General features: G+C 42.7%; 3 protein-coding genes across 5 annotated transcripts; all 3 read right to left on the bottom strand.

Annotated features, from left to right (window-relative positions):
- Positions 1-15,249: 15,249 nt before the first annotated feature.
- Positions 15,250-27,980, bottom strand: LOC119653557 (maltase A3-like). The gene is made up of 9 exons (XM_038058271.1): positions 27,815-27,980; positions 23,740-24,083; positions 23,544-23,669; positions 23,229-23,482; positions 22,916-23,114; positions 16,046-16,153; positions 15,640-15,986; positions 15,427-15,567; positions 15,250-15,374 (listed from the first exon to the last, which is right to left on the bottom strand). The coding sequence occupies exons 1-9, from the start codon at positions 27,966-27,968 to the stop codon at positions 15,305-15,307; spliced, it is 1,743 nt and encodes a 580-aa protein (XP_037914199.1). The 5' UTR covers positions 27,969-27,980; the 3' UTR covers positions 15,250-15,304.
- Positions 27,981-37,331: 9,351 nt separating this feature from the next.
- On the bottom strand, positions 37,332-46,173 carry LOC119653556 (maltase A3-like). Its single transcript, XM_038058270.1, has 9 exons — positions 45,970-46,173; positions 39,724-40,067; positions 39,538-39,663; positions 39,222-39,475; positions 38,966-39,164; positions 38,126-38,233; positions 37,720-38,066; positions 37,524-37,664; positions 37,332-37,471 (listed from the first exon to the last, which is right to left on the bottom strand). The coding sequence occupies exons 1-9, from the start codon at positions 46,133-46,135 to the stop codon at positions 37,402-37,404; spliced, it is 1,755 nt and encodes a 584-aa protein (XP_037914198.1). The 5' UTR covers positions 46,136-46,173; the 3' UTR covers positions 37,332-37,401.
- A 10,770-nt stretch (positions 46,174-56,943) lies between these two features.
- On the bottom strand, positions 56,944-69,183 carry LOC119653555 (maltase A3-like). 3 transcript variants are annotated; one of them, XM_038058268.1, is made up of 9 exons: positions 68,988-69,183; positions 68,371-68,714; positions 68,177-68,302; positions 67,857-68,110; positions 67,576-67,774; positions 67,154-67,261; positions 66,749-67,095; positions 57,175-57,315; positions 56,944-57,122 (listed from the first exon to the last, which is right to left on the bottom strand). In XM_038058268.1, the coding sequence occupies exons 1-9, from the start codon at positions 69,151-69,153 to the stop codon at positions 57,053-57,055; spliced, it is 1,755 nt and encodes a 584-aa protein (XP_037914196.1). In that variant the 5' UTR covers positions 69,154-69,183; the 3' UTR covers positions 56,944-57,052. The 3 variants fall into 3 exon arrangements, with proteins under 3 accessions (XP_037914196.1, XP_037914197.1, XP_037914195.1); XM_038058269.1 differs by lacking the exons at positions 66,749-67,095; positions 67,154-67,261; positions 67,576-67,774; ... (2 more) ...; positions 68,371-68,714; positions 68,988-69,183 and adding exons at positions 57,392-57,738; positions 57,797-57,904; positions 58,105-58,303; ... (2 more) ...; positions 58,905-59,248; positions 60,252-60,445; XM_038058267.1 differs by lacking the exons at positions 56,944-57,122; positions 57,175-57,315 and adding exons at positions 66,305-66,479; positions 66,532-66,672.
- Positions 69,184-71,908: the final 2,725 nt, after the last annotated feature.

Raw genomic sequence — 71,908 nt, 5'->3', positions numbered from 1 at the left:
CTACACCAGGCTTTTTAGTGTGAAATTCTAAAGAGACACCGCGTTCTAAATAAAAAAATGTCCACTCTAAAAAACGAATCTAGTCCGCAAGAAAATAGTAATAACGTGGCGCATATTGATAACTACGAAATAAACAAATCGGATATTGAGCTGACCGATAACGAAATGAGGTTTGTTAAATAACGGGCTTCCGTTCGCAGTACACCCAACCAAGGTTGTCGACGAAAACGGTGTTAACATCGAGGTAGGTATAAAATCCTTTTATAACGACACTAAGGATGAAATTCGTTTAGGTATAAGTAAGTTCATAAGAAATAACGTGCCGCTGAAAATTTGTTAACGCGGTTTAAAAACAACACGCGAACTTCGTGATAAACCGCTATATTTCTCAAGGTGGAGAATGGAGAAGAACAATGTCCATAAAGATAAGTATGACCAGGCTGTTTTTCGGAAGCTGGAGCGTGGAAACTTCTTCGAATTGCGAAACAACCCACTTCCCGAACCTATCAAAAGGGTCGATCGAGCGTTGAAGGAAACTAGTGCGGTTTTCCCGAACATTGGGCGACTCCGGATGATTAATACTGCGCTTCCAAGAATCGGATGTCAACCGAAAATCCACAAGGAGGGGGACGAGTTGCGAGAAATCATTGCGAACTCGAACTCACCGACGTACAACATCGCAAAGTGGTTCATCAATGAGTGCCAGACCCTTGGGACGACGAATAGTAAGTACTCAGCGCCTAACTCCCATGAACTAATAGTGAAGCTGCAACGCATTGGGAGGATGGTTGAGGACGAGGTGATGACGTCGTTCGACGTGAAGGCATTGTTTCCCAACACACCAGTGAATGAGTCAATTTTCGAACTCGAGAGATGGCTGAGTCAATTTGAATCTTGCTCGGAATGGAGAGGAAAAGTTCGAATCTATGCAAACCTTGTCAGGCCCTCCACGAACGGAAAGTATTTTACGTTTCGGGATAGATTCTACAAAACAACTCGGGAGTAGCGATGGGGAACCCCTCTCGCCGTTACTCGCTGAAAGGTTCATGTCATCAATCGAAGAAGAAATTGGTTGGAGGGGAATAATGCCTAACATATAGTTTAGGATGAGGATGATCCCACCCGGAAAGTCTGTAAGGGCAATATCTATGGTAAAAAAAGAAGACAAGGCAGACGCTTCCTAAGATGGAGCGATGGCGTAGGCCAGGACGCCAGACAGCTTTTTGGGATATCGAATTGGTGGACCTCGGCGCAAAACCGGGATGTCTGGAGTTCCTTATTAAGGCAGGCTTAGACCGGATACCGATTGTTGCGCGTTGATGGTGATGATGATAGTTTAGGAATGTAGAAGACGTATTTGCGATTGTTAGAAGAGACGACATCGACATGGTCATCTCTTCTATAAACAAGATTCATTATAAAATCGAGTTTACACTAGAGGTAAAAAAGGTCTGGGCTCTACATTTTCTAGATCTAAACATTATCAACTCTAGCGGGATACTTCAGTTCGAGATATACCGTAAACCCACAGCAACGCAGAGAATGATCCCAGCAACTTTACACCACACATTTTCCGAAGGAACGACAGTATATTATTGACACCGCTATTTAGAATGGGTCGAATCCTCAGGCTATTCAGAAGCTGATCGTAAGCAAAATCAAGTAACACAATAGGCATGCCTCTACAACACTATTCTCGCAGCATAATGAGGCAACCACAAGACGGATAAGTATCCCTATTCCTACCTATTTAACAACATCAGGAATTCGATAAACTTTCAACTGGAACTCGTAGGTTCGAGTCGATCGACCACCTTGCGGAATTTACTGGGAAGCGTCAAGGATCCTTTGACAACGGAGGAAAAAAGCGGGATCTACCAAATAACGTGCAGTGATTGAAAAATATACATAGGACAGACTAAACGTCTGATAACGACTAGATTTAATGAGCACGTAAAGGAAGCGGTAAGTAGTGTTCGGAAACAAAAGTCGTGCATAAGATTATCAGTTGCAGCGCACATAGTCGAAAAAGGCCATACCATTCAACGGGAAAATCATGAGCTCTTGCGTCATGCAAACCGAACGACAACCTTGGATCCTTGGGAAAGTTTAGAAAGGCTTAATTTTTTTAAATCATCTACCATTCTTGGTGGAAAGGCCAAGATTTTCCTAATTACAAACTCCTTTTTCCTTCGTTCTTGTGTGATCCATCCATGTTTAATTCCCGATTTAGATATTTAATTCGCCTGAGTAAAAAAAATAAACTGGTATCGTAAATTGTGAAATGTGCGAAAATGAATTATGGCCTATCCTCAAATGATATTCATAGCTCAGCTTACGAATATGGGGGAAAGTGTTCGTGCGCAACACCGGAGCCGTGGATGGAAGCTGGTAAAGGGACCACGAATTAGTGTTACAGCTCCATGGGCAGCCATTCCAATATATCATTGTGGAAGCCAGAATCAAGCAGATTACAACGATCGAAATGATTTTGCAGAGTAGCGGTGGACGACTTTTTCGCTAATTTGAAAGCTATTTTGGAAGTGACACAATTTTTAAAACGCCGAATCCGGAATATCGACGAAATTGGCTTCTCAACTATACCGACCCAACGTATGAAATTGGTCGCATAGAAAGGGACCAAACTTGGTTCTTTTACTGCAGATGAGCGTGGGACCAACGTAACCATAGCCGTCGGTGTAAGCACTGCTGGCAATAACATTCCACCCTTTTTACGGTTTTGTGTAAAACAAAACCTTATTGAAATCAGTTTACTGTCTGTCTGTCTGTCCGTCACACACATGTCTCTCGGGGACTGTAGCTGCGATTGACACCGAATTTGGTGGAAAGGTGAGAACTATGAACACTCATGCATACAGTAAGTTACATCCTGCTACGTTCAATTTAAATGGGGGGGTACATTTGCAAAAGGGGGGTGTACATTTTTTTTTCGCCAAATGTAGTCATCTGGAATATCAAATGAAAGGTCTCGGTTAGTACTTCCCGAAGCTGGTCTTAGTTTTGACATTTATTAGAAAGGCGGGGGGTCGGTAGTGATCATTTATTTAACGGGGCCATTCTTAGAAATTGCCAAACCGAAAAATGTGAAAAAAATCAAGTTGATTCGTCAGAAAGTCATATGCGGTGAAAGTCTATGAATGATGTCACAGTAATGCCTGGCATGACGAAGATGATTGAGAAGGCGTTGATTCAGAGCTGTATGGTCTTGTATATCCGAAAAAGCTTCGCATCAATGGGCGTTTTTCCTGTAAATTCTGACATATTTACAGCCAACGATTTCCTTGCGTCAGACATTAGCAGTGAGAATCTAATGACTAAAGAAGACAGTGAAGAGGGAGACGTGTGCAATACGGTCTTCCTAGACAATGATATGAACATTGGTCGAACTGGAGGGTGTCAACAACAGAGTCTAATGTAGCAATCACATCAACTGAAACAGCATCTGCATCTTCTACATTCATTGCACTTCGCGCAGCATTAGTTGGTGTTGGTTCAGTTCCTAATCGTGACAGAAAATCGTTAGAAAGCACCATTATGACATCGTCACAAAACTTCTCAGATTTGCAAAAGAAAGCCAATGAACGGACCAAGAAAAAGTTGATACAATTGCAGCGGAAGCAGGTCAAAGATAACGCTCAGCCATGGAATAAACATAATCGCAAATGCTCTTCATAAGATGAAGAAGCTGGAGACATTTGTTAGGGGTGTGAACGAGTTTTGCCAAAAAAATGAATCGCGGAAATTCAATTTACTGCAACGCTCGCAACATTCCATATCATCTAAAATGTGTCGGCATGCAAGGTCGCAAACACCGCGATGCAGATGAGGAATTGTTTTTCCAATGCTTGGAGAATAGAAATTATAAATTCTAACAAAATAGTTGTATTCTTCATTTTTAAGGTTTTGTGTAAACACAAAACCTTATTGAAATCGGTTTACTGTCTGTCTGTATGTCTGTCCGTCTGTCTGTCTGTCTTTTTTTTTCCCCGATGGAAGGTGGAAAGCTTCAAAAGCTACCGCAGGCTCCTGCCACACGGTTATATGGGACTCTTACCCACTAAAACCGCCTCCTTCTCCTTCCACTCTCCCCGCGGGACTCCCATTTGGCATTACGTCGCAGGGCTGGATCAGAATTTATTCTGCGCTCATGTCAACATTCGTGTTCCTCTCGCGTTCATTCTTTCGGATGACTTCCTCCTGCCTAAGCTTCTTTCCGATGGCTGCAATCACTTTTTCAACTTCGGTCCATATCCCCTTGGCTTTCACCATAAGCTCCATGATATTTTCGGGTGTAAAGTGCTCCCCGGTTGTAGCTTCTAATGTAGCCCTTTGGGTTTCGAATCTGGGGCAGTGAAAAAAGACGTGTTCTGCGTCCTCTGGAATGTTTGCACACTGTGGGCAATATGGCGAATCATCACGCCCAAATCGATACAGATATGCTCGATAGCTTCCGTGTCCGCTCAAGAATTCAGTTAGGTCGAAACCTACTTCGCCGTGAGGTCGCTCGATCCATTTCCGGATATCCCATATGATTTTGTGAGTCCAACGGCTTTTTTCTGACTCGTCCCACTTCTCTTGCCATTCCGCGAACTGTCGCCGACGGGCAGGAGATTCTCCGGTGTGGTACGCTCGACCGTAAAGTCGTTGTATTTCTTTCGCCAGAATCTCAATCGGGATCATTGCTGCTATCACGCAAGCTGCTTCATTGGAAATTGTTCTGTAAGCGCAACATGTTCGGAATATACTTATGCGATACGCAGCTCCAATCTTTCTCTTATTTATTATATTTTCCAGTGCATCTGCCCATACTGGGGCTGCATACAGTAGGATCGAACTGACCACCCTTGAAATAAGGAGTCGATGGCTCGGCCTTGGGCCACCTATATTTGGTAGCATTCTCGAAACAAGCGCTCCAATGTTATATACCTTGGTTGCTGCACCCTCCACATGCAATCTGAAATTCAACCTCTGGTCAATCATTAGACCTAAGTACTTAAGTGCAGGCTTGGAATAAATTGTTTGCGTTCCAACTTTGATCTTCATGGAAGTGCACTTTCTCCGCTTGGTAATAAGTTCTACTTCCGTCTTATGCTCTGCGAGCTGTAGACCAGCATTCTCTAACCAGAATTTAATCTCATAGACTGCTTCATTTGCATAAAGCTCGACTTCTTCGAGAAGGCGTCCAACAACCGTCACACCAATATCGTCCGCGAACCCAATAGAGGCCACACCAGTAGGAAGGTCTAGGGTCAGTACCCCGTTATACATAATAATCCACAAGAGCGGCCCTAGGACAGACCCTTGTGGAATTCCGCATGTCGTTTGGTAGGATTTCATTCCTTCATCTGATTCGCAGCACAGAGTCCTATCGATTAGGAAGCCGAACAATACGCACCAGGTACTTCGCCACGCCTAAGTTAATTAGGGACTCAAGTATCTTGCTCCATCTAGCGGAATTGAAGGCATTCTTCACATCAAATGTAATCACTGCACAACATTTGCCCTCGTCAAGTGCCGTCTTAGCTGTGTTAGCTACTAGAACAAGTGCATCCGTTGTAGACCTCCCCTTTCGAAAACCGAACTGATTTTCGGAGAGAGCGCCATCCTTTTCGGCAATTCGAATGTTATAGATTACTCGTTCGAATAGTTTGCCAGTATTATTTAGAAGGCATATCGGCCTGTAGGACGAAGCTTCATCCAAAGGTTTGTTTGGCTTGGGGACTAGAATTAATTTCTGCTTCTTCCATTGTGTAGGAAATACTCCTTCTTTAAGGCATGTGGTGAACGCCTCGGCAAACATATTTGGAGCTATTTTTACTGCTGCCTTCAGAGCTTTATTGGGGATGCTATCCAAGCCAGGTGCTCTGTCTGTCTATCTGTCTGTCTGTCCGTCACACGCATTTTTCTCGGAGACACCAAATTTAATAGAAAGGTGGGAACTGTGAACGCTCACGCATACAGTAAATTACATCCTTTTACGTCGAATTTAAGGGGGGTCCCCATACATGCAAAAGGGGGGTGTACAAATTCTTTTCATCAAATATAGTCATGTGGGGTATCAAATTAAAGGTCCCGATTAGTACTTTCCAAAGCCGGTCTTAGTTTTGACATTTGTTGGAAGGGTGGGGAGCGCGGGGGGTTGAAAGTGATCACTTCTTTATGGGGGCCATTCTCAGAAATTACCAAAACGGAAAATCTCAAAAAAAAATCAGGAGGCTGCCACTATATGGTGCCTGGGCTCCGAAATACCTTCCATGCCGATATCTGTTTAAATGAAGTTAATAATAGTATATTACTACAATTTTTTGTAATTTGTTAGAAACCCCCCTTAAGTTTATCCTAGTACCATGAAATTTCGCAGTAATATAGGCTATAATATAGAGCATGATCTTACCAAGTTTGGTGGAAATTGCACTATTACTAACAAAGTTATAATACCTCAAATTTGTTGCTTCTTTGGAAATTGAAGACTATGAATGTCAATATCACCCGAAACTGGATACTCTCAAATAATATATGAATATATTACGTGCTACGTACTAAGAAATGCACAAAACCTTTTGTACCTAAAGCTTCCAGCTTCCGGTTTCCCGACTTGTTTCTAAGTTCAGTTACATCATTCTAAAGATTGTCTTTACCAAAATTTGATAACTTTCTCTTTAAGAAGTTCATATTTAATATTTGCAGCCATTTATTTATTACCTGATTTTCACCTATGCTACATATCATAACAAGTTTTCCAAAAAAACCCCAAAAACGAAACTTTCGAAAAATTTGAATTAATACAGAAAAGAATCTAAATTTAAAAAAAATATAATATATAATGATGCAGAAATTTAGTATTTTCCTTCTTTTATATGATACAGTCATTTTGTATTCAAAAATTTTATTTTTGAAGATTTCCCCTAAACAACGAAAAAAAATGTTGCATATCACCCCACTTCACCCTACCTGCTTCCTACTACGACCATATGCAAACTTTTAAAATAGCTTCGGAGTAAAGTCTAACTAAAAAGTAGCTCTGCACAGCCGCTTACCGAGTGATTTCTGCTGCGCTTTCTTCAATTCTATTTGCATCAATATAGATACATATTTATAGAATTCTAGCTTATATGTAAGTCCATAAGCTTTTCCCTCAGTTCTAGAAGACAAAGTCGCTTATTAAGTTTGGTAATTATATCAAAAGCAATTTCAGCTTTAAATATGTCTCATAAATTACATATATGCCTATATATCTCCGTTCAGCGACTCATTCATGTAGTTGAGTTTAACTTTTGCTGATAACAGATTTACATTAGCATGTTTGCTTGCTTCCACTACTGATTCCAGCCAGAGAGATTGCATATCTTCCCACAATTTGGCGTAGTCGATTTTATTGTTGTTTAAGGGTGAACATTCCAATTTGTAACATCATCTCACAAACGCTAAAGTTTCAAGATACAAAATTGGAAACAACATTCCGTCATTCCTTGGAAAGGTATGCATCGTGTGTCGTTAATTTGGTTGGCTTTTGGTTACTAAATAGATACATGTGATGCAATGCGAGTAGATTTTTTTTGCCATTTGTTGAAAGCAATATGAGGAAGGTTAGATACCTTCGAAATTACGTAAATATATATGTGCTTGTACTCACATAAGCTTTGAAGAAGGTTGAACCAAACGCTTGTTGTGCACCAAAGAAATCTAAAGTACTACAACATAAAATTTATCAACCTATTTTCATTAAATGCACATATAAAAGCCGTAATCACTGACTAATTGGTTGCTATTCCAAATAAAAGACCCGAAGGAGTGTGTATATAGCATGCTGATATCATGCTAAGGTAATGGAAGAGGGTTTGAAATATTTAGTACATTCCTCAGTAAAAGTAGTAATTGGGGAAAGGGAGGAAAAAGTAGAGGTGGCCGCCTAGCTTAGTTGAAATAACTTCACCGTACTGTATCCTATTTGATCACATATCATCATCAAGGGGATCTAATGCAATAGACCTAGCCGTCCAAGTTAGGGCTTCGGAGCATGGGCTTACAAATCGTCGTCCATAAAAAAAACAAATCAGGAAACTGGAAACTGGATGCTTCAGGTATAAAAGGTTTTGTTTCCCTATGTGAGAAATTTTGAGTGCGTGCCAGTCGTACTTATATAATAATTACAAATTAAAATGCGTCAGCAGCTGTTTATATAAATAATTTGCTCTGCAAAACAACCTACCGATTATAGCTATTTCTATGCGTTTCACACCAGGAGTTCAAGATTATTATTAAGTCGGAATGCCTGCAGCTTCACGCTTCGTGTTTTGTGTTCATCTTATGTGAGAAACTATGAGTACTTGGATTCTCATCAAATTAAAACACTGGCGCTTAATTTAGACACCTTTATTCGCCGACGGCTTCGTACGCTGTGTGAGGAGTGGAAACGCGACCCAATAGTCATGGCAAGGGTCCATGTGTCTTCTGTCTGAAATAATCCTTGGTATAGATCGACATGACTTCCCTCGCTCTTAGATGTCCTGGCCATCGTTGTCACGTTCCCACAGTACCCCCTCCAAGTTACATTGATATTACAATATAAACAAATACAAAGATTTGAAAATTGTAGTGACCGCGGCTGCGCGACGGGAGCGGAATCTCATTCGGATCTTTCTTAATTAATTTGCTTTAACAATGCATTTAATAGTGTGCAATTGCCTTAATGTTCGCCGCAGATTGCACATTATTGAATGCATTCGGGCGAATTGATCTTGACAAGAGGCGAATGATTGGCCGCATTAGCAGGCGCATGCGGATGTTGCCGCAACATTGCCTAGCGGGTGAGAGAGGTGATGTAGCAGGAAGTGAAGCGGTGCGCGAAGAAAAGAACGGAGAGGTTGGTTTTTGGTTTGCTGAAGAAGGGAGTGAAGCAATGCGTAAGGAGGAGCTTTTTTCTTTTTTGGGAACGTTGAAGGAGTGCAGAAGAAAATGAGAGAACAAAGAGGATGCGAAGCAGCACAGACGACAGAGTGAAGGAAAAGAAAAAAGTGACAGTTGGAGGGACAAATTTTGAATAGCTAAGAAACGTGCGGATTCTAGCATAATATATTGATCGTTTCTGTAAGAATTTAAACAATACGCCTGTTGGATGCCAAGTGGTTCATATTTTGTACAAGAACGAATCATCAAGTTAGAGTAAATTGATAAGGATGAATCAATTTTTTTTTTATAATTGTTTTTTTTATAAAATTTTTTTTTTAGAATTTGTACACCAGCATCAATTCGAGCTCGGAGTGACGACCTGAGTGAGTCATTGTTTTTATTTTCTTTTTTTATTTTTTTATTTTCTTTTCCTTCTTTGAATTTTACCTATTATTTTTATTTTCATTTTCTTTATTATAACAATTTTATGAAATTTGCTGGAACGATGAATAATGATGTGTAACTAATCTAATCGTAGTTTGAGGACTTCCTCCCTTTCGTATCCTCCTTTCTCCCACGGAATTTCTATAAAGGGACATCCTCAAAATGAATAACTGGCCTGAGGATGTAGAGGAAGGGTGGGAACCTCAGAGGCCGCGCCTCATACAAGATCTGAGGCGGAAGAGACAATAATTGGGATGGTGATCCGTCGTGGATCTTCCCCTCCTTGATCGCGGCACTCGGGTCCGGAGACTTACGGCTCCACGCGTGCGGTCGAGCCGTTTTTTTTTTCTTCTACTTTCCAATTTTAGTTCGCGTTCTGTTTACCATTCGATAGTCCGTCGCGAAATCCTAATTAACGTCTATTGTAGAATCCGGTGCGGACCCACGCATCGGAATAAACACGTTGTTTTGTAGTAGTGAAGCGTGAGGGATCAAAGCGCTCAAAGGACCCCCCCACATTCCCGAGCCTGGCTAGCACAGAGGCGTGCAAGAACGTGTCGACCGAACACTTTGATGGAGCTTCAATCTTTGTGGGCGGACCTTCACGGTCAATTTAGCCAATTTGTTTTGATTTTTGTGATAGCTCTGCCCTCTAGGTCGTCATCGGCCACTCAGGATGATCGACCTGATCCCCTATTTCCACTCATATCATTACAAAATGTTAATGGTAACTTTGCTCGGAAATTTCGAAACTTGATTTGTACATTACTCCAAATTTTAAAACAAATTTTTATACTTTGAACCTTACACGTTTTGTGGTGTCAACGGTGGTTTTGCTGCGTTCTGGCGCAAGAACACATGCGAGCAGGAATGTAACCCCTTGTGTACGAAAACATTATTCCGATAATGATGCGAAGCTGGAACGGATCGAGGTTTTCCCATGTCATGTCGTAATTGCTCCGCAAACATATGCAGCTCGGTTGAGTTTCCGTTTTATACGAGAAGCTCTCCAGTCGTCCCGTATATGAGTTCTGCTGAGGAACATTTGAGGTCCTCCTTAAATGCAGTGAGTAGTCCGAGAAGAACAGTTGGTAAAACTTCTGTCCACCTGCCTGATTCGTGACAAGTGATCGCTCCTTTCAATGATCGGTGCCAACGTTCTATCAGCTCGTTGGATGATGGGTGGTACGCTGTGATTCGCGATCTCGAAATGCACACCAGCGAAAGGAGGCTGGGAAAGAGCGCTGACTGAAATTGTGATCCTTCCTCGGTGACGATTATTCTGGGCGCATCAAATCTGACAATCCAGGTGCCAGAATGCACTTGTCACGCATTCCGCCATCATTTCCGCAGTCGGATCTGCTTCCGGCCACCTCGTATATCGGTCCATCATCGAGAGAATGTAATACGATCCGTTCGAGGGTGGCAAAGGTCCAACAATGTCGATGTGTACTTCCTTGAAACGTTCGGTTGGAAGTGGAAACTGCATTGGTTCGTTGTGGACATGACGACTAATTTTCGTTCGCTGGTATCGTTGACAATTTTTGGCCCACGTTTTTACATCACGGTCCATTGAAGGCTACACGTATTTCTCCCTGATTTATCGGCTGGTGGATTTTGGATTTGGCTGTGCTGGGTTGTGGAAAATGTTGAACATCGTCGTCCTAAGTTTGGCTGGTACGTAGGGCGGAATTCGCTTATACGAGATGTCGTAGTAGATTGAATTGGAACTACCGTTGAGCGAAAGCAGTTTAAGCTGAAGCGCTGTGTCGGATGACAAGATGTTGTGAAGTTCGGCGTCGTTTTTCTGTTCATAATACAGCTGCTGTAGATCGACAAATGCCGGCGGTGTTATTGTGTACAAGCCACCTCTCGAAAGAGTGTCTGCTACCACATTCACGTAACCAGAAACATGCACTCTCTCGGTAGTGAATTGAAAAATGTATTGGAAGTGCCTATGGGAGTCGCGCGCTCCGATTTCTATTTCAACGCGTATATCAATGGCTTGTGATCGGTGCAGATATGGAATTTGCGACCTTCCACCATGAAGCGGAAGAATTTTATTGCCAAATAGACCGCCAACAACTCTTGATCGTATGCGCTGTAATTTTTTTCGAAAAGAACCCGGGCGGCTGTCAGTCACCATCAGTGAACTATTCCAAAACAGGTCCTGCCGCTAGATCGGATGCATCATTTGAGATTTGAAGGCCTGCATCGTCGGGTGGATACCCGAGTAATGACGACCGGAAGATTCGGGGTTCTATTCTATCTGGGTGTTGTCATTCCGCTTGCTTCCACATAGATAGACATTCAAAGGGGCTAAGATCTTGGCTGCGTTCTGCAGGAATCGCCTGTAGAAATTGACGACCCCTAGAAAACGTCGAAGATCTCTGACTTTCTTCGGACTCGGGAATTGCTGAATAGGTTGGGCTTTGGCCTTGAGTCGTCCTTCGTGACCATGTGCTCAAGATACTCGACTTGATCAACCCCGAATGTGCATTTTTCAGGATTGATGCGGAACCCATGTTCAACCACATATGTTCCGAAGATGTTGCTGATGCTCCTCAATCGATATCGAGCAACGAGGATGTTATCAAGGTAATTGAAACAAAATGTGCGGAATCTAACAACCGCTGAAATGTTTGCGTGGCACTCCGCAATCCGAAAGTCATCACGTTAAATTAGTATCGCCCAAACGGAGTGATCACTGCCGTCTTGGGAATGTCCTCCTCGGAGATCGGGACCTGGTGGAATCTAATTTTGAGAATATTGTTTTGCCATTGATCCCTTGCACAATGTCATGGACTTGAGGGATTGGATACTTATCAGCAACGGTGACCGCATTGAGTCTACGATAGTCTCCGCATGGACACCAACCATATTTTTCTGTTTCATTAATAACGGACTGGCCCATGGGCTTTTGAACGGTCAGCAGATTCCCTACTCGATCATATACTCGAATTTGCTGCGCACTGCCTTAAACTTGTCGGGTGGCAAGTATCTCGAGCGTTCGGCTATTGGCTGTCCTGTAGTCTCAATGCAATGCTGGACACCATGTTTTGCTGCTCTGCGGGAAAACGTAGTGACAGTCAGCTGTGGAAATTCACCAAAAATAGCGTAGAATCTATTGCTCCTGTTCAAAGTAGATATGACTTCAGCATTGCCTCCAAAAATCTGGGCGTCGATGGACAACTTTGATATGGAGTCTACTAGCCCCCTGCGACGAAGATCCACTAGTAGTTCAAAATGTTTTAAAAAGTCTGCGCCCAGGATTGGTCTGCAAACGTTTGCGACTCGGAACACCCATCTAAATGCTCGACGCAGACCCAAATTCAACGTGAGTAGGTGCTAGATATAAGTATCAATTGTTTTACGGTTTGCGCCGAAAAGTTTAGGGAGTTGATGTTATTTCGCCCCGTTCATCTATCTGGTGGAATGACAGATGCGCCCGCTCCCGTATCAACGAAAAAAAGTAGGCTTCTGTTCTTGTCCCTTATCACTAAGCAATTGATTTGTGCCTCTCCCCCGCCAATCGCGCCTACCGGCGACGAAGTGACTAGTTTCCCGGAAAAGCGCACGGTTTTGTGCACTTTCGCGCCTCGTCACCGAAATGACGGCGGCGACGACCGCGTGGAATTTGGCGGAGTTGGACACAATTCGGCTCCTAGCAAATTATGACTCGATGTGGCTGAATCACAATTTTGGTCGTAGTCGCCAAAATGCAGACATTTTCACCTGGACGGAGTCGACATGACCAGGCGGAGTCGACATGAACTTAGAAAATGTAGGCAACTTTATTGATGAACAATAGAAATGAACTTGACGCAATAAAACGATGAATTCAGCTCGCAAAACGAGCCTTCTGGCCGTCACGATAATGTAGTTTTCTACCCTACTGCGGTAACGAGTTTAAGCGGGGGTATACAAGAGAAGGAAAAGGCCTATCTCTCCACACCTGTTAAAAATCGCAAACGCTATGCCCGCTTAAAAAGCTATGGCGCCTCAAATCGGGATATTTTCATGTTTAACTGATTGGGTTTAACTTCGAACCTCATTCCCTCAGGTAAAACCAGAGTAAGAATGGAAGAGCGGGAGATCTTCTCTCTCGTTGAAAAATCGAAACGGTCACCTCTTTTCGAAAAACAATAGCGCTCCAAATGGGGGCTATTGCGATATCATCATAGTAAAGTTTGGTTTGAAAGGGCCACCCCTGGAGAGGAAGAGGATAAAAAGGGTAGAAAGAAAGAAGAATAAGGAATCCTCTTTCTACCATCCAAGAATTGTAGCGATCATCACCCGTTGAAAGGTTTTGGCGTGTTGAAACGGAGCTAGTTCCGCACCATTAATAAGCTCGGTTATAGAGCAATCAAGGTCGCGATGTGGTAAATAGGTTGGAACGAGATGGCGCCTCGAGTCTTCCCACCGCCCCTCGCTTACATGGGTGCGGAAGGGGGTTAAGGGACATGGGGCAGTTCTCTATGCAATCACTCTTGCACATTACGACCATGATTGGACTACCAAAAAGTTTATGAATGTTTCGAAAATGGCGTCTTTTCAAGGAACCGTAACTTCTTAAGAGGAAGTGACTTTTTTGGGTTTGGAAGGGGAAGGAAGTAGAAAGAAGGGACTTTGTTATTCCTTCCCCTTTTACCTCGTCTCCTTCCCTTGAAGGAGTTTGCAAATCAAGCCTTACCATGGTGATATCAAAATATCCTCCAATTGCAGCACTTTGGGGTTGAGGAAGGAAGACCTCCCCTCCCCCTACCATAAAGTTTACACCCTCTGCAGGGATGGGCCTGAAACTCTGAAAATTATGGAAAATGCTACCCAGAAAATCGAACATTGGCAGTTCAACCAGACAACACCGTAACTGTCAGCCAGTAGAGCTGCCAAAATAGTTGAAACTCTACCAAGAATATTCTGATTTAGACAAAGATGTTCTAGCAAAATAATACTTCCATTTCAATGGCTCTGTGGGATTTACAACCGAAGAGAATTGTCAGGGCTTTTAGTGCGTGTGGGCCCCCGAATCTCCATAAATCGTAAATTATGGAAAAGGTATGATATGACTTTTATCTATATTAAATAGGATATTTCCGCATAGAATGCAAACAGAGCCCAAAATATCCTACTTTAATATTTGCAACGATTCAATTAGACTATCGGATGTCAACAGATTAGTCCGACCATCAAATACATACTTTGCTGAAAGTAAGTAGCAATTTATTTCATTAGAAAACGGTTGAGGCAATAAGCACTTTAATTCAATTATACCTTCCCCACCAACTTCCTCAACCACACCTACATTTATTGCTTGAATTCTCTTCTTGCTTCGGGAAGGTTTCATTCTTCCACCGGAATTCCTTCGCCAGCTTACACGTTCCAAGAAATTCACATTGACCTGATTGTACATAGTTTGATTCGATGAGAAGCCGACCATGGAATCCCGCTAAAGATCCGGCATTCTTGTAGTTATCTGGTAGTTTGAGAGCCTTTCAGTGTCTTGGCTAAAGCACTGTGGGGAGGGAACTTGTTGTTGGAGCCAAGAATCTTACACAGTCATTATACCTGAGAATTCCCTGTACATAGTGGCCACTTTCGATTCATTTAATCTGGGATCCCTGAGGGAAGATTGCTATATGCTGGGCTTAGTTTACGTATATATTGGAAGCACTTGATTTAGGGAATCATTGGGTTGCACAAACGGTTGAAATACAAATTATCTTTCGCAGTTATTTACCATCTTCTTCAACATAATCAAATGGGTTCCAATCAACGAACCCTTGCAGAATTCAAAATTTATCGTTGAGGTTGAAACTTGAAAGTATAAACTTTCACTTATTCAACTTAAACATAATTTATTCATTCTTTGCATGGTTGGCACAATTTATTATTCACCACCAAATAAATAAATTTCAATTAAAAATAATAAAGTATTATCAGAAGATGACTATGCCTTTGGTCGCAAATACAATGCCTCATTTGGTAGAAGTATGAACTCCGAAGCGCGGATGACATCCCTAAAATCAAAAATTATGGAAATTGTTAAAGTCATAAAGTTATGATTGTTACCCAATCCTTCTCGGCGACTTGTCACTCGACAAAACAACTTCCATTACGTCTAATGAGTTTTCTAAGGAGCCCAAGTTGACTCTCTCCAGTCTCGATCCCACGTTGGCTACCATCACGAAAGTGTCCTGATTCTGAAGCGACCTAACCGATTAAAAGAACAATTCCCTTCATTAGTTAATGTTGCCGATAAGGGAGGTAGATGAATACTCCAACCTTTCAATTCCAAATACATTTTCATTTATCGCTACCATCTTGAAATCTCCATCTTGGAAGGTTTTCGTGTTATGTCGCAACTCCTTGGCGCGTTTGTAAGTATTAAGGTAGCTTCTTACATATTTCCGCTCTGTCTCCACATTGACTTGCTTATAATTCAAGCCAATAGGGAGCCAGGTGTGTGATCCTGTTGAAAAGCCAGCATCTGTCCCATCATCCCATTGGAAAGGCGTTCTTGCCACGTCCCGACTGACGGCTTCATAGTGTTCAGGATCGGTGTTACAGGCTTCTGGATCAACAGTATCATTCCATGAAATCCAAACATCTGTCATGCCTATCTCTTCACCCTAAAGAAATTACATTTTTAAACAATTGTTGTCAAGATTCCTTTATTTTGGGAGCTCACATTATAATTTACGGCGACTCCAGGGAGAATCATTAGAAGCATATTGAGTAAATCAATTTTTTCGACCCCGTACCGGCTCGCAACACGACGTTGGTCATGATTTCCCAACTAAAGAACCGAAAAATAAAGTTAATTAATTATGTTTGGTTCCTTCACAAAATGGAGATTTCACGAATCCTTTTGAGATATTGCCTCAGAAGCCAATGGTAATGCAGAAATATTGCCAGCAATTTAAACAACATTTTTTATTCTCAATCAACATTTTATTAATTTATTTATTTATTTAATTAATTAAGACAATATACAGAAAACAAATTCTTTATAACACATTATCCTTAGAAGGAGGAGCAAGTAAATGGCATACCTTACGCTTAAAACTAAAGAAGGAGACAGAGTCAAAGTCCCAAGCTGCAGGGCGTTGTAGCCTCGGGATCGAGGATTGGAAGTATATTTCGAGCTCCGCAAAGGATACTTCAAAAATATCCGCACTACGTGTATTATCAGAGTTGGCAGAGCAGTCCATGAGGCAATTGCAGAGTTTGAAAAGAGCACACATATTAGGGAAGATACGGCGTTGCTGCAGGGATGGGAGATTGAGGGTGCGGAGTAGTGATGGATAGTCAACCCCTGGAAGGTTCTTCTTGTAAAAGAGGGTTCGGGTGAATTTGCTTTATACAACGTCAAGAGCGCGACAGTCACGGATGCGGAAGGGGACCACACTATACAGCAATGTTTAAGGATATTTCGGACAAGGGAATGGAACAGTGTTAAGGAGGGCTGAATTGAGGTAAAGTCGGAATAGGAACGTAAGATAAAACCAGACATTTTGGAAGCTCTATGATGATGTCAAGGAAGTGGAAATTGAAACGAAGTTTGTCGTGGAATATTACAGCCAGGTCTTGGAAGGAGATCAGTAGTGAACGGGGTTGTCAATAAAGAGAATAAAAAAAGGCTATTGGTGAGTATGTACCATAATGGAGACTCCGCAGGGCAAAACAGGAGGAAAGCTGGCTGCTGGCAGGACCTGGTCTATGAGGTGAATGGGGCCCGTGGGGACTCGGTTACAAACTGGTAACCCCAAAACTCGGGGCTCTGCGGAAACCTGTTCACTTAATGTCGAGCAGATAGACTGCATTGTACAGGCACTATTCCCTGCGCACCCTGTACGGCATGATGACGTCGGCGCGGAGAGCGCCGAGGACTGTCCACTTTTCTCTATAAAAAAGTTGGAGCAGGCAGTCATCTCTATAAAAAAACAAGAAGGTGGCAGGTATACAAACTGGAATACCAACACCGGCCAGACCTACTGCTCGGCGCATTCAACGCTTGCCTGAAAGAGGGAATTTTCCCCGCACGTTGGAAAGGGTGCTCAGAGGTGGTGGTGAGGAACACGAGGCGGCAACCCTGTCGGCGAAACCAAAACCAAGTGGCCGAGGAGAACCTCCATAGTGGTGGAACCGGGAGACGCTGTACTCACTTTGGCTTGCCGGCCGTGATGCAGTAGGCGAATGCTCCAAAGGCCTAATCAGGGCGATCAGACCCGAGTCTGCACGGGGACTCATCTAAAATGGTAAATTGGTCACGTAACCTCACCAGGGGTATACTGGTAGCATGCGAATCGGGATGGCTCCTGGACTCTCATACTTCGGGTGAATTCCCGTTGTATATGAGTACAGCTCGGTTATTGCGGTAGGCCCCTAATGGGAGTTTCATGGGGTTGTGGTTATGCTCAAGCGAGAAGAGACCTTCGGGCCTCGGCGTGGTGTTGCGTTTCAGCACGGGTGCCGTACTCCTTAGTTCAGTAGAGATTTAGGTAGGTCCTGCATGCACCATTATGAATGCTATGCCATACACTTGGTGTGGACTAGTACCGTTGTTACTTGTCTCTGCGGGGCTCTGATTGTGGTCACAAAATCAATCCGCGTCTTAAGAAGACCGTGAGATTAAGTCTTCCAGACAGGGGCTTACGTTAAACTCTCAAGGACCTAACTGCCCATTGCAAAGGGGCGAGGCTTGCGCTGATCAGCAAAGGGAAAGATAACCTTGAGTTGCCGTCGTCATACCGCCCACTTTGTATGCTTTAAACTACTACAAAAGTGCTTGGAAACCTCACCAGAAGTAGACGCGCTGAAGGAATACGCGCTACCGGAGACTTATCTCCACGGAAGCTCAATTTTAGAGCAGGGAGATTGACAGTTGACGTTGTCGAGTAAGTCATGGATGCCGTTCCACAAACGCACATAGCCGCCGAACTCGTCGGGTGATGTTCCACGTAACAATTGACGTCAGAAACGCCTTTAATTCCATAAGATGGAAAGACATTTGCTTTCTAAACAAAGAAAGCAATAGCTAACAAAGCTGCAGCTGGAGTTTCCGCGTTAAGTAGGCTACTGGCAAATATTGGGGGTCCTACGTCTATCAGATGACGCTGATGAGTTCAACGCAGTTTGTCCTACTCAACGGCGCAGAGGTATGGGCTGACGCTCTTGGCTAGGAGGTACATCGTACGCGTCTCGCGAGACGGAGAACTTTTCAGGTGGCGTCCGCATATCGCATTGTCTCTGAACCGGCCGTGATGATGATCGCAGGAGTGATCCCCATTGTCCTTCTTGTTAAGGAGCGTCAAGCCATATACAAGCGCAAGGGAGAAGAGCCAAGGGAGATGGTTGCTCGTGAAGAACGACAACGCACCCTAGATTAGTGGCGAATCTCTTTGCAAAATGAAACTAGCGCCAGATGGACTACGCGGCCCATTGGCAGCTTAGGTGCGTGGTTGAATCGGAAGCATGGTGAGACTGATTATTTCCTAACCCAGTTCTTAAGTGGGCATGGAGATTTTCAGTCTTTCCTGCCCAAGATTGGAAATGCACGATCTCCGGATTGTGTGTTTTACAAGGAGTTATGGATGCCACCCATCGAACTGTTTTTTCTTATCGAAGGTGGGATGGGATTCGTCAACAGCCTTATTTAAACACAGGGGATCTGTGCATCATCGTTTAGAATATTGGGCAGGTTAGAGGTCATTGTAACACCTACACTTGTTTAATAGTGGGGACAGATGTTGAGTTAATGTTAAGGAACAGCTTTTTTGGTATCGGAAGCCATTTTCGGAGTCATCCTCACGAAAGACTATTGTCTGCCATTTTGGGGACTAAGAGGAAGTTTCCACTTGGCAAAGTATTGATAAGGCTGGTCCAGATATGAATTCAGGTTAATTTGACTGTATAAAATATCCTTCGTGGAGGTGTACGCGATGAGGTCGTCGATATATTGAAGTACTTTCATTGGATTGCCGTGTGGAGCGGAGTGGAGTGGAGAGTTGGTAGGTTTTTCTTATAGGAGATATCCTGGAGAATGTGATCAGGGATGGAAATGAGATTTCCGTAATTGAGTTCGTCGCGTACTTCTTGAATCACTTCAATGTTTTGTGTGTGCTGTCAACGGTCTTATTCGATACACGGTAGTTTAAAGGAAGTTGAATTCGGGAAAATCGGGATCTGAGAGATTGGTTAATGCCCACGCCAGTTGGTACTCCTTTAATGAGGCGCTATAAGAGACGGTGCGCGGATGGTTCGATTTGGGATTTTTAAGTCGAGGCTGATAGCATTGTGGTCCCTGATGCCAGAGATGGTTTCTGGGAATGTGACATTGTTTGAGTTTGGATTTGTTTTAATGATGATGCTGATCAAGATGTGGTCAAGGTAAGAATGGCAACTCCGCAAGTTGTAGGTAGGGAGACGAGGAAAAATATTTGGTGCAGCAGAACTTGTTGTCAGCCAATAGTGTAGCTGGTAACTATTGTTTTTGACATAATAGTCAAACCATGAGGTATATCTGGCATTTAAATTAATAATAATCAAATCCAATTGGATCAGGACCTTGAAGTGTGTTAGAGCACTTTATTCAAGATCGTAGCGATACACTACAAGATTACAATACCCTATAAGAGGCCGCCATGGGGCCAGCATTGCGCTCACCCGAGATCATTACCCTGATTTGACTCAGGTATTCATTCACAGCTGAGTCGACTGGTATCCGACGTCAAATCACGGTACAAATTCCACTGCTACCAGTGAGATTTGAACCGCGAGCTTGCGTACGACGGCCTTCTGCTCTAATCACTCAGCTATTCGGACACATTTAAATTACCCACTAAAATTAACGACCATGATTTGCAGGTTGGCGTGGTTGACCCGCTTAGAAAGAACTAATGATTGGGAAGCGAACTGACGGAGGTCCGAGATGTTTTGCTTTGGAAATGTTGGAGAAACTGATGCCACTGAGCTGACGCTATAAAATGCATCGGCAAAGGATGCGGATGGCTAAGTGAAGGAGGGCATTGAAATCACGCCTGGTTTGTTGGATTGAACAGGATTGGTTTGCTATGGAGGGGACCGCTTTTAGGCGTTCATATTCACCGTAACTCGGGCAAAGTTAGCGCATTTGCGGTAGTTGACGGGTTGGCCCATGTCCCACTGTTTACGCATTTGGGATTTTCATCTGACATCTTGGAGCATTCAAGGAGGCTCCACATTCGGTGCGCCTTAACATAGGACGCCATCAGAACTGCTCTACAGAGATTGTTCACTCATGATCCGCTCAACGCGGATCAACAAACCTTAACAACGGCGAGATCTCGTTTGCCTCAAAAGAAGCATCAAATGTTATAAGTCACAGGCTCATTGTATGGCGGCTCTCTTGGCTGCCATCGTTTTGACGAGTGGCACGCTGTAGATGCCTTGAGGTCCTCAGCGATTTCCTGTGCAGTCAAAGCCACGAATTATTAAAGAGGTTGTTTTCTCCGATAGGAACGTATAAATGAAGAACTACGCCTCAATTTTCACAAAAAGGTCCTTCTTTGCGGAGTAGTCTCCCTTGCTTCCCAAAATGATTTAATTATTGGAGCACCCTAAATTTTTAACCACGAAGGGGTCGGTTACCGAGTTAGTGATTTTCGGAGAATTTTTTTGTGAGTTCTACGACCACGATTGGAGGAATATTTGCACTTACTTGCTTGATCCGATGTTCCTGTCGCTGTTTGGATGTCGTTGGTTGCTGGCGCACTGGTTTGGCAGAGGCAATGCGCATCTTTGACAGTTGCTGCTTAGTTTGCGACTGCTATTTGCCCTGCGGTTGCTGACGTGTTTGTAATCACAGAATCATTGCCTCTAGGAACGTTATCGTTGTTCATAGTCCCCGAATCACCTGCTTCAGGGACTTACTGTTATCTACGGTCTTTCGGTGGAATTTCGCCGTTTTTTTTATTTTTCACGGTGCCGTTGGATTCGCGGCTTACACCAGACTCCGTGTCCATTATAGCCACCGACTCAATCGCCGATATGTCTTCGTATTTCGACTTCATCCCCTGCAGGGCCAGGCTACGCTGTTCTTCCTGCGTTTTTTATTTTCCTTTGTTTGGAATTTGGCCATAATTAGGGCCAATCACACTTTTTCCGCAGCCTTTCCGACTATTCTTATCCTTACAAATTTGCGCTTATTGCCTATCTTTGTTTCTATTTGCTAAGTACTATCTATAAGATATTCTCTACTATCTTGCTAGGCCGGATAGCCCCATACACCCAGAACATCATTGGTCCATACCAGAGAGAGAGGCTTCACTCCAGGCAAATCAGTAACAAACCAGATTTTTTCTTTGCGGCAAGCGATGGAAAAACTGTTGGAATATGAACAACAGTTGCACCACTTTCTCATCGACTTCAAAGCCGCCTATGATAGCATAGCCAAGGTAAAACTGTACACGGCCATGAGAGAATTCGGTATACCGACTAAATTGATAAGACTGACCAGGCTGACCCTGACCAATATGCGAGGCCAGATAAAAGGAGCAGGATCACTCTCAAGACCATTCGACATCAACAACGGTCTACGACAAGGGGATGCGCTATCATGCGTCCTCTTTAAACTGGCCCTCGAGAAAGTGATCCGTGATGCTGAGACAAATGAGAGGGGTACGATCCTCCTTAAATCTACCCAACTACTAGCCTATGCTGACGATATCGCACTGGTCAAACAGGAACAATAAGGATAGGAGAATACAACTTTGAAACCGTTGATAATTTCTTCTAACTAAGGTCGAAAATCACAACCGATAACAGCTACGATGATGAAATCTGTGCACGGTTAATGTCAACCAACAGAGCCTATTTCAGCTTATTAAGACTGTTTCGCTCGAAACGTCTCGCCATAGGGTCAAAGCTCTTACTGTACAGGACAATGATCTTGCCAGTCCTCATATATTCCTCGGAAACTTGGGTTCTTAACAAGAAAAATTGTGAACTCTTGGCCGCGTTCGAGAGAAGAATCCTCCGAAGAATTTTTGGCACCCTACATGAGGATGAACGATTCCGTAGCCTACATAGCGACGAAATCTATGAGCGATACCTTGACCGTCCGGTTGTGGATAGAATCTGGCTCCATAGGTTATGGTGGATGAGGATGATCTAGGCCCGAAAGTCTATAAGGGCAATATCTATGGTAGAAAAGAAGACGAAGCAGACCCTGCCTGAAATGGAGCGATGGCGTAGGTTAGGACGCCAGACAACTTTTAGGGGTATCGAATTGGTGGACCTCGGCGCAAAAGTAGGATGTCTGGAGTTCTTTAAGGCAGGCCTAGTCCGGATACCAGTTGGTGCACCACGGATGATGATGAAAACTGATGTCTCCCAAACAATCAAAATTCGAAAATATGCTTTTAAATGTGGATTGGAAAGTTGGAAACAAAATTTATAAAATATCTACATCTTGGATTTTCCCAGTGGTGAAATGACCTCCTGATTCAGAATTCATATCTAATAATGAGGAATCTCATAGATTCTAACCAAAAAATTCTACTTAATTTTGAATACTTACCACCCAATTAGCTGTCCTACCCGCAGGCATTGCATTCATCCATTCGTTTATAACCCTTTCAAAGTCTGGAGCTTTCGATGTTTCATTGAGTTCCGTAATCAAATGGAAATTAAATGGAATATGCGATCCATTCATGGTGGCATTCCCATAATATTGCATTAACACATTTAGAGGTGAATAAGCTTCCGTTAAGAGAATTCTGTAAAATTAAACCGAGAATATAAAATATTTCGTGATTTCATAGTATCCTAGCCTGAGGCTAGGAGATATATGATAACATAGTTGGACCAGGTGCAATATTTCAACCTCTCACCTGGTATCGCCACCATTCTGCTTCTGGAAATCATCTACAACTTGACGCCATTGGTAGACCATGTCAATAGTTTCTGGTTGGTCAAATGTGTAAATATGTTTGAGGTAATTGTAGGAATTAGGATCATCTGTCTCGCCAGATAATGGTTCGTCTGGGTATACACCATCTCTATCCGGTTCAACTTCGAATAGATGTGGTACTGCATCTATTCTGAATCCATCAATTCCACGTTTCAGCCAGAAGGTCATTATATCCTAAGAGAATAGTCAAATTATACTTTAATCGCTACTTATCTCCCAACTGACATTGACATACCTTCATCTGTTGAACAACTGCTGGGTTTCTGTAGTTGAAATCTGGCTGTTTATAGAGAAATTGATGCAAGTAAAACTCTTGACGTTCCTCCCTCCAAGTCCATGCAGAAAATCTAAACTCGCTAATCTGATTCGAAAATTCAAAGTTAGAAGATTGTTTTTTGAAGGCAAGATTTTTTTTAAGGTTATAATCTCACCCAGTTGCTTGGAGGTAACCGATTTGTAGAATTTTTTGGATCAGGGTAACCTGGATGCCAAACGTAGAAACTCTCATATCCCTGCTCCTTGTTCAGTGATTTGATGAACCATTCGTTCTCATCACTTGAATGATTTGGTACAAGATCCAATAAAACTTTAACACCGACTTCTTTAGCTCTCGCGATGAGGTTATCGAAATCTTGTAATGTTCCATACTCAGGTTGGATATCAAAGAAATCTGATATATCGTAACCGAAGTCAGCCATAGGTGACTTGAAAATTGGTGAAAGCCAAGTTACGTCTACACCAATTTCTTTCAGGTAAGGTAACATTTCAGTGATACCTATTTGGGGAAAAGACAAAACATAGGATTATCATATTGACATATACGTTCCAATACAATTTTCTGGCTCAAATGTAAACTTGGAGTACTAAACTAACTACTTTATTTTGACTCACAACTGCACACAGCTTTTCCAGAGAGTAGAAGGGGATGAACGTCAAAATTCCAAAAAAAGACACTCACCTTGAGTGCGACAATTGTAAATGCCTCTTTGTTGCTCTCAACAACTTGATTAACACAAAACAGACTGGTTTCCGCTCGTCATCCTCCCGCACTAACTACATTAATTCCTGCGAATCATTTTGGAGTAGTGACTGGACGTCAGATCGCCATTTTACCTACTCTATATCAATTTCGAGAAAACTTTCGACACGGCGTAAGTGTGCCTGGAGTATCTTGCGCATAAACGGTATTTTAAATAAGGAGTTCAAGAAGACTCTAATCTACCGCCGATGCTATTTTTCCTTGTTACCGGTGACATTCTCCACACTGCGTTGTTCGGAGAACAGGGGAGACTTTAAATACCTCGGCCATGCGTATGGCATCTACTTACTCTCTCACGGAACTCGCCACCTGTTCACCGCCGATACCAGTGATTCCGACGCGAAGGTTATGTCTGGAACACTTTCCTCGCAGCCCGAGTGCCGGAAAGTTGGGGTGGATCCGGTGTTTATAACTACCAGTCCTGTTCTCGCCGTTTTTTTCAGAATTCGTTTCCCTCTGGAGTCTGTGTAAGGCATGCCCTAGCATTGAAGTCACCCCCAACCAGGATCCGCCTATCTGTGCCTAAGACAGCGTCCTCCAAAGCATCAAGCCTGCGTCGAAAGTCCGGCATCGTCTCATTCGACGTAACATAGACATTAAAAAATGTTATCCCTGGACACCGAATCCAGACAAAGCGTCCCGTCGGCCTTGAGTAAGAACTCTAAAGAGGGTGCCGTTCCGAACCCAAATGGCTGCGATACCTGGTATGTCAGGGTGCCATGAAACTGGGTCCTTGTTTTGGTACTGCTCACTGATGAGTACTAAATCAACTTTGGTCTCCGCAGCGAACTGCACTAGCAACTCATGAGCGGTTGCACTCCGGTGCATATTGATTTGTAGGATGCAAATCATGTTGATCGCTGCCTAACTCTTTTCAATTCTCCTCTGAAGACTGGACACCGCCCTGAGCCCGCACTGTGCGCAACGTTCGCACCAGTCGCACCACAGTTTTCATTGCAGGTGTTCGCTTTATAGCCGGCCTGATCTCATTTGCGGCATGTTGCGATTCTGTCTGACCCCCCAAAAGTTGCAGATGTGTGCCCATAATTCAAAGATCTGTGACATTTAGGTATGGCGGTCCCGATCGATATTACATGGCAACTTTCATCACAACGTGTTTTTGGCCTCGGGAATTCGCAGAGGTAATACCAATCGGGGTATTGGTTACCTCTGGACATTCGCGTTTGATACCTCGTCATTTTCTGTGAGACAGTGAAGATCTCAAATTTCCAGAGAACACGTAGGTTCCGGTCTGGAAACCAAAGCTTTTTCCCCTAGAAGGCCCTTGACTGCTTCACAGAACGTAACTTTATTTATTATCTTCGGGCCTAGTTCGACTAGGACTCCACCACTCCTCGTTTTACGAGTGGGAGACATTTCTGCTCCGTTATCTTCAAGTTTAATCTTGTAACGGATTTCACAGAGGACTTCTACAAAAGTCCTGCTTCCCGTCGGCTTAAGAAGCTGAGCTGGCGGTCTAGTCCTCCTTCGTCTCCCCACCTTTTTTTTTGGTGCTCCGTCCTTCATGTCCGCCTTAATTTTAGGCAGAGGTTTTTTTATTGGCATGACCTGTTGTTGTCCCTTGTTCCTCTTCGAGTTCTTCGTTTGGCCCTGGAGAGTTCCTGAGTGAAGTTTCCTTTAGATGGGCTGTCAGTGATCCGCTTGGTACTCGTAGTGTTCTAGTCGGGAGGCGCGGTTGTTTCTGCTTCCTACGGATTTTTTATTACTCTCCATGTGCGCCTATAATATGAAATCCTGTCCAGGAGCTCCTCCAGTTCCATTAAGCCGTTTTTCACACCTTTGCTGACGTTTTTCGGAAAGAACGTTGCAGATCTCATGCGCATTACAACTGCCGCGCATTTCTTAATACACCTTTCCTCTTCAGCTTGGGCCAGAGTAGTCGACAGACCTCCCACTCGGCTTATATTCAAAACCATTTGGTTAGCTTCGACAGTTTCCACAGTGCCTCTTTCCGCAATTATAGCAGTGCGTAGCATGGTCTGGGTTCCTGCCTCCGTTCCAGGTGCCGCATCACTTTGCGAGTCCTTCTCTTCAGGTATTTCAGTTACTGGGATGGTTTTGTTAACAGAGATACACGTTCGAGTGGAAATCAACTACATACTTTCAAGGATTTTTATATAACCGAAGTATCAAATCAAATGGTCATAGAAATCGAATAAAAAACATTTAATCTGTGCACTTTTATCTGCACTCGAGTAACTGAATCTATTTTCAACTAACTGATACAAAAAAAAAAGAAATTAAATAAATTGGCCTCTAGTGGTCCCCCGTCTAAGTGTTAATTATCTCCCTCAACGCTTAACTTTGATGGTTGAACGAATATGGGGATTTTCTTTTAACCAGCTCAACAAACTAGTAGGTAGATTTCCTTTCAGTATTTAATGCTCTGAATACCAGGGGGTGTTTCTCCTACAATACCTTGAAGTGGGGGAATAGCCTGAAATAGCTCACTACTACTGTAAATGTACCCAAACATGAATATAGACGCCAAGGATTCGCACTCTCAAAGTGATAAGAAGTCATAGACTAAGAATCTACCAGCAGAATCTGAGCAGTCAGGTTTTGGATTTCCGAGGGTTGGTCATATTTATGTTGCCCCAAGTAAAATCTATGAAAGGAATACTCTCCTTTCTGGCAGAAAACAGAAAAACCAGTGATATGGACGCAACTTGTCTAATTACGGTAAGTGGAAACAGATCTGAAGACCAAACATCGAGAACCTGGAAAGGCTCCCAACCGACGACTGAGGAGGATACTACCAAAACAATGAAACTCCTTGGTGCAGGAGTAGGTGTGGCAATATCCTCATAAATCGAGCGATCTCAGATAAAAATAAGAAGTTGGGATAATGTACAACTGTTTTTCAGACTTTTTTGAAACGAATTGACTGAAGGTCAAGCGCTATCTGAAGCGATGCGGCCTTGAGAAAGTGAGTGAGCATCTCATTGAAATTTGAGACAGGAGAGACATGAGTTAAGGATTCGATCTGTCACGGATTTTCCCACTCAATTGTGGCACTCGGACTGCGAGTTTTTCAGCTCCAGGAACGGTTCGAGGATGCAATTTTTTGGTTTCCAGTTTTTAGATTTACGTGCGTTTACCGATAAATTCTCGCGATATTCCCTATTTAGTCTTGAAGATTTCTTTAATATTTCCTTCGCCGCATATGAACCGCATATTTTATGGCCAACTGCTTTGAATGTGAGGAGTATAAATACCTTCGTATTTTCAAAGTCGATTACTATCTAAATGCGTTGTTTTAAGCCCACTTCAGCACTAACTTTTGATCCACAACATACGCTACATTACGAAATTGCATTAACTACTTCTTTGTTGTCATTACCAATCCACTGCCCTTTAGAATTTTTTTTTAAGGATTCCAGAACCAACATATCTAAATACCCATGCCGCACTTTTGAACGAACCACTCTTTTCACTGTTCATACCTTTAAGGTCACCAATTCCATCTCCATTACTATCTTTAAAGGAACGCGGATAAATTTGATAAATTGAGGCAGTTTCCCACCAATCCTTGGTTGCAGCGTTAACAAATATACTGGGAACGGCGAGTCCCAAAAATACAACTCCGATCAAATTCATTTTCCAGTCCGAATTGAAAGAAGACTGAGGAAATCCCTTGACTTCCACACTATATAAGCAAACAATTTGTCAGATAAACACACATATCAAAATAAAAATCTTCCTAATTCTAATTGTTATGTCTTTTGACATTAATATTAGGTGATTGATGAAAGGTTATCACTGATGGTATGATAGAAATTAGATTAAATAGTGATCAGACAGAGGTGATGATTAGATTTTTTTATGTGCTTGGTATGTGTATCTATCATTTGGCATTACTGTCAATTTGTAAAAAAGAAAACAAAGTTTAATTATCCTTTTGCAAACGGGGCTGGATTTAGTGTGAGCGTCACAGTTAGAAAATTGAGAAAATGGATGGAATTATCAATTTTTCAGTTAAGTTTTATTATTACGCTGAAATGTTTCCAAACTTACAGTATGGGGACTGAGGAGCTTCCAAACCACTTGCTTGCTCCAAATGTGTGCCTTCGGACGTGGCTATAGAAGGTGTCCAAATCCAGCGTATCAAACCACTGTTGTTTCGGTCGGCCTTTTGGTCGTTTGCTATCGACTTCGATGTTCAGACCAATCTGGGCAAGTGAATTCTCGTTAGCGCGAATTGCATGACCATACCATCGAAGACGCCTCTCTTGCAACTTTTCCACGATCGGTGTAACCCCATAACGATCGCGGATATCCTCATTTCGGATATGATCAAAACGTGTCACGCCACTAGTCCAAAGCAACATTTTCGTCTCCATTACGCAAGACGCCGTTCATTGTCTTTTTTAGCCGGTCAACACTCAGAACCGTAAAGAGCAACAGGACGGGCGACATTGCGGTAAATTTTAGATTTAAGACGTTCGTTGATACGTCGATCAGAAAGAACACCAATTGTGGACCGCCACTTCATCCAGGTTGCGTTAATGCGCAAAGCAATTTCATAACGCAGTTCTCCATTGGCTGAAAGCGTTGACCCGAGGTATTTAAATCGCTCAGTTCTGGGCATATTACTGTCGCATTCAGTCTTATCTAGATTCAATCTGAGACCGTGTTGCATGAGGCGATCATTCCATTTTTGGACAAGTTGCTTGAGATCATTTTTGCTATTAAATGCTAGGAAAACAACATCTGCATAAAGCAGTGTGTAGGGCGCTGGACGTTGGATGTTCTGTCCATAACAAGAACAAGGAGGAGTGGCGGTTTCTTTTCACGGACCTTCATTTCAACATCGTCATTCCAAAGCCAAGTATCTCTAGATTTGAACGATTTTTTGGATGTCTCACTCGAGAGTGGGTATTGCCACGGGTGCTTCTTATTGTTGGTCCGAGACCGGATTCTCTTCGATATTGTCGGTCATTGCATAAGGAGGCTTGGGCCGATCAATTTACACTGTTGTGATACGTCCGCCTGAAAGTCGAAAAATTCGCTTAGAAGGCGTAATAACTGTCCATGCACCATTTCTGCTGCAGTTGCGCCAAGGTCTTCTTTCCAAGCTGTGCGAATACCTACCTAATAGCACGACAGACAGTGCTTCCGTCCAGCGGCTATTGTAATATCTTATTGCTGCTGCCGGATGGTATGTTGTAGTTCTGATGTGGGTTGTACCGAACAGGTTGCTTAGTTCTTTAAACAACTTCCATTCAAACTGTTTTCTTTGATTGGTGATCCAACGTGGTGTGCCAAATCTGGAGATTCATGTATCAAGAGACACTCCTGTCAACTGTCAACTGTGAAGTATTCTTGATCGGGGACTGGTGCTACTTCCGGCAAACGTTACCCATCACAATAAGGCATCATGATAAGATCCAGATGAACGTGCTCGAGATGATGGTGGCGGATCAAAATTTCCCGACTGGCGTAATCACATGACGAGTCACTTTTGATCGCTGACAATTATTGCAACTCCGCGTCTAATTCCTGCAATCGGTTGGATGGCCGAACATACCTCTATGTTACCAGTTTAACGGTGGCGTTTGTTCCTCGGTGTGGTAAGTAGTGTAAGCTGTTAAGCTGTTGAAAACAGTTTTTCGAAATGGTTGAGTAATACAAGGATGGTACAGATGCATACTCACACCATAGCTTGTAGCAGACACCCGGAATTGGGAATTGCTTTAGTTGAAGCCTTGTGTTTGCTTGTTGTAGCATTTTGAGCTCTTCGTCCGCGGACTGAGACGCAAGCTTTGCATAATCGATAATTGATTACAACTGGATATTTGTGGTAAACTGCCCAATATAATTTAAATAGGTAAATTGACATGGTGAGCGCTCGTTCTTTCTGTGGAAGGCGAAAGTTAAAGGCCTGTAATCCGTAAAGATGCTGAACTTCCTTGCCTCAACCATACGACGAAAGTGTTTTATCGATAGGTACATAACAAGCAGTTCGCAATCATACGCTTCGTATTCATGTTCCGCTGATCTGAGCTTCCTTGAAAAGAAAGTCAATGGTTGCCAGTAACAATTATTCCACTGTTGGAGGACTACTCCAATGGTGAAGTCAAATGCATCGCAGAAAATGGCCAAAGATGCGTCAGATTTTGGATGTGGAAGAAGCGTCGTCTGCTCTAGTGCTACTTTGGAAGCAAAAGCTGCGGAAGACTTACTGGTCCAGCGACTAATATATCATCAATGTTGGCATAGCAGAAATCCAAACCTGTCAAAACCTCGTCGTTGAATCGTTGGAATGTTTGCGCCGCATTCCATAGCCTAAATGTCATAAACGGAAATTCGTAAATGCCGAACGGTGTTGTGATGGCAGTCTTTGGTAAATCTTGATCTGGATCTGGTTAAATGCTCTTACCAGGTCTATTGTTGACAAGTTTTACCATAGAGCGTTTGGGCGAAATTTTGGATGCTCCGAACTGGATACTTATCGGCAGAAGTGCAGGCGTTGAGTACGCGATAATCTCCGTATAGTCTTGACTCGTTATTCTTTTTAGGTTTTAAATGCAAAGGTTCAGCCCCCGGATTATTTGATAGGTGCACAAATCCTAGATGGATCATGATATTGAATTCCTTTTTCGCGATGTTCAGCTTGTCCAGAGCTAATTGTCTGACACCCCATTTTCTTCAATTCTGTCGGGAGGACTTATTTCTGGAAACTCATGTAAGATATCATGATAAGGAGTTTCTCCAGCAATTGTTGTGATGATCGGCATTGTTTATTCTTCCATCTCTCCTTGGCAGATAAGGTGCGGTGTTGAATGGCGAAGACAACCATGAGTCCGCAATGTGCTAAAAAATCTGCCCCAAATATGGGTTTAGCAGCGTCCGCTATAATAAATCTCCATGCGAAATCTGTGAGGTTAGCGATTCCATATGTGGCATCTGATGTTTCACTTGCACCCGACAGGTCGAACCATGCCTTTCTACACGGTTCTTGGAATTCTGAGCGCGGATAAACGCATATATCGGCATCTGTGTCTATGAGAAACCGTGTTCTTGTATTTTTAATAGTCATTGGCGCAACAATCGAATTGGATCAGGCCGTAAAGTGCGTTAGAGCACTTCATTCAAGACCGTAACGGTACACTGTAGGAGGCAATGTGATCGGCATTGTGCTCGCCCGAGATTATCACTCTGATTTGACTCAAGCACTCATTCACGACTGAGTTGACTGGTATCCGATGTCAAATCACAATACGAATGAATTTGGACCGCGACCTTCCGTACGACAGCCTTGTGCTCTAACCACTCACCTATTCGGACACTTGGATTTTTGTCAAAGATAAACAGGTGGCATGAAGACGATGAAACTGCGCCATTTGACACCTCTAGAAGCTGCAGATGGCATTTCCCGAAGTCCAGTAACACGGTTTCACGCATTTGGTAACTTCGGCATTAGACCTTTAGTAATATCAGCATATACCTTGGGGTCGAAGACTTCCGGGACTAGGTTGTGAATGTGATCGAGAATGTGAGCGTCGACATTTAGGTCCGATTGAATTTTCGGGTTGGGACTCCTGTTTGACCGTGCGTAGCTCCGTTCGCAGCTCTGCAAGCTGACTTGATAATTGGGGCGTTGTTTGCAGTTTGTAGTGGCTAACCATCCATGGTCACTATAATCGGTTGAAGAGCAGATGGCAGGCCTCTTAAACATAGACTTCTCACCAGCGGCTCCGGACCTGAAGTATCGCCGAGACACTACAATCGGCGGAAGAACTGGGAGGGTTTCTCGTCACCCATATATGTGTCCTCATGAGCTTTCTCATTTTCTCGTTCTGGCTGGCATATAACCGCGCCCGAGACTATTACCCTGATTTGACTCAGGTACTCATTTTCAGCTGAGTCGACTGGTATTCGACGTCAAATCACGATTCAAATCCCACTGCCACCAGCGAGGTTTGAACTGCGACCTTCCGTACGAGCCTTGTGCTCTAACCATTCAACTAAGCGGGCGCCCTCTAGCAATTACCTAAATTATAGGGAGTAGATCAGATACTGGACGAAACCGTCAATCAACTGTTTTAAAAGTTTTAATTCCAGACAAGTGGCTGGAAGTAATTGACACCTCCAAGAGAGATCCTGATTGGTATCAACGGGTTCTCATCAAACTTTAGAGCTTTGGTTGGAATTTTAATCTATTCCCAGTTTAATCTCTGGAAATTTGTTAAAATCAATATTTTAAATCTCATTTCCTCCATGGTAAATATGTTATCCTGATTTCCTGCCTGGTAAAGATGATAGAGTATCAAATTCCTGCTTTTGCAAAGGATATTGTTTCCTATATGATTTCCACCGGAGCTCTAATTTAATTTTTTGCTCCAAAAATTTGATTTAGGCAAACTTTTTACCTGTAGCAACATTAATTTTATCTATTCTATTTCAAATCCTTAATCGATTTGATTACAGTATGGTTTAAGGAGGCTTAGGACTTAATTGAAATCTTCTTTTGCTTTTATTTGTGGACTCAAATATTAGATTAACTTTTGAGCTGTTTTTATCCAGAATAGTTTAAAATTCTTTTCATCCAGTTCATGACTGCGTGACCAAGGTTCATAAGGTCTCTTTTGTGTTTATATAGAATTAGTGTTGGAATCCTAGACTTAATCCTTCCTACTTGGCAAATTATTTTTATTCAGCTTAAATTCATTTGAATTTATGATTATCTCTCTTTTATCAATTAATCCCAATATATCAATTGAATAGATTACATTCAGGATTATTGGGTAGATACCAAGACCTCCCAAGTGCTCCCGTACACGGACTGGTTATGTTTACAAAAACCTGAGACCTCAAAATCCCCTTTTCAACAAAACATTGAGACTTCTTGAATTAAATTGAAAACCCCACACGAAGTTGCGCTCTGTAAGTTAGGACTTAAGTATACACTGAAAGTCGTCCCTGTTTGTCGTAAGAGTCGACTAATAGATAGAATAGATAAAAATTTGAAACTAGATTGCTACCGAGACATAAGCAACGCCTTGGATAGGAACTGACATCACGCTGAATACCTCTGGCTGTTGGAAAATGGCTATGATTGGTTCCTGGAATTCTCAGCAACGATAGCGAGGGCTCTCAGAATGCTCCATTTCCCAATTCGAGCGGGGCTTCCAACGATATGGACCTTAAGTGCTTAAGCGACATCAGACAATGGTACTCTGGCGAGTATTCCTCTCCCTCTTGCTATAATAATTGCAAGATGTTTTTGTACTCTGGAAAACCAAGTAGTAGCAAACGCGAATCTGGTGTCGGGATATTTGTAATGGCTAACACAGGGCTCCCTTTCTTCACCGGTGAGGGGTTTCTGACTGCAAGATTCCAGTTCAGTTAAGGGGCATCACAATTGCACAATGCTATGCATCAACGGAGACTCCTGATATATTGAAGAAGGATGTTTTCTATGAGCAATTAAACTCAGTTCAAGGGGGGCTCCCTAAAGTTGGTATTATGATCGTGATATGTGATCTGAATGACAAGGTGGCTCTGATAACACTTCGCTTGGACATGTGATGGGGAAGCACAGTCTTGGTGACCGAAACGATAACGGTAAGGGGTTTGTGGTTTTCCGCAGCTTTCTCTGCCTCATCAGTGGTGGGATATTTTTCGAGCACAGAGCTTGTCATAAGGTCAGTTGGGCCTCGACTGACCAACACCGTACGAGCAATCAGATCGACCACTTTGCGATCAGAAATCGATTTTCAAGTTGTCTCTTGGATGTGTGTAAAAAGAGAGGCGCTGACATCGGCCTCGAAAGGGATCACCATTTGATAGTCACTTACGTTTGCTTGCATGTTGCATCCGACACTTCTCACAGAGTTATTAAACTGTGGTCCCCCAAATTCAATATCGACCCCTTGTATGATCCAGCTGCCGCTCGACAATGGGAAAGATATCTTGCTGATCGGATGGCAGATACACTGAGTAACCTGTCGAGAATATTGATCAGCAATGAGCCATCATCAAAAATGCTCTTTTCTCAAATGCTACACAGGTCGTCTGTTATGTCCCGAAGGGGTGTCATAAGATCTGATTAACTGCGGAGTCACTGAACGGAACTAGTTAAAGGCTCTATCGATTGCTGCGTGTGATGGCGACCGTGTCGTGCTAGAACGCAGATACTGAGCGAAATCCCGAGAACTTCAGCGTAGTGCCAGGAAGCGGGAAGCGGAAGATGCCACAGAACGCCATGATTTCACAAGTGTATAACGGTTCACGAAAGGGCTTGCTTGGGGTCGCAAATGTTTCGATGATCTTGTAAAGAACCTCAACGGACGACAATAATGAACAGTTGAAGAGGTGGGAAAAAACTTCACCACAATTTTTAACCGTATCACATCCAGCGAGCTTCCACCTCTTATGAATAAAATGGTTAATCACTGCAACATACGGATACGAACTATTCCTCCAAGCAGGGTCAATTACGCCCTCAAACGGAGTAAAGCAATTGGGATTGATGGTCTCCTCGCAGAGTTATTTATCGTTGCACATGCAGATACTGCAGATGTGCTACTTCTGCTTGTACCAAACTGGGGAATCCGAAACCATTGCCAGAGAATGGAAGATGGTTGTTAAGATTCCGAAGAAGAGCGCCCATTTTGAGTATGATATAGGGAGTACTTCTGTCATGTTCTTCGTAAGAGGAGTATTCTGGAGAAGCTAATTGCTGTTATCAGAGCGACATGTTGCGCTGAGGTGAAATCTTAAAGTGGATTCTGCCTAAGTCTCATTTTTTCATCGATATTATTTCCTTTTGTTCTTGTTAATGTTCAATGAACGGTGTCATCTTTCCTCAAATACTTCCACTCCGCTGATGTTTGCTTTCTCATCTTGTCCAAATAGCTTTGAATTTGAAAGGAGAAGCAGGTAGAGTTAAAGTAATGATAACACCAATAAAACATGGTTCCTTGTCTGACGGGTCATCGTACTATCCCTATCAGCATTCATGGGCAGAGCCTCGACGGCGCCGACCAATTTGTATATTTACGAAGTATGATTTCTTTCAATGCTGGTACCAAACTGGATGTTGCCCGACGTATGAACAGCGATAGATTCGCTTTCGCTGCTTTGTCTAAAATCTGGAAATGTCACCGACATCACGGTGGCATCCCTTAACATTTCAGTTATGGTCGAGTCGAAAGTATCAAACGATATCATGCTCTTGGATCGCAAGCGCATTGATTTCATGGTGAGGATGGATCTACCTCCTCCACTCCATTTCAGAATCCACGTAAGACAGATTGGGCGACTTATTAAACAGAACTTACCGTCCGAGTTTCGACCCCTGGGAGGCGCATCAAATTAATTGTTGGAATTTAAAAAACACAACTAACACGAAAGAAACTTTCGGAGTGAACTGTGCAGACATGATGCCAAAGAAGGGTAAAACACTATGGTGCAACACGTATTTGGCGAAACAGAGGAGAACGACAAGGATACTCCTCAAGCGAGCTCGGAAGTTTGATTCAGCCGCTTGATGGATTCTTTACAAAGAGGTTCAAAATGGTCTAAAGGAAAGCATAAAGTCGGCCAAACGATCATAATGGAGACGCTTTTGCGAAGAGACCAGCTGTCTTGACGCAACCCCAAAAGCTAAAACGGATATTTGTCAAAGAAGGTACCCAGTAGTTGGGTTATCTAGGTTTACTGAGCGGGAGGTACAGAGAAAGGAATGAAGAAACGACCAAACAGGCAGCATTCCAGGCAACATCCAAAATCTCACCTTGGGGTCGACAAACACATACAGCCCTCAACCCCCTGGTCTCTGGCATGCAAAGTAGTTTGACTGGAACGAGTGAAATGGGCATTTAACTCGTTCCATAGATATAAGTCTGCGGGCCCTAGTTCTAGTAATAGAAGGAATGCATGCCCTACGTCGCCACACCCAGAATATATACCGTGCATATTCCAACCAGCTGGCGTGATATGAAGGTAACATTTATTCCCAAACGAGGTAAACTCACCTAGGCTGACGGAAAAATCTTTCGACTAGAAAGATCAATAGACCGGTTCATAAGGGATACATATATCTCTAGGTGGCTATTTCACTGCAGGCAACATGCTTACCAGTCGAATCTGTTCCGACAGTTGAGTAGCAATATCAGCACTAGACAGCCATAATAGTCAGTTGTCATCAGGTACTGCTGGAACTTGACCGACTGAACAAAGCAAACCTTATGTGTGTGGCAGGGCACTCAAACATCGCTGGTAAAGAGGTAACTGACAGATTGGCCCGCTAAGGTTCTGGATTCACAATGGTGGGACCAGAAAGAGCTTTTGGCATTAAGGCATCTACTGTCAAGTCTATCCTGAAGGGGGTAGTCGGAAAAGCCTGCAAACGCAGTAGGCGAGAGGCCAATGAATAGGAGATCTTTGAGGAAAGCAAAATGGACCTAACAAAAGTGTGAGTGCTTGGAGCTGCAGCTCCCCCCACTAAGCTAAACTAACTAACTAAGACAGGCCAGGATTGGATACGGGTTGCTGCGCTGTTGATGATGATGATTCCACAAATCATCGAAGCCCTTGTAACTTTCCGATATGTGTATATTAGTTGTTGATCTAGTGTGATTCCTGGAAATTTCGCTTTTGTTTTCAAACGTACACTTTTTAGTGAATTGTACCATAGTGGCCTAGGCTAGTTTGATGCGCAGCCACGCCTTCCTGCACGAGGTTCTAATAATGCTTAGTCCAATTTTGAGTCTTTGACTTAGGGTGTCCTTAAACTTGCTCCTACAGATTAAAACAATATCTTCAGAATACTCTTGGGCTGGTATTTCAGGATTTGATGTCTTTTCAAGGACTTCATCAACCACCATACTCCCTATTACCTCGATAGTACCCACTCTTGAATAGTGTTCATGACTATAGTTGCCTATGACCTTCTCCACTGTTTGGAGTACAAGCGATGGCGGGTTCAAACTTTTTTCTTGCATGTATGGCACACTTTATTATTCAGTACCAAATATATATCTATATTTCCCATTAAATTATTATAGTATTATTAGAAGAAATGTTATTCCTTTGTTCGCAAGTACAATGCCTCATCTGGTAGAAGTATCACCTCCACAGGGTGGACCACATCCCTAGAATCAAATAATAAGAATGTTTTTAAAGTCATAAAGTTATTATTCTTACCCAATCCTTCTGGAAGAAGTGCCACTTGACAAAACAACTTCCATTAGACCTAACGAGTCTACTAAGGCGAATAAATTGACTCTCTCCACCTTGGATCCCACATTGGCTACCATCACGAAGGTGTCCTCATTCTGAAGTGATCTAGAAAAGTTCTCTTCATTAATAAAGATTCCAAGCAAGGTCTACCAATTCCTACCTCTTGATTCCAATTACATTTTCATTTATCGCTAACATTTTGAAGTCTCCATTTTGGAAGGTTTTAGTGTTACGTCGCAGCTCCTTGGCACGTTTATATGTATTAAGGTAACTTCTTACATATTCCCTCTCTCCCTCCACGTTAACCTGCTTATAATTCGAGCCAATAGGGAGCCAGGTGTGTGAACTTGTTGAAAATCCGGCATCTTTGCCATCACTCCATTGGAAAGGTGTTCTTGCCACATCACGACTAACGGCTTCATAATGAGAGGGATCGGTATTACAAGCTTGAGGATCAACAGTATCTTTCCAGGAAATCCAAACATCAGTCATTCCTATCTCCTCGCCCTGAAGAAATTACATTTTGAATCAATTGGCGTCAAGATTATTTCATTTTGAAAACTCACATTATAAGTTACGGCGACTCCAGGCAAAATCATAAGAAGCATATTAAGTAAATCAATTTTTTCGACCCCGTATCGGCTGGCAACACGTCGGTTGTCATGGTTTCCCAACTATAAAATCAGGGAATAAAATTTATTAGTTATCCTTTGCATCCCAGCTAAATTACTATATTACTACAAAAGGATGCCTGAGCGCTCTGGCCAGGGTAGAGACAGCTCATTGCAGGGTGAATTGATGAATGCGAATCAATATTAGACCACTGAGTAGTCGACCGAGTAATCAAATCCAGCTCGAAAGGAGGACCTTCTACTCGGTGATACCGATTTTAAGAATCAGCTGCATATACAGGAAAGCAAAACTCCGAGCATACAAAACAATAATAAGACCCGTGCTCCCTCCAACAGGTGTGAAACATGGACCATAGCACAAACTTCTGAAAAATTGGCCAACACCTTGGAGACAGAGGTCCTGAGGAGAATAATAGGAGCTAAACGAGGAGAAGACCAATAGTAAATCATATACAACCATGAGCTGCACCAAATATTTAAGGACCCTTCGGAAGTTGCAATGGGCTGGCCACGTTCAGCGTAAGGACGGCATTCAGATATCTTAAAGGGTATCCGAAGGGACAGCAGAAGGACGAAACCTGGTGGGGCAACCCCCAAAAGCGCTAGGCAGATTTTGTTGACAAAGATCGATGAATCCGGATGGTTAGAGGAAGTATCACCGCCCAAAGACCTAAGTGAGCTGCAGTGCCTCGACGACGACGTGTAATCATCCAAATTACGGATTTAGTCTGATAGCTTTTGACCAAAAACCTTTATTCTACTTCGAATACTTACCACCCAATTAGCTGTTCCACCCGCAGGCATTGCATTCATCCACTCGTTTATAACATTTTCATAGTCTGGAGCAGTTGATGTACCATTTAGTTCCGTAATCAAATGGAAGTTGAAGGGAACATGCGATCCATTCACAGTGCCATTCCCATAATATTGCATTAATACATCAAGGGGTGAATAAGCTTCCGTTAAGAGAATCCTGTAAAATCAAACAGTGATCATAAAATAGTTGAAGTCAATATATTAAAGGTGTCACCTGGTATCACCACCGTTCTCTCTCTGGAACTCATCTACAACTTGACGCCATTGGTAGACCATGTCAATAGTTTCTGGTTGATTTACTGTATAAATATGTTTTACGTAGTTGTAGTCATCCGGATTATTTGTTTCGCCAGTTAATGGTTCATCAGGGTATTTTCCATTTTGATCGGGGGCGACTTCAAATAAATTTGGTACTGCATCTATTCTGAATCCGTCAATCCCACGTTTCAGCCAGAATGTCATTACATCCTAAGTAAAATAGCCAAACTATACTTTAATCCCTACTTATCTCCCAACTGACATTGACGTACCTTCATCTGTTGAACAACAGCTGGGTTTCTGTAGTTGAAATCTGGTTGTTTATAGTGAAATTGATGCAAGTAAAACTCTTGACGTTCTTCTCTCCAAGTCCAGGCAGAAAATCTAAAGTGACTAACCTAAAAAGCCAAAGTCAAAGATTCAAGATTGTTACTGGAATTCAAGGTCAATGTTCTTACCCAGTTACTTGGAGGTAACCGATTTGTAGCATTTTTCGGATCGGGGTAACCTGGATGCCAAACGTAGAAATCCTCGTATCCTTTTTCTCTGTTAAGTGATTTAATGAACCATTCATTCTCATCACTTGAATGGTTTGGAACAAGATCCAGTAAAACCTTGATACCGATTTCTTTAGCGGTGGCAATGAGATCGTCCAGATCTTTCAATGTTCCATATTCAGGTTGAATATCGAAGAAATCAGATATATCGTAACCAAAGTCAGCCATCGGTGACTTGAAAATTGGCGAAAGCCAAGTCGCATCCACACCAATTTCTTTGAGGTAAGGTAACATCTCCCTGATTCCTGTTTGTAAAAAAATATCAAATTATTTTTATACGCATACATTCCTTTCTGAAGATCTCACTTGGAGTCCTAATTTAAATTATTTGCCCTAAGAGATATCTAAATCGCAGAAAAAAACTATTTAGAAATTAAAAGCGCTTTAAGTATGACGGTGGCCTTGATTATGCCTCAGATTATGGCTGAATCATGCTGCAAGTCCTCGCATGACCTCCTACCGATGGTCACTGAAAACTGCCTTGGGGCGGGGCAAGGGTGTGTAGGGTGTGTTGGGAGTAGGCTCATCAAACTGACAAGGATATGTTGAGCTTTTGGTCATCTATTAGGGCTTCCCCTCGGACACCCCGTTGTAGTGGTAGGAGAACCCACTACACAAAGGGTATTCAAAAGCACATGAGGGTGGAAGCAATGGAATGTAATTCTCCAAGTGGTAAGAAGTCACAGACTTCGAATCGACCCGCGACTTTGAGAAATCAGGTCGTGCGAAGGCACGGATTTTTGACCACTCAATAGTCCCTCACGGAGCAATGTCCACTTCGTTGGAAAACATGCACCCAGTGTCTTTGGCGGGGTCAGCCAGAAAGGATAGTACAGTAACTCCCTTAATGAGATAAACTAGAAACCTGACTACGCCGGCTTGTCGGTGACACTGTTGCCTAACTCTCCCAGGAAAGGTTAGAGGAAGGCTCGGCAGAAGGAAAATTCAGCCGCGCAGGAGAAGGGACTACAGGCTTGCATGCCAGAATCTTCTTCTCCGCCTCTATCAGGAAATCTGGTGATGTGGCCGCAACTGGCTTAATTCCGGTATGTGTAAACAGGCCATGCAGCCCGGACACCATGAATCTGGGAGGGCACCCTTCTGACGACAACGGAAAGCAGTACGAAAGAAGGTGAAGCTTCTTGAGAATGGGGACATAGATGTTACTACACCACCAAGTTTGGCGATACCTAGAGAAATCGAACGCAAGGAAGCGGAAGTTTTTTCGAGGAAGGTGAGGACAAGCTGGTATCCCCGGTGAGATCCACCCAGGACGCAGCAGACTCTTCAGTTAGCGGGGGTTTCCACATTAGATTTTATTTATATCTACAAACATAAAGGTTAGTCAAATTAACCTGCAAACCTGGCAAAGTTGCAGGACTGTCCTCATATATTTCTGGAACAAGAACCATGAATTTGTTTTAATAAAATCTGTGATACTGGATCAGTCAAGTAACTTCTCCAATGAGTAATCTTCAAGACCGAGAGCCTGGGTTATGGTGTCCGAATTGGTAGAGCTAGCCATGCTGAGGCAATTCCAGGATCTAGTCGCGATCTACTTACAATACCAGGTTAATGGCAAGTGGAGAACCGTCATAGTTGCCTCTACTTGCTTAACCTGTGATTTTTTGTGTCCTTTGCCGACCCAAGAGCTAAGGGATCTAGAACTGTATGCAGAATCAAATGGCCTTGAACTCTTAATAGGTTGTGATGCGGACACTCAACATAATTGTTATGGAAGTAGTAAATGCAATCCTAGAGGAGAGAAACTGATTGATTTTGTCACTTCTGCCGGTCTGATAACCGCGAACATAGGGGGCGCGTCTACGTCTTGGAGTCAACAAGAAATGAAGTAATTGACCTAACAATCTGCTCTTCAAAGTTATTAGAGTTGATTAGAGGCTGGCAAATGCTAGATGAACTCTCACCTTCAGATCACACTTACTTACAATTTAGTGTGACTTTTGCAGGTGAACAGTCTGTAATAAAGACCTAGGAAAACGGATTGGACAAAGTTCAATGAATGGTGACTAGGCGACTAAGAACACCTTGGGCTATTGGAGTGCTTTGAAGAGGCTTATACTATTTCAGAAGTGGGAGGGAGAGTATACGCAGTTTCTTCAAACCTTTTAGCACGAATTTCTTCCACCGATCACAGAAAGGAAAGGCAGTTTGGATTCCGAAAAGCAAGGTCGACGGTGAATACGACCAGTACGGTGACGAAAATTGCGAAAGCAACAATAGAGGCCAATAAATCCTCCGCGGTAATTACCCTCGATGTGAAGAAATCTTTCAATTCTGCAAACTAGTGTTGTGAGGCTTTAGTCAAATTAAGTCCAACCAAATACCTGGTGCATGTGGACATAGAGTATCTCGCGGGAGGTTATAGTGTTACGATTTGGACGATGGACCTAAGATACCTTGAACAATCTGTGGGGTTCCTTAAGAATTGGTCCTCGGTCTTAATAATCTGCAATGGAATTTGAGGTTGCAGCTCCCCAATGGGGTGGCAATTATTGATTTCACAGATGATATCGGAGTGACTATCTTGACATCAGACATCAAGGAGGTCAACATTTTGACAAACAAGGCAATTTGGAAGCTCAGACCCTGGCTAGAAGGCATTGGTCAAGTGGTCGCAAAGCATAAAATGGAGGCAATTCTAATTAGTAAACGATGGAAGCAAACGTTGATGAACGCTAAGATTAGCGAACAAACTATACACTCCCAACCAGCGCTTAAATATCTGGGAGTCATAATGAGTCAAGCGATATCTTGAAAGTTTTCCAAAAAAGCATTTAGAGTTAGAGTAAAATTATTGGTGCAAATGATACCGAATATAATCAGCCGGAGACAAAGCCGTTGGATATTTTTCTGTAGAGCTGGTAGGTATCGCTGGGGCACAGTTATTACCCGAGAATATTGTGGACTACATGCTAGTCTTCGAAACATTTTGGAGGGTGGTGGAAAAATTAATGAGAGCCATCTTCAATACGCTAAAGGGAGAGGAATTTCGCAATTTAATACCGAAAAGCCAAAAGACAGCAGCCATGAAGGGCAGTACACTCAAGACGCTGTATTGAAACTAGCACCACCATGAGCAAGGCGGTAGACGGACTAATGGTTTCCAACGTGGGAATTGGTTTCGTCGAGCTGGATGTAGCGCATACCAGCCGATACTGTGGATGTCGAGGGTTCCCTCAAAAGTGAGGGATGACAAGAATGTCGGTGCAGGCCATCTGAAAAGAAGCATAAGTTGACTGGAATCTTGCTCAAGAGCCAGTACCAGAACATTATGCACATTTGGAGAAAGATTGCGTAGAATAGGTAGACCGGTACGGCTTACGAGTGACAACAAATATCTGCGAAACAAGCAGAAGGGGAGTCCCACTCGCCTGCAAATGCAGCCGACCTCAAGATGAGATCGAATAGCAAGGCAGGCGAGGATGCCAAGTAGCCCCTGAGAACAGGTACATTGCAACAGCCAGCCACGAACTACAAAACCCTCCAGCGGTTAAGGGTCTCTCAAGCATAGCGCTGGCGGAGGGCAATTCCATTAGCGGTAAACTGTCATTAGAGGTGGAAACCAGTGTTGAGGCCAAGCTGTCAAAAATGGTCATCGAGCATCTCCTGGGCGCCAAAATTAAAACAGGGTAAATTCGTTCTCAGCCTACATTTTTCTCAAGTGATCTGCGAGTTGCACGTTATAGCATGCAAGAACCACTTCTCCTGGGACTTTCTCGGTTCGCACATCGCTAAGATCAGCGGTGCCTGGGAGGATATAAGGCTCAAAGTCGTCCCCTAAGACGAGGTGCCTAGGTTCGCATCTCGTTGAGCAAGATCCACGTGTCAAATCCCTGCGCTCCGAGGATTCTCATGGACGAATGGGTAGTTTTCAAGGAGGAAGAACCCCAGGCGAATATCCATTTTTTGTCTGCTCTGTATAAACGTTGAGTGCCTGGAGGAAAGGCAGACTTCAAAGTTTGGTTCGGAGTCAGGAACGCAAAGTGAAGGCGTTTTGCTCCACGAAATCAGACGAGAACCTGGATCCAGTAGACGTCACTATTGAGCTGTTGCAGGAAATGAAATTCGTCTGTCCGATTGGGACTGACGAGCCACATGCACAAGCAGGTCAATCTAAGCGAAGCACAAATAAATCTGCAACTCGGAAAGTGTGCTTCAGCTAATATATGTGTCTTCCTCTTGAAGAAAGACACCGACGTTGCGCAAACACAGAAGTCCTGGATTGGAGGAGGTGGAACAATCAATGGTATCCGAAGCAAATATTATAATTTATTCCGCAGCATAGGCCATTTATCGGAATAGAGCTATAGCATGTTTCCTCGTCAGGAAAAGCCTGCACGTTTTTTTTGTGTCCGGGTCCGAATTTGAGCAACCTAATTGTGATCAAATTAGAAGAAGCCGCAACGGACAATGTGTATGCCTCCTCGGTTTGTATGTCTCACGACCGATCAGCTCCACCCCAAGAACTGCAAGATTTGTCGTCCATCGTTGCTGCAAAGAAGACTAATCTGTTGATTAGCTGCGGCGCCAATGCTACGCATACGCTTTTTGACAACTACGAAATCAACGACAGTGTTGGATCATTCTTTGCTTTTATTATTAACACAAATCTATCGATATGTAGCAGGGAACTATTGTCAGTATAATTCCGCCTTAGGAACATAGAAGTCCATCTTTTCTCTTTCTTGGAGCTGCTGGTTCAGACGCACTTCCTCGCTAGCGAGGAGGACTGTGAGTCAGAGCCTTGTTTGCAGTCTAGGCCCTGTGAGACTACCAAATCGGTAATTACCAAGCATAGTTCGATAGGCGCGACCAAGAGTCCGCGAAAGACTTCTGACCATCCAGCCTCACCTCCTAGAAGTTGAAGACATCTATTTAAGGAGAATTATGGAGAAAATGTCTTTCTCTAAATTTCAGCACGCCTACCTCTAAGGCGAACCCACAGAAACAAGAGGTGGTTAGGACAATTAAGTGATCACTACAGTGCAAGTATTATTCTCTAGCTGTTTCCCTGCATATAAAGGGAACATTCAACAAAGTTAATAGCAACGACGTCAAAAAAGCCACTATAAGATAGGAAGGGTATCTTACACATTGAATAATATCCATGCTAAGAATTAAGATGATCGACTTGACCAGAGCCGTGACCTGGGGTACGCCACAGGGCGGCGCCATTTCTCAGCTGCTCCGATTGATAGTGATGATCGAAATTTTACGCATATTGGCCAGGAGCGCGGTGGAGGTAGTGGCGTATGCCAATGACTTGAAGATATTGGCGCCAGGTATACTTCCGTCCATTATGGGTGACGCCATTGAAGAAGCATTGGGACGCACAAATGCGGACGCGGCAAAAATACAACCCTACTTAGCACCTGCGGGATTATGTGGCGAAAGCTTACTAAATGCGCTGAATCAGAAAAGGATTTGGCCTTTTTTAAGGACCTCAGACAGATCTCTAGTTGCAGGATGGGAGGGCTGCTTTCCATTGTGAATGCTATGGGCTGACTCTGAACATCTAAGCCGCCAGGACTCTGGCCCCTTATTTTTATCACAGTAGTCATGGTCTTAGAGGTCTGTGATATTAAACTGCTGCACCGCAGCGGTAATCAGGTTCCTCGGAGCGGTCACGGATATCTAGGTATCACAGCCTTTCTAATTTATGTTTCTAAATAACAAAATTTTGTAACATATCTTAACACTCGTACATTTGTATACCCAGAATGTTCAAAATGCATTCAATGCAATAAATTAGGTAGTCTCATGCAGCTGTAAACTGTATCCAATGCAAAAGGACATTTAATGGCAGAAAAGAGTGCGGCTTAGATAGAAGCTGCCCAAAAGTATGTGTTACTTTTGGGACCATATTTTGTACTTTGCGGAATACCTCAGTGCTGGACGGACATCTATCACCACTTTGGGACACAAGACGACATGCATCTATAACGAAAAGTCGAGTCCCTTAATCGGACAAATGACGAACCCCAAAAGAGAGGAATCGTTTAGTTGGCGGGAAACTCAATGGAAACAAACAGCCAAATTGTTTAAGGGACTCAAAAACTAACACACTCGCGTATTTCCGAAATTTATAAACAGAAACGAAACTTATTTTGTTACTATTCATACCTTTAAGATCGCCGATTCCATCCCCATCACTATCTTTGAACGAACGTGGGTAAATTTGATAGATTGAGGCAGTTTTCCACCAGTCCTTGCTCTGATTTTCACCTGCTCCGTATACAAAAATACAGGGAGCGACGAGTCCTAAAATTATAACTCTGAGTAAAGTCATTTTGAAGTGTGAATGGAAGACTGACGAAACCCCCTGACTTCCACACTATATAAAGAAAACGTGTGTCTGATAAACCAACCTATCACATTAAAAATCTTCCTTATTCAAATTGTTATGTCTTTTGACATTAATATTAAGTGATTGATGGAAGCTTGTCATTGATGATATGATAACAATTAGATTAAGTGTGATCAGATAAAAGCGAAGATTAGCTTTTTTTCTGTGTTTAAAATTGATAACTTTCATTTGGTAATACCAAGATTAAGTATAAAAGAAAATTTTAATATTTTTATAATTGGCGCTAGATCCGGTGTGAGCCCTTGTGTTTGCAAAAAAAAAATTGTGGAAAATTTCATGAAAATTTTAATTCTTTGGTGAAGTTTCTCCTTAAAAATGCGTGATTTCTGTTTCATGAAGGTCACACATTCTAATATTGTGATAACAATTGAAATCTAGGTTGGCAAATGAAAGACTATCAGGTAATGCAAGCCGAATCTATCTGATTGCACATTAATCTCCTGACCACCTGATCTCAGCATAAAATCCAGAAAGTTCCTTGGAAGTACAAATCATTGAGGCTCAAAAATACAATAACAAAATGACCTTTCAACTAAAAGCGTTTTTTTATTTTAAGAATTAGTTGACGTCTTCCTAATACCCTTTATCCGTATTATCGTAGCTTCATAGCTGTCACTAACCCCTGGGTGGGGCATAGTAATAACGCGCCTCAGCTCCCATCACGACATTCCGAGAAACTTGTAATCCTCCTCCACTGCTATACGTCACATAGTTCTAGAGCGATCTGCTCATTGGCCATCCTGGTAATGAATGACCTATCCACTACCATTTCTGAACCATAGAGGGCAATAGGGCGCGTGACATTCCGGTAAATTTTAGATTTGGAACGTCCGTTGATACGCCAATCACACAGAATACCATTTGTGAAACGCCACTTTATCCAGGTTGTCCTGATGCATAAAGCAACTTCAAAACGTAGTTCTCCACTGACTGGTAGCATTGACCGAGAAATTTAAATCGCTCAGTTCTGACTAGCTCACTGACAGTGATGGTGCCTATTTGATGGAGATCGTTTGACAGAAATTCAGTTTTATTTAGATTCAATCTGAGACCATGCTGCATGAGGAGATCATTCCATTTTTGAACAAGTTGCTCGGGGTCAGTTTTACCATCACGCTAGGAAAACATCCAAAAACATCATCTGCATAAAGGAGTGTATAGGGTGCTGGGTGTTGGATGTCCCATATGACAGTGACCATAATAAAAACAAAGATCAATAGTGAGAGGGCGTTTCCTTAATAAACAACGGCGAAGACACGAAACGGTTTTGATACAAAACTTTACTTTTCGGATCGGAGTGGAGGTTTTTACCCAGCACCCCAGTTCTTCTGATACTATGTGTTGTCTTTGAGCATACCAGATGGGTTCGTGTGACACACGGTGTTTCTCATGAATAACCACGCAGTGAGTATTGCGACATGGTTCCGCAGTTCTTGACAAACCCTTGGCTTGATTCACAGTTATTTAAACGATGTCGGGAAAACGGTTGACGTGTTGCGCTAGTAATAGAAGGAATGAATGCTCTTAGGTGCATTCAGGTCTTCAATTATGCCGCATTCGCGCCAATCTGTGACGCCGCAAAGCATCATGGAAACAATCCGTTGCTAATCAGTTGGATATTTCACATGCCAAAGTTGTGAAAAATCCATGCACTGGTCGTCCAGAAGTCTATTGAAGCAGGATATCTTAGGAGCTGCCGACAGCGAGGGGTCTTTTCTCTCTGTTATGGCTCGAGGAGGGTACAGGGTTTTTCGCACAAGCTACACACTACCCACCTGAGCGTATGTCAAGTATTTGGGAGGACATCCAAACTTCAACTCAACGTGGAAGCACCATATCAAGGAACAATATCAGAAATCCTGCAAACCGCTGCTGTATTACGCCGATATGTAGAACCTGGATACTTTCACCGCAATGGATTCATTGGATATATAGATCTGTAATAAAGCCCCTTTTGATGTATACATGCATCGTCTGGTGGCCGAGACTGAACGTTGCTAACAGCAGGAAACAGCTGGCACAAATACAAAGGCTACTTAAGTATTATTGGAGCAATGAGTACTACGGCTATCCTCAATTTACCCTCCTTTCATTTGCAGGTGATAAGGAAAGTAGCCAACGGCGCATAAAGACCCGATACCATTTGGGCGTGGAAGGCCGACCAATCATACAGTCATGCGTCCATCTGGAAATTGCTGACCTATGCCATCTCTTCATTTTAGGCAGGGCCTGCCTTGTCTTCTTTTTCTAGATATTGCCCTTATAGACTTTCCGGGCTGGATCATCCTCATCCATACGGATTAAGTGACCCGCCCACCGTAACCTATTGAGCCGGATTTTATCCACAACCTGACGGTTATGGTATCGCTCATAGATTTCGTCGTTATGTAGGCTACGGAATCGTCCATCCTCACGTAGGAGGTCAAAAATTCTTCGGAGGATTCTCGTATCACCAAAAGAAAGGAATGATAGATAAATGGCCCTAAGTCATTCAGGATTACAGACCAAATAATCTCCATCGAAGAGATCAGCCATAGAAAACGAATCCGATGTAAGGGTGCTCTCGAGAAATCCGATTATGGAGCTGGCCATAAAATGTGGAAAAGTGACGATCATAATCTAGGCGGAGATGAATGACATGTTATTGGCAGCAGAAGAATGCTTGCGATAAAAATGATGGGATCGGACCATTCGACTCTATTCCGTCAGTCGAGCAGCGCTATAAGCACTAAACGGCAACGACATATCAAGCCAGTTGGTGTGTTGTCATCAGGTGCTGCTGAAACTCGACGGACTAAACGGAATAATCTATGGGACGTGGGAGCTAGGGCATTCATATATTCCTGGTAATGAGGAGGCTGACTGTCTGGCTCGCCAAGGGTTTTAATCCACAAGAGTTGGACCAGAACCACATCTTGGCATCTGACCTTCCACTGTCAAGTTTATTCTGAATAGTGGAATTTCAAGGATTCACCCAGACGAGTGGAAAAACTTGAACTCTTCCCGGCAGGCGAAAATCCTTGTGAAAGTAGCCGGGGCCGCTAAAGCAGCACCTTTTTTGTCCGTTAAGAAGTTGGACATGAAAACCCTACTGAGGCTTTTAACGGCACACTGTCCCTTAAACTACCATATGGAAAAATTGCAGTGTTGGTTTCATCTACATGCAGCCAATATTAGAAGGAAGAAAAGGCGGCGCTGCACTTGATAAGCAGCTATTCGGTCTCCTCAAATCTCAGAGGAAGACACCTCGGTAGGGTTTTCTTCAACGAAGAACCTCTGCACCCTCTGGATCTGGCGAATTTTCTCTAATCAGCAGCTGGAAACGCCGCAGGCGGAATGCGATTGAATGGTGCGATGGGCCGGACAAAGACCTAAATCCGCGGAGCTGTTGCCCCTCTCCCCCACTAAACTAAACTAGCTAACTCAGCCGCGCTGGCAGGTCAAATTGTTCCAAATGTCGGCACTGCTTACAAAAGTGAAAAATGAAGAAGTTCTTAAATTGAAATCTTGTCGAAGCATTCTCGACATCTATTCGAGCACCGTTCTTGTCATTGACGCAACAGAAATGTTTGATATCCTGTGTCCAGTTTATAGTAAAGATCTTTGTAATGGACTCCTCGGGTAGCGGCGCTTTCTTTGACGGTTGGCATTCTCATCAATTTGCCAATTGGGCAGCATTTTATCATCGAGAAACTTGTGGTAGATGCGTCTCTTTTCTTTGAACATCGCTATTCCAAAGGTAAGTATCTTAGTTGATGAACCGCTTATTTGGCTTGTTGACCCTGAGGATTTCATAGGCCCCTTTGTGGATTGTTGTTTAACCTTAGTTCCGCGGTTACTCCAGATTCGTAATAGTTGGTAATCGCTTAAGTGAGATCATTTCTTCCTTTTTCTCACGAAATCGCCATTATTTAATATGCGGCGGGCTACTGCGGATCGTTCGACTTCTTTAATGGCGTCACGGAAATCCTCAGAGATGGCAATGCCAACATCATATCAAGTGTGTGGGCTACCAAAATGGAGAAGTTTACAGCCATTTTTACCACATTCGCGTTTTTTCTCGAAGCTTTTGACACCGGACCATCGGGTTTCTTGTAAAGCGCAGATATTAATGCTCTTTTTCGGAAGGGCTCTTGCGAGTTGCTCAGACTTTCTAGTCCTACGTACAAAAACGTATTTGTTTTGCTCAGAATAATTTACTTACGTCCTGATGCCGCCCATTTCTCGAGAGGACCGGGGCCTGTCTAGCCTCGTCGACTCAGGTGACCGCACTAGCTTTTTTTCGAGGTTTATTATCTCTAAATACCTTCGTTTTTTTTTTTGAACGACCTTCGATTCATTTTCTTAGTCGTCCTGTCGCAGCACATATCACCAAGAGAGGTCAGGTATGATTTAGCATAGTGAAATAACTCCGGTTATTGGCAGCCAACAGCACCTATTTCAGCTTACAAAAACTGTTCCGCTCCAAGCGTCTCACCATAAGGTCAAAGCTCTTACTGTACAAGACTATGATCTTGCCAGTCCTCATGTATTCCTCGGAAACTTGGGTTCTTAGCAAGAAAAATTGCGAACTCTTGGCCGCGTTCGAGAGAGGAATCCTCCGAAGAATTTTTGGCCCCCTACATGAGGACGATTCCGCAGTCTACACAATGACGAAATCTATGAGCGATACCATGAACGTCCGGTTGTGGGCAAAATCCGGCTATGGATGAGGATGATCCTCCCCGGAAAGTCTATAAGGGCAATATCTATGGTAGAAAAAGAAGACGAGGCAGACCCTGCCTGGGATGGAGCGATGGCGTAGGTCAGGACGCTAGACAGCTTTTAGGGAATTGGTGGCGCAAAACCGGTATGCTTGGAGTTCCTTATTAATACCGGTTGTTGCGCCGTTGATGATGATTTTCATGACAGTAGGGAGTACGGAAATGTACCTTCAATTGTAGCACTCAAGCTGGTGCCCTTCCTCGAAATTTTAGCGATTATCTTCCTATTTCAATCATTCGAAAAGATCTCAGATTTCCGGGACTTCCATTCAGAAGTATCAATTCTACAGAGAATGCAGGTGTTATATGTGAAAGTTCCCAAGAGAGACTACTCTAGTTGAGCGCGTCGATAGCCAAAATAATTTAACTTCTTCTATCTTTTTTAGTCGTTTATCATTTAACTTTTTCCACCGTACTCGTTGTTGAATTAATTTTGTTTTATTTCCCTCTTGTTCGCCTTCTCAGATGCAAAAATTTTTTATAGTATTACTTGAGCCAGCTATACATGCCCTGGTAGGACTGTTAGTTACTTGTGAACAGTCCACAATTCATTCGGCTATTTTTTAAACTAGAAGTTTCATGCACCTACCGCGAAGCTGGCTGCTAACATCAGTTGAAAGGTCTGTCTGATGAACGTTAGTTGGCCGCGTCAACCCACTCTTATACCAGCTTGTTTGAATTTCCATCAAGTCCGCTGACTGACCGTCGAAGGGTCGGAACTCACAGACCAGCCAGATGTTCAGGCGAAACTAACATGCCTGTCGGATCTTGTATGACGGGCTTTACATTGTCATACCTTGTGGCCTTCTCAGTTACAATTATAACCTTTACCTCTAAAAATGTGTGCTCGTATTAAACCCACCGACTTTGTTTCTAAATTGATATGCACACAATGTAAATTTCTTGAACAATCTGTCCATTTAAAACTCTATCTTACTAAGTCTGTTCACGTTCCCCGTACCCTCCGAAACCCGCATACTGAGTCAGTCCATTATGGGAGACAGGTCACACTCCTTAAAATTGACTCCCTTGAAGATCTGTGCGTTAATTCAGAAAAGGAGACTGCGATGATCCGTCAGACTGAGAACCTTGGTTTTGTCGGTGTTGATTTTCAGTTCAAATCTACTTGCTCCTCTATAAAAATCCAGAGCCATTTTACCAAGGTTTATGACCCAATGAGAGAACAAAGATCTCATCAGCGTAGTCGTGGTCTTTGAGAATAAATATCATAATCCATTCAACTCCTCCGCGTCCTCTGGATGAAGCGGCATGAAAAATTCACCGACAACAAGAAAAATGAATGTCGGTGACAAGATACATCTCTGGCCGACTCCGCTTTCGTCCTCTAGTTGTTCTGAGATTTTGCCTCGAGGTAGCACGTGACACCCCACTGTACATTGCTGCTCCTTAATCTACACCGGAATCTTCCTGCCTGAATCCTGTCAAAAATCAGCTTCCAGATTAAGAGACCTCGCCTGGCAGTAATCGTTCTTAATACTTCGACACTGGATTCGCGTCTGCTACCACTTGGCTTTCCAAAGTACAAAAGACAACTGCGACAAGAGCGAGAAAAGTGCTCTTCAGAATTCCACCATCTTTATAAGCTTAGACCCAGAAGGTTCGGCTTACACGAAGGAATTGTTGCTCCAGTTGGAGTAAGCGAGCATTTCGAGGACCCTCGCTACTATTGTTAAGGAGCGTGCGCACAATCCCGAAACCAATCATAATCCGTTGTTAGCTTTTTTCCGCCCGCAAAAGTCTACTTCCGCGCCCTTTCCCGGGATCCTACAGATTCCTCCTTCCTCCTTCTTCATCTCCCTATTTCGCGATATCTATTACGTGCCTCCCCATTTCGTCCTATCGTTGTCGAATCTTCTCATCGCGCTTTGCATTACAGCTAGAACAAAATTCGATTCGCTGTCTGTCTGTCTGTCTGTCAGTCAGCCTTTTTTTTTCTACGCTGAAAGGTGGAAAGGTTCAAAACGTATCGCTGGCTCCTGCCATACGGTTATGTGAGACTTTTACTCACTAAAACCACGTCCTTCTCTTTCGCTTACCCCGCGGGACTGCCATTTCGGTATTACATCGCGGGGCAGGATCAGTTATCAACTGCGGCTTCTGTCGTTATTTGTCACTTTCCTCCGAAGCTCCTCCCTTCTCAGCAGATTGTGGATCGCATTCATTAATTTTTCAACCGCCCTCCAAGATGTTTGAGAGACTAGCATGTGGTCCACGATATTCTCGGGTGTCAACCGTGCCTCGGCGTTAATTTCCGCCTCCGCTCTGTGTGCAGCGAACCGCGGGCAGTTAAAAACAACATGCTCCGCATCTTCCGGAATCATCACGCATGTTGGGCAATACAGGGAGTCGTCACGTCCGAAGCGGTAAAGGTATGCACGGTACCGTCCGTGTCCGCTTAGGAATTGAGTTAGGTGGTAACTAACCTCACCGTGTCTTCGTTTGATCCATTTAGAGACATCTGGAATAATCCTGTGTGTCCAGCGTCCTTTAGGTGAATCATCCCACCTTTTCTGCCATTCCAAAATAGAATCACTTCGTGTCAATTGCCGACGATTGGTATAAGACTCACCGATTGCATATGATGGGTCATACAGGCGTTGACCCTCATTCGCCAAGATGTCGATGGGGATCATGCCGGCTACCACACAAGCTGCTTCATCTGAACGGTAAGCGCATGACGTACGTAATGCGCTCAATCGGTATGGGGCTGCGATTTTTCTTCTGTTTGCTTCTACCTTCAAAGACGATGACCAGACTGGAGCTGCATAAAGCAAGATGGAGCTAACAACTCTCGAGATCAGGAGCGACAGCTTTGCCTAGAACCACCTATATTTGGCAACATTCTTGCCAACAATGTAGCCACTCCGAAAGCCTTGGTTGCTAAATTTTCAAGGTGAGACTTGAATTTTAGTCTTTGGTTAACCATAACTCCTAGGTATTTAAGCGTTGGCTGTGACTGTATTATGTGTTCTCCAATCCTGATCTTTATTGACGTCTGCTTCCTTCGCTTTCTAATCAAAACTACCTCGGTTTTATGCTCCGCGAGTGTCAAACCAGCTTCCTCTAGCCAAGACCTAATTTCAAAAATTGCCTCGTTTGTGAGTACCTCGATCTCATCAATGTCTTGTGCCACAATAGTTACTCCGATATCATCTGCGAAGCCAATGATTGTCACTCCTTTGGGTAGTTGCCACTTTAGAATTCCATCATACATTATTATCCACAGGAGAGGACCGAGGACTGATCCTTGTGGAACCCCGCAGGTTGTTGTATACGTTTTAGGTCCATCGTCCGAATCGTAACACAATATCCTCTCCCGGAGAAATTCCATGACTATGTGCACCAGATATTTAGGAGCGCCCAATTTGGTTAAAGCCGCAATTATTTTGTTCCATTTTGCCGTATTAAAAGCACTCTTTAAATCGAGAGTAACTACCGCGCAAGATTTATTGGCCTCCACTGCTTTTTCCGCAATTTCCGTCACCGTTCTGATGGCATTGACAGTAGATCTTGCCTTTCGGAATCCGCACTGCCTGTCTGAGAGACCACCCTCCCTTTCTGTGATTGGTACAAGCCTATTGAAGATGACCCGTTCGAAAAGTTTGCCGATGCCGTTTAGCAGGCATATAGGTCTGTAAGACGAAGGATCACCCAAAGGTTTATTTGGCTTCGGGATTAGCACAAGCTTCTGTTTCCGCCACTCTTCCGGGAAAATCCCATCTTTGAGGCACGTGGGAAATGTTTCAGAGAACCACCTTGGAACTGTCTTGACGGCCACTGTCAGTGCTTTATTCGGAATGCCGTCTAAACCTGGAGCTTTATTTTCGGCAATCTTCTTCGCGGCTTCCAGGACTTCTTTCGTGGTTACCTCGGGAATTTCACCGGAATCTACCTGGACAGTGGGTAGGTTCGACTCACTTGAAACATATGGGAAGATTGTTGCCATAACTGCCTTGTATGCACCTCTCCATTGGTCGAAGTCCGCTTCCTTGCATAATCTCTTGAAGTGTTCAGTTTTACTTCTAGAGATGGCCGCTTGCAATGCTTTCCTCGCCTTCTTATATTGGTTGTGCAACTCTTCAGACTCAGACCGATTTCTGCTACGTTGGCTGTGTCTTCTGGCTTGACAAACTTTACGAAGTTCTTCGATTTCGGCATTCCACCAGAAGTTGGGCATTCGTTTTTTGAGAACCGTGCGTCGAGGCATGGAAGCGTTACAAGCTTTTTGTAACTTTTCAAGGACCTGCGCCACCTTTTCTCGTGCATTTCCCACCGGCATCGCTTCCTGCAGAAGTATTTCCTCGAACATTTCTTCATCAAGTTTTTCGGAGGTCCAACCCGATATTGCAGTGTTCTTGATTCGCTTTGCTCCTGTCGTACGCTCCATCTGGAAGATGATAGCCTGATGGTCACTGTGCGTATATTCCTCGCTCACATGCCATTGGAGATCCTTAGATAATGAATCGCTAACAAAGGTGAGGTCTATTACCGATCCCATATCCCGTCTCCGAAAAGTATTGACGCCGCCAGTGTCAGTCAGCCTGTCTGTCTTTCTGTCTACCTGTCATACGCACTTTTCTCCAAAACGGCTAAACTGATCCGAACGAAATTTGGTGGACAGGTGGGAACTATGAAATCACACGCATACAGAGAATGATATAAATTTAGGTGGACTTTAAATGGGGAGCCCCATACATGCAAAGAGATTATTTAAATTTTATTTTCACCGGATATTGGAACGTGGGGTATCAAATGAAAGGTCTCGGTTAGTACTTTCCGAAACTATCTGCTCAAATAAGCTTATCAATAGCATATTACCAACTTTTAGAAATTGACTGAAAACTCCGCTAAGTTCATCCAAGGAGCCTTAGTACTACTTGTACCGGCGTAGAAGACAGTATCGTGCAATTGCATGCCAAGTTTCATAAAAATCCGGCTTTTAGTGTTAAAGTTATAGCAGTCAAAAATTTCGGGCGAATTGACTGCATCCTAACCCATACGAATAAGATGCTTACGTCATAAATAACGAAAATAATTGACATTCAAGTGAAATATTAAAATTCCATTCTTCAAGAATCTACTTCTCCCCAGCCAGCCAGCCCAGCTTTTGTGTGAAGAAGCGCACATATAGTATATGTAGCTGCACCTTCTCCTTTTTCTTCAGCCTTTGTCTCGCTTATAAGCGGGGTCGGCTTATTGTGATCGGTTTCGCCATTTGGCGTATCAAGCCACCGTTGCTTCGACCGGCCTTTTGGTCGTTTACTATCGACTTCGATGTTCAGACCAATATTGATAAGTGAATTCTCGTTAGCGTGAATTGGGTGACCATACCATCGAAGACGCCCCTCTCGCAATTTCTCCACATTCGGTACAACCCCATAACGACCGTGGATATCCTCATTTCGGATGTGATCAAAACGTGTCATGTCACTAGTCCAACGCAAGATCTTCGTCTCCACTACCGCAAGATGCCGTTCATTGTCTTTTATAGTCGGCCAACACTCAGAACCATAGAGGGCGACAGGGCGGACAACATTGCGGTAAATTTTAGATTTGAGACGTTCGTTGATACGTCGACCACAAAAAGAAACTGGGAACTCTTGGCGGCATTCGAGAGAAGAATCTTCCGAAGGATAGACGATTCCGTAGCCTACATAACGAAGAAATCTGAGCGATACCACATCCGATAATCCGATAAAATCCGCCTCAACAGGTTGCGGTGGACGGGTCACCTAACCCATATGGGTGAGGATCATCCAGCCCGGAAAGTCTATAAGGACCTCGACACTAAACCGGGGTGTCTGGAGTTCCTTATTAAAGCACGCCTAGACCGGATATCGGTTGTTGCGCCGTTGATGATGATGATTTGTAATTTGTCCAAATGACTTCGAATCAACGAACCCTTAGAGAATCAACAATTTCTTGTTGAGTTAAAAGTTTCACTCATTGATTTTAAGCACAATTTATTTTTTCTTTGCTTGATTGGTACGATTTATTATTCAGCACCAAATATACACATATTAATTAAAACTATTATAGTATTACTGGAAGGTCATTATGCCCTTGTCCGTAAATACAATGCTTCACTTGGTAGAAGTATCACCTCCAAAGGATGGACCACATCCCTAAAATTGAAAAGTAGAAATATATCTAAAGCGATGAAGTTACTATTCTTACCCAATCCTTCTAGGAGAATTATCACTCGACAAAACAACCTCCATTAGATTTAATGAGTCCTCCAATGCGAGTAAATTTACTCTCTCCAGCTTCGAACCAACGTTGGCCACCATCACGAAGGTATTGTCATTCTGAAGGGACCTAGACAATCAAAGGAACAATTTTCCTTGTTAGTAAATGTCCAAAGCAATGAGTACCAATGGAAGAATATTCTCACCTTCTGATTCCAATTATGTTTTCATTTATCGCTAACATTTTGAAATCCCCATCTTGGAAAGTCCTAGAGTAACGTCGCAACTGCTTGGCACGTTTATATGTATTCAAGTGACTTCTTGTATATTCCCTTTCTGTCTCCACATTGATCTGTGTATAATTCGTGGCCATAGGGAGCCAGGTGTGAGATCCTGTTGAAAAGCCGGAATTTTTCTCATCGTTCCATTGGAAAGGTGTCCTTGCCACATCGCGACTAACGGCGTTATAATGTGCAGGATCGGTATTACAAGCTTGGGGATCAACAGTATCCTGCCAGGAAATCCAAACATCTGTCATTCCTATCTCCTCACCCTGAAGAAGATATATTTTGAATCAATTGTTGTCGAGATTGCTCCATTTCAGAACTCACATTATAATTTACGGCCACTCCAGGGAGAATCATTAGAAGCATATTGAGCAAATCAATTTTTTCGACCCCATATCGGCTCGCAACACGGCGTTGGTCATGGTTTCCCAACTACATAATGAGAGAATAAAATTAATTAATTATTAATTATCTACTGTTCCATCATGATTGAATGAAAATTTAACCGAGCATTATGAGTTATTAGTAATGCTGAAATATAATAATTCTGAAAATAGTCTCCTGATGCGAACCAAATATTTGGATGGTGGCCTAATTTCAGATACTTTCACCAGGAAGCCTATTCTACTTACCACCCAGTTAGCTGTTCGACCTGCAGGCATAGCATTTATCCATGTGTTGACTACGTTTTCAAAGTCTGGAGCCTTCGATGTTCCATTGAGTTCCGTAATCAAATGGAAGTTGAATGGAACATGCGACCCATTATGAGTACCATTCCCGTAATATTGCATTAAGACATTGAGGGGTGAGTAGGCTTCCGTTAAGAGAATTCTGTAAAATCAAACAGTGATCATAGAATATTTGATTTCAGACTAGAAGATGTAGTTGGCCCTAGTGGAATATTTCAAACTCTCACCTGGTATCACCACCGTTCTCCCTCTGGAACTCATCTACAACTTGACGCCATTGGTACACCATATCAGTAGTTTCTGGTTGATCTAATGTGTAAATGTGTTTGACGTAATTGTAGTCGTCTGGATCATTTGACTCGCCCGATAATGGTTCATTTGGGTAGTTACCGTTTTTATCGGGGGTAACTTCAAACAGAAATGGTACTGCATCTATTCTGAATCCATCAATTCCACGCTTCAGCCAAAATCTCATTATATTCTTAAAGGAGTAACCAAACTCTACTTTATAATCACCATCTATCTTCAGAACTAGTCTAGGATTACCTTCATTTGTTGAACAACAGCTGGGTTTCTGTAGTTAAAATCTGGTTGTTTCCTATGAAATTGATGCAAGTAAAACTCTTGACGTTCTTCTCTCCAAGTCCAGGCGGAATACCTAAAGTCGCTAACCTGATTCCGAAATTTAATTTATTAGGATTATTGTTGGAAGTGAACATTTGCTTTCAGATTAATAATCTTACCCAGTTGCTTGGAGGTAACCGATTTGTAGCATTCTTCGGATCAGGGTAACCTGGATGCCAAACGTAGAAATCTTCGTATCCCCTTTCCTTCTTCAGCGATTTAATGAACCATTCATTCTCATCACTGGAATGGTTCGGAACAAGATCCAATAAAACTTTAATGCCGATTTGTTTAGCTGTCGCAATCAGATCGTCTAAATCCTTCAATGTTCCATACTCAGGTTGGATATCAAAGAAATCTGATATATCGTAACCAAAGTCAGCCATTGGTGACTTGAAAATGGGTGAGAGCCATGTCACATCCACACCAATTTCTTTGAGGTAAGGTAACATCTGTGTGATACCTGTTTAGGGAAAAAGATAATTTTATACATATTATATGCATCCATGCAGTTTCCTCAATGAAAAGCACCCTTACAACCCTAATCTAATTCAGTTATCCTTATTTGCTATATAATGTATCTAAATTTAGATTAGATGTCCAAAATGCAGTTGGGCCAGCAAATTAAAACTCAACTTCCCCACCACGATCGGTGGACTTAGTTACATAGCTGCACCTATTGACAGCTATCTAAAAGAACCAAGACTTTGGTACCATGCGGCTCATTTAGTACATCATACGTTGACTCCAGTGCTCTGACGCTCCGATTTTTAAAGAATCCACGACAGTAAGTTATGTAGACAGCACAGAAAGGACCGTGGCTTCACAAGCTTTTGCATAAATTAGGATGTACTGAAAGAGATGGTAGGACGTTTCTGGGTTGACTCTCGTGTACAATTAAATAGAAATTGTATTTTAGACAAATTTGTACCAAGGCATTCAGTTTGTGCAAGGTCATGACAAGGGTACCAAATATCCGAGGTCAGTGTGAGTGTCAATGACAAAAAGTTAGTGCGGTTTAGATCATACTGTTTTGGGGCTATGTGCTACTTTTAAGACAATCTGCGATATATCTTATTGTTGGACCGATACCGATAGTCATTCTGGGATAAGAAGTGACAGGCATCTATTCTGAAAAGTCCAGTTCCTATAGTTCAATGACGAATCTTCAAAAAGAAGAGTCCTTTAATTGGTGGAAACCAGAGTGGAAAATAGAAAGAAAGGCATCTAATACAGTGGTTTTAACAAGGTCTTCTTTTATACAACAGAATTGTCACGAAAGTATGAAATAAGTTGAGAAAACTATCAATATCTTCAATCATACCGATCGAGTGCACTTTACACAGGATTCAGGATAACCATGGACCTAAATTCTTTAAAAAATTACAAAACTAACACATCGAAACACACTCGCATATTCCTAAAATTGCAAGAAGGATCGAAACTTTTTTTACTACTATTCATACCTTTAAGATCACCAATTCCATCTCCATTACTATCTTTAAACGAACGCGGATAAATTTGATAGATTGAGGCAGTTTCCCACCAATCCTTGCTCGGATTTTCGCCTGCACCGCTTACCAGAATACAGGGAGCGACGAATCCCACAATTAACACTCCGAGCAAATTCATTTTGCCGAGCGAATAGAAGACTGAAGAGACTCCTTGACTTCCCCACTATATAAACACTAAATCTATCTGATAAATTGACGTATCTTATTCAAATTGTTCCTAATTCTAAATGTTATGTCACTTAATATGAATATTAAATGATTGATGGGGAGTTATCATTGATGATATGACAAAAATTAGATTAAATTATGATCAGACAAAATCGATGATTAGCTTTCTTTGTGTTTTGAGGAGATAACTTTAATTTGGTAATGCGTATTCAGAAGAAAGAAAAGAAGAAGATTATTTTTTTTTTAAATTGGGGATAGATTTGATGTGAACGTCAATTAAAAAAAAGAATGTGGAAATTTTTAACGGAATTAGTAATTTGTCAGTTGAATTTCTGTCGAAAATCACGTGATTTCTATTTTATAAAGGCCACACATGCCTACATATACAAGGGTACACGCTAATTAGCACACCCTGGTACGTGCGCCTAAAGACGTACAAAACAGAATAAATACATACAGCAAATAGTTATTGATATTGCTGAACATTTTTACATTTGTTTATCGATATTCTAACTTCATTTTGGAAAAAAAATTGCTTTTAGTTCAGGGAATAGACGCTGGGAAATATTCTTTATAAAAATAAAGGTGAAAAAAGCTGCATCAAGCTGCCAGCGCACGTGAAAGAAAAATATTTAATAATGATTATATAATTATAATAAATAATTAATTAATTAATAATTAATTAAATAATTATGGAAATATATGAAAATGTAAGTTGTTTACTTACTTGATATTCACCCGGGTTTTATGTAGGCCAGTTCATGGTGGAAATGGTCTCATCCATGAACCTTTCCTGTACAAATTGCGGCTTATGATACGGCGCGTTGTCATGATGTAAAGTTGCCTTTGAATAAACTGTCAACGGTAGGTTTTTCAGGAATGGTAGAAGATACTCTGAAAGCAAATTCTGCTAGGCTAAACCTTTAAGTTTCCCCTTGACCTTGACAATAAGCCTGGCTCCATGTCTGCTGAAACAACTCCATATTATAACACTAGCGCTACCAAATTTCGCCAACTTCCTGGTGCATCTAGAATCCAACTCCTTATTGGGAGGATGTCGCGCATAAGTTCTACTATCAGCACCGTTTGTTGTTGAACTTTGATTCGTCACTGAAAATTTCTGAATTCCAAAAGGAAAGAGGAGAGCCGAAAGTGCTCCTGACGAAGGCTTTTGCTTTTTTGGGCGAACACCCTATGGACCGAGCAATTATGTTAATATTTTTTTCACGTGTATAGATGTTCCATATCATTCGCTTTGATCCTCTGTAGAACTCTTATTGCATTCCATTTTGATTCTTTTGTATGATTTTCCATTTAAAATTATGTTTTTCTAACTTAGAATAAAAACGACACTCTATTAAAACTTTCACACTCCCAGACAAAATGAAAGCCCATGGCGCTATTATTTTTTATCAAAAAAATGAAAACCGAAAATGGAAAATTTTTGAGTGGTTTACATTTCTTAAGTTTGTGACTTCTACACTAAATAATAAAAAAATTAGAATATGTTACATTTGCAGAAAATGCAGCATATTAACTATTAACGAAGGTGTGCTAATTAGTGTGCCAGCGCTGTAGTGTGATTACAATTAATACAATAGAAAATTGGGATGACGTATGAAAATACAAATCCTACTTTTCTAATATCACTACACTACCATCAACTTAACATTTTTTTTAAGAAATACACAAAAGGACTTTAAATATGCAGTGACATTCCTAAAAGGTAAAAATCATTTAGAGGAAAGATCTTCTAATGACCTAAGGGACTGGGCGTTGGTCAAAACACCAATCTGAGTAAGAGAGAGCCCGAAAATAAAACAAAAAACAATACCAAAAGAAAATGTGCACAAAACCTTAAAAAAAGACTAACGAAAATTAGCACCCTCATGTTCCCGAGTTTAAAAAAGGAAAATTGCCGGGTTCAAGGTAAACGTAAAAGCAGTGACAACGAGAATGCCGAGAACAAGCAATCACACTTGCAGATAAGAGTATGATTCCGACAGGAGTAAGCTGGGTACCAAGATTTCCAGACTTCAATTCACGCGACACTGCGATTTGGTTTAAAATAGTGGAGGCAAACTTTGTGAGGTATAACATAAAAAAAAACTGCGACCGAAGCTGCATACGGCCAAACAGGAGTCGCAACCCGAGAATTCGATCGGACTTGAACGTCGAGGCTCTCATTCTCGATCATTCACAGCCCAGATCCCAGAAGTCTTCTTCCCAAGGTATATGCTGGTATCACTGAAGATCTCATTCTGAAACCGCCAAATGCATGAAACCGTGTAATTGGACGTCGGGAAACGCCACTGGTCCAGGTTCATGGTCTTCATGCCCCTGCCCCTACAGATGCCGATATACCCATTTATCTGCGCTCAAAATTCCAAGGACCGTGTAAAAAGATATAGTTCGAACTTTCGCCTACCAACGGAATACCACATACGAAATCGCTCACACTCAATTCGACCTTCGACGGGATTTCCCATGAAGATTTGTTATAGCGGACCTTCGTCCATCCACCATTTCCGTTTTCCTCAGGTTTCCTTTCGAAGACTGACACTCACTCTTGGGACCAAGGTTTTTAACCTTCCGTTCTTTCAGTTCCGTTCTTCGGAACTGCTAATGTACTTTTTTTTCTCTGATTCTTTAGAAAATTAACGTGTTTCTCCCGAACTCCTTTCTTTGCTGACAGATCGCTAACACTATGGTTCGGTGTCACTTGGGTCACCTGCCTTCCAGGTTCACGATGTCCGGGCTGCATGGATCTGTTTCCACATATCGGAAGGAGACCAGTAGAATTCACATCATCAACTTCCCTTTCTTCTGCTTTTCTTGGTAAAGGTTGAGGATTAGGACTGGCAAACCTGTAGTCCTTTCTCCTTTGCGGCTGAAGTTTCCTTCTGCCGAGCCATCCTCCTCCGTTTTTGGAGTAGTTAGGCAATAGCATATCATTATGGGAGTTGCTGTATTATCTTTTCTGGCTGACCGCACTGTAGACACCGAGTGTAGATTTTCCACTGAAGTGGATTGCATTTTTATTGGCGGTTGAATACATGCATACCATGCATATAAGATAGTTTCTTCAATTTGAGGACTTTCTTCTTTTCCCCTCCTCCTAGACCCGGCAAATTCACACTCTAGGGACATTCTCCAAATAATGGCCAGACGATGTCACGTATGGGAGAGAACCTCAGTGGCCGCGCCTTATTGTAAATCTAAAGTAGAAGAAACAATGATTGGGGATGTGATCCGTCGTGGATCCCGGCCCTCTCCTCGATCGTGCCACTCGGGTCGGGAGACTTACGGCTCCAGGCGCACCGTTCTGATTTATCTCGTTAGGCCGTCAAGAATTTCCTTGTTCGTTGAGTTATTTTGAGATCTGGTGCGGACCCACGCATCGGTATAGACACGTTGATTTTGCAAAACTGACGTCGAAGTACTCAAAGGAACACCAGGAGCTTATGAGCTCAAATCGTGGTCACTTCTCACTTGATATGACTACCACACGTTAATCCAGCATAGTTCATTACAAATGTTCAATTGAAGGTCCGTTAAAAGAAACGCCTCTACCACAAGTTTCTCAACAACAACTGGAAAGCAAAGAAAGCGACCGCTATCACCCGAGCGTCTCATTTCAAGAACCCTTACGATAAACTGAATACTCGGGAGACACTGTATCGCATTAGCTTGCCGGCCGTGATGCAGTAGGCATATGCTCCAAAGGCCTAATTAGTGTGAACAGACCTGAGTCTATACGGGGACTCATCTGAAGTGGCAATAGTCACGAAACCTTACCAGGGGTATATTGGTACCATGGGAACTGGGATAGCCCCTCAATTCACATACTTCAGGTGAACTCCTATTGAATGTGCGTTCAGCTCGGTTGTTTGTGGTTGACCCCCTAGTGGGAGCTTCATGGGGGTTGTGGTTGGGATCAAGCGAACTGAGACCTTCGGGTGTTAGCGTGGTGTTGCCTTTCACCACGGATGCCGTATTCCGTAGTTCGGTAGAGATTTTGGTAGGTCTTGCATCCACCAGTATAAATGCTGAGTCATGCACTCGGTATGGACTGGTACCATCGTAGCTTGCTGCGGCGGTGCTCTGATTATGGTTACAAAATCAATCCGTGTCTTAAGAAGACCGTGGGGTTAAGTCTTCCAGACAGGTGCTCACGTTAAACACGCAAAGACTCAACTGTCAGCGCAACTGAAGACGAGGAGGCAATAAAACGAATGAATTCGGGGAAAGCCACAGGACCTGACGACATCGCATCTGAACTCTGAAAAGCAAAGAGCTGAGACCTAACACTGAGGCTCAATGAATTTTTTAATTGAGTTATTCACAAAGGTAGAACACCATCTGACTGGCAAGAAAGAACTACATTTCCCATATGGAAAAAAAGTAGTCTACCAGAATGTTCAAATTATCATCCAATCCGGTTTCTTTCCCATACCATGAAGATTTTTGAACGCATTCTTTACAACCGTATTCGCTAAATCGTTCAAATAACCGTGAATCAAGCCGGGTTTGTCAAAAACTGCGGAACTACTGATGTAATACCCGCTGCGCGGTTACTCATGGAGAAACATTATGAGAAACATCACCCTTTTTACACTTTATTTCTGGATCTAGAGGAAGCGTTTGACCGTGTGCCACACGAACTAATCTGGTAAGCTTTACGACAACACTTAGTGCCAGAAGAACTCATGCGCTGGGTTCAATTGCTCTACCACGATCCGAAAAATAAAGTTCGAAGTACGGTGGATATATCAAAACTGCTTCGTATCTTTGTTGTTGTTCATCAAGGAAGCGCTCTCTCACCACTCCTCCTTGTTCTTGTTATAGACACCGTCACACGGGACATCCAACGTCCAGTGCCCTACACACTGCTTTATGCAAATGATGTTTTCCTAGCATCTAATAGCAAAAATGATCTCGAGCAACATGTCCAAATATGGAATGATCGCCTCATGCAACACAGTCTCAGATTGAATCTGAATAAAACTGAATTTTTGAGGACCGATCCCCATGAAACAGGCACAATCACTGTCAGCGGCAGTAACTTGTCTAAAACGGAGCGATTTTAATATCTCGGGTCAACGCTCTCAGCGAATGGAAACTGCGTTATGAAATTTCTTCACGCATTAACGCCACCTTGATGAAGTGGCGGTCCACAACTGGTGTTCTTTGTGATCGACGTATCAACGAACGTCTCAAATCTAAAATGTTGTCTGCCCTGTCGCTCTTTATGGTTGTGAGTGTTGGCCGACTATAAAAGACAATGAACGTCATCTTGCGGTAATGGAGACGAAGATGATACTTTGGACTAGTGGCGTAACACGTTTTGATCACCTCCGAAATGAGGATATCCGCGATCGATATAGGGTTGCACCGATGAAAAACGTAGAAAAACTGCGAAAGGGGCGTCTTCGCTTTTATGGTCACGCAATTCACGCTAAGGAGAATTCAGTTACCAAGATTGGTCTGATCATCGAAGCCGATGGAAAACGATTAAAAGGCCGGTCGAATCAACGGTGGCTTGATACGCTAGATGATGATTTAAAAGCCTCGCGATTGCATCCATATCAGGCATTTGATGGAATCAAATGGCGAAGCCGATCAGGACGCTTGTAAACGGGACAAAGGCTGAAGAAAAAGAAGATTTAAAGGTAAAACTATGTATTATTTACTCTTGTTTTAATGGAAAAACCATCTTTAACACTCATAAAACTATTGTCTCTGTATATTTTCCATTTTCAGCAACATATCCAACTGGGTTCCAATCAATTTAGCTTACAGAATTTTCAATTTGTTGATGAAGTAAAACTCATTCATTTGAAACATAATTTATTTTCCATTTTATGGTCTCCATAATTTATCTTTTTATCACTAAAGATACAAATTTCATTAAAAATTATTTTACTATTACTAGAAGGTGGTTACGCCCTTGTTCGTAAATACAATGCTTCATTTGGTAGAAGTATCACCTCCAGAGGGTGGATCACATCCCTAAAATCAAAAATTATGAATGTGTTTAAAATCATAAAGTTATCAATGTTACCCAATCCTTCTTGGAGAATTGTCAGTCGACAAAACAACTTCCATTAGATTCAATGAGTCCTCCAAAGCGAGTAAATTGATGCGCTCCAGCTTGGAACCAACGTTGGCTACCATCACGAAAGTATTGTCATCCTGAAGAGACCTAGACAATGCAAGGAACATTTTTCTTTGTTAGTAAATGCTTGAAGCAAGGAGTACCGATGGGAGAACATTCTTACCTTCTGATCCCAATAACATCTTCATTTATCGCCAATATTTTGAAATCTCCATCTTGGAAGGTTTTAGAAAAACGTCGCAACTGCTTGGCACGTTTATATGTATTCAGGTGACTTCTTACGTATAGCCTTTCTGTCTCCACATTAACATCCTTATAATTCGGACCAACAGGGAGCCAAGTGTGTGATCCTGTTGAAAAGCCGGCATTTTTCTGATCACTCCATTGGAAAGGTGTTCTTGCCACATCTCGACTATGGGACTGGTAATGTTCAGGATCGGTGTTACAAGCTTGTGGGTCAACAGTATCCTCCCAGGAAATCCAAACATCAGTCATTCCTATCTCCTCACCCTGAAGGAATTATATTTTGAATCAATTGTTGAAAGATTGCTCCATTTTGAGAACTTACGTTATAATTTACGGCGACTCCAGGCAAAATCATTAGAAGCATATTGAGCAAATCAATTTTTTCGACCCCATATCGGCTTGCAACACGACGTTGGTCATGATTTCCCAACTACATAACCGGGAAATAAAATTAATTAATTATTATTTGTTTTTGTATAAAATGAAAATTTAATCAAGCATTGTGAGTTATTGTATCAAACTCAGGGATTTTTTAATTATAGACAAAGTCGACGACTCACGTCCAATCAAAATTTGAAAATTACTCTTGAGAATGCAACCCTAATTCAGAAAATATTCACATAATACATTTTCCTGGCTGCAAAGTGACTTTCCAGAATGCGAATTGATATTGAAGGACTAAATAATCGGCAAGGTTGGTGGCCTAATTTTAAACAATTCGACCAAAAAGCCTATGCTACTTACCACCCAATTAGCGGTGCTACCCGCAGGCATAGCATTTATCCAAGTGTTCACTACGTTTTCAAAGTCGGGAGCCCTCGATGTTCCATTTAGTTCCGTAATCAAATGGAAGTTGAATGGTACATGCGATCCATTATTAGTACCATTCCCATAATATTGCATTACGACATTAAGGGGTGAATAAGATTCCGTTAAGAGAATTCTGGAAAATCAAACGCCGGTCATAAAAGATTTTTTTTGTAAGACTAAAACTAGTTGACCGGTGCGGAATATTTTAGTCTCACCTGGTATCACCACCGTTCTCCTTTTTGAATTGGTCGACATGTGTACGCCATTGGTAGACCATGTCAATAGTTTCTGGTTGATCCATTGTGTAAATATGTTTAAGGTAGTTATAGTCATCCGGATCATCTGTTTCGCCAGTTAATGGTTCATCTTTGTAATTTCCGTTATTATCGGGAGCAATTTCAAATAGAGATGGTACTGTATCTATTCTGAATCCATCAATTCCACGTTTCAGCCAAAACGTTATAACATCCTTGGAGGAATAGTCAAATTCTATTTTATTAACCACCACTTATACCCGAAACTGACAGTGTATTACCTTCATCTGTTGAACAACGGCCGGGTTCCTATAGTTCAAATCTGGTTGTTTATAGTGAAATTGATGCAAGTAAAACTCTTGACGTTCTTCTCTCCAAGTCCAGGCTGAAAATCTAAAGTTGCTAACCTGATCAAGTCAAAGTCATAGTTTTAAGATGGCTGTTGGAAGTCAATATTTGTTTAAAGATTCCTCACCCAGTTGCTTGGAGGTAACCGATTGGTCGCATTTTTTGGATCAGGGTAACCTGGATGCCAGATGTAGTAATCCTCGTATCCCTTTTCCTTGTTGACTGACTTAATGAACCATTCATTCTCATCACTGGAATGATTTGGTACAAGATCCAATAAAACTTTAACACCGATTTGTTTAGCGGTCGCAATGAGCTCATCGAAATCCTTCAATGTTCCATACTCAGGTTGGATATCGTAGAAATCTGATATATCGTAACCAAAGTCAGCCATCGGTGACTTGAAAATGGGTGAGAGCCAAGTTACATCCACACCAATTTCTTTGAGGTAAGGTAACATCTGCGTGATACCTGTTTGAAGAAAAGATACAATAATCTTATATCCATATGCATCCATGCAGGTAAAAATGGGTGTTTTTATAGAAGATCCGGTCTATCTTTTCAAAACTGTACTAAAGACGAAAATGGTATCTAGAATTTAATTTCGTTAAAGGAGGGTCGTTAACAAGAACGCGTAATATATACTCGTACTATCCACTGAACACCAAGCTTCATACCCTAACCACACCCCCATATTTCGAAAATTGCAAAACACAAACAATCAATTTTTTCCACTATCCATACCTTTAAGATCACCAATTCCATCCCCATCACTATCTTTAAACGAACGCGGATAAATCTGATAAATTGAGGCAGTTTGCCACCAATCCTTGCTCTGGGTTTCGCCTTCACCGCTTACAAATATACTGGGAGCGGCGAGTCCCAAAATCAAAACTCCGAGTAAATTCATTTTCCAGTGCGGATAGAAGACTGAGGAAACTCCTGGATTTCCGCACTATATAAACAAAAAATCTATCTGATAAAATAACGTATCATATCAAAAATCTTCCTTATTCAAATTGTTACGTCTTTTGACATTAATATCAGAGGAGTGATGGAAAGTTATCAATGATAATGTGATAACAATTAGAGTAAACTCTGATAAGACAGAATCAATATTTAGTGTTTTTTTTTGTGTTTGGAGTAGATAGCTTGCATTTGATAACATTCAGTTTGTATTGAAAAACTTGATTTTCGCTTTGTAATTGGGGATAGATTTGATGTGAGCGTCAATGTCACTAAAAAAATGTGGAAAGTTTAATGGAATTATTTATTTTTCAGTCAAGTTTCCCTTGAAAATGGGGTAATTCCTGTTTTATAAAGGCCACTTATGCCTACATAGATATATTGTGTTTAATCTGATAATAGAGAGGTTACCTACCTGATCGTAAAACACCACCCTCATTTACATACCTTCAACGGATTCGTAAAATGAAACTGTGAAGTTTGAAGATATGTCAAAAGGCAGTATAGGTCCCAGAGCGAAATGTGGATTGGTACCCACGATGGAGCATAAAACCTGGGCAATGCCTGCTGAACCAACACCAACAGCTCTACTACCGAACCCTATCTCCACCTCCACGAGGTGACCGCTGGGTGCTCTTTCTTAACGAAAAGCTGCAGACGGAGAAGGATGAAGGCGAGTCTCCCGCGCCTAAAAACGAGACAAATTGTACCAACTGGTCCTCCAGGTTGGAGGTTGGGTTGGGATGATAACCCCACTCGGAAAACAACTTGTTACGAAGCCACAACAGGAGCCTCGGACTGGACGGATTACACAACGACGAACCCGACAACCACAAAGGAAGAACCATTTGAGCATTTCCTCATGGAAAGTGCGCTCCCTGTACAGAGATGAAGCTGCTGAGCAGCTAGCCGATACCCTGTCCCAATATAGGGCTAATGTAACAGCGTTACAGGAGATGCGTTGGATGGGCACCGGTTTCCAGGAGAAGAGCCGCTACACCATGTATATAGTGGCCATCCAGTAAACCATGTGCTCGGAGTAGGTTTCTTAGTCAGCCAGAAAATGAAACCTGCTGTTATCGGCTTTGAAAATATAAGCGAACGGCTATGCACTCTGCGTTTGCGAGGCAAATTTAGAAATATATGCCTCATTAACGTTCACACCCCTACAGAGGAGACTCCAGAGTCGGAAAAGGATACCTTCTAGGAGGCAGTAGAACGAACCCTTGGAGCCTGTCCCAGATATGATATCAAAATCATACTTGGGGATTGTGGCGCGGCAGGATTCGCAGCATTCGAAATTTATTTCGAATGTTGCGAATGCGAACGAATAGATGGCGCGGATCTATCCACTTTGCGGAGCTCGCCACGGGAGTGGAGGACCGGCGAGAAAAGTGTGCCATGAGTTAGGGGCAGAAAAGAAACACATGAAGCGAGACTCTCTTCTGCCTCTAACGAGCATACAGTCACAGTCACACAAATTATTTAATAAAGTCTGATGGTTAAATATATCGAGTATTGATTGTAAAAACCCAGTCTATGTTCCGGTGTACCTAAAAGTGTGGTTTGCAAAGAAATTAATATTAAAGTTAAATTGGTGACCCCGAAGAGCACAAAGTCCTAGTACTATCAGTATCCAAAGTGAAGAAAGAGAGGCTGGACCCTCACCTGTAAACATAACTATTGAACAACCTGTGCAGCCGATACCTCAGATGACTCGTTCTGTTCCTCTGATCTCGAGCGCGTTTTATCAAGTTAACCAAACATCATCACCGCAGCCCCAGACGCCAGCACCGCAGCGCCAGACGTTAGCATCACTGCCGCAGCCACCATCGTTGCCGCCGCAGCCGCAGCCATCTCCATCTCAAACGTAGCTGGCACCAGCATTATTGCCGCATCAGAAATTGAACGAGCGCGGCCACCTTTCAACATTGGCAGCAGCAACTTAGGTTATAGATTATTTGGCAATCAATCTTCAAATTTAATTGTTAAAAGTTAAAATTGTGATAATATTTCAATAATAATAATTGAAAATCGCTGCAAGAGACGGCGTTAGGTGTTTCACATCGCCGGTTCTCCGTTTCCTTGGTGGTGTTTTTGGTCTACGCTGGAGAGCGTCCGCTTCGGTCGTCATTTCTCTGTTCGTGCGTGCATTTGTGGGTGCGGCCTGCCGTGTCGGAGCAAAATTCACCGCGTTTCATCATAAACTCACCGGGTGTTTATTGAAAACTATTACTTTTTTTTTTTGTTGTTACTCGAGATGTCGTTTGACAGTAAAGACGCGGCAGGCCCATCGGACCCGCAAGTGACCGCCCTCGCCGTACGCGTTCCTCCGTTTTGGCGGCGGAACCCGGAGCTGTGGTTCGTGCATTTGGAAGCGCAGTTCCAAATGTCCGGCATCACATCGGACGCGACCCGCTTCAACTACGCGGTGGTCGGCCTGGACGAGAAGTCTATTCTTCTGGTGTCCGACGTAGTGAAGTCGGCATCGTACACACAGCTCAAGAGCGAGTTGATCAGGCGCCTGTCGGCAAGCGAGTCGGCAAAATTAGACCACTTGCTGCCGGGTTTAACGTTGGGTGATCGAACTCCCAGCCAATTGCTTCGCGAAATGAGGCAATTGGGTGGGAGCAAGATTGGCGATGACCTGATCAAGTCGCTCTGGCTGCGACGGCTCCCGGAAGGCACCCAGGCGATCC

This window comes from Hermetia illucens, chromosome 4 (genome assembly GCF_905115235.1).
Source record: "Hermetia illucens chromosome 4, iHerIll2.2.curated.20191125, whole genome shotgun sequence".
Lineage (NCBI taxonomy): Eukaryota > Metazoa > Arthropoda > Insecta > Diptera > Stratiomyidae > Hermetia > Hermetia illucens.
Note: the sequence above shows the minus strand (reverse complement) of the source record. Positions and strands in the feature narration are given on the sequence as shown.

Coding starts and splice junctions, on each gene's coding strand:
- LOC119653557 (XM_038058271.1), bottom strand. CDS start 27,968: ATGAATTTGATCGGAGTTGTATTTTTGGGACTCGCCGTTCCCAGTATA. Junction 16,154..22,915: donor GTAGGACAGCTAATTGGGTG/GTAAGTATTCAA, acceptor TCGGTTCTTTAG/TTGGGAAATCATGACCAACG. Junction 15,987..16,045: donor GAGTCGCCGTAAATTATAAT/GTGAGCTCCCAA, acceptor TAATTTCTTTAG/GGTGAAGAGATAGGCATGAC.
- LOC119653556 (XM_038058270.1), bottom strand. CDS start 46,135: ATGACTTTACTCAGAGTTATAATTTTAGGACTCGTCGCTCCCTGTATT. Junction 38,234..38,965: donor GTGGAACAGCTAATTGGGTG/GTAAGTATTCGA, acceptor CTGATTTTATAG/TTGGGAAACCATGACAACCG. Junction 38,067..38,125: donor GAGTCGCCGTAACTTATAAT/GTGAGTTTTCAA, acceptor TAATTTCTTCAG/GGCGAGGAGATAGGAATGAC.
- LOC119653555 (XM_038058268.1), bottom strand. CDS start 69,153: ATGAATTTACTCGGAGTTTTGATTTTGGGACTCGCCGCTCCCAGTATA. Junction 67,775..67,856: donor GAGAACGGTGGTGATACCAG/GTGAGACTAAAA, acceptor TTGATTTTCCAG/AATTCTCTTAACGGAATCTT. Junction 67,262..67,575: donor GTAGCACCGCTAATTGGGTG/GTAAGTAGCATA, acceptor CCGGTTATGTAG/TTGGGAAATCATGACCAACG.